The 70,960-nt window shown below is 39.8% G+C and overlaps 3 protein-coding genes and 1 long non-coding RNA gene across 13 annotated transcripts in view; 3 read left to right on the forward strand and 1 right to left on the reverse strand.

Moving 5' to 3' along the window:
• Positions 1 to 2,203, forward strand: part of LOC143040896 (uncharacterized) — an 8,231-nt gene extending 6,028 nt beyond the window's left edge. Inside the window, exon 3 of the mRNA XM_076212345.1 lies at positions 500 to 2,203. Coding sequence (XP_076068460.1) covers positions 500 to 648 — 149 coding nt within the window. The 3' untranslated portion in view covers positions 649 to 2,203. The remainder of the gene's footprint in view (positions 1 to 499) is intronic.
• Positions 2,204 to 9,659: 7,456 nt separating this feature from the next.
• LOC143040661 (leucine-rich repeat and WD repeat-containing protein 1-like) lies at positions 9,660 to 34,398 on the reverse strand. Of its 9 annotated transcripts, none has more exons than XM_076211894.1 (11): positions 34,066 to 34,191; positions 32,029 to 32,067; positions 27,810 to 27,932; positions 26,838 to 26,990; positions 25,506 to 25,648; positions 24,759 to 24,985; positions 23,071 to 23,287; positions 20,675 to 20,839; positions 17,725 to 17,822; positions 16,436 to 16,602; positions 9,660 to 10,660 (listed from the first exon to the last, which is right to left on the reverse strand). In XM_076211894.1, exons 3-11 carry the CDS (start codon positions 27,912 to 27,914, stop codon positions 10,460 to 10,462), a joined length of 1,476 nt encoding a protein of 491 aa, XP_076068009.1. In that variant the 5' UTR covers positions 27,915 to 27,932; positions 32,029 to 32,067; positions 34,066 to 34,191; the 3' UTR covers positions 9,660 to 10,459. The 9 variants fall into 9 exon arrangements, with proteins under 9 accessions (XP_076068009.1, XP_076068016.1, XP_076068007.1 ...); XM_076211901.1 differs by lacking the exon at positions 34,066 to 34,191 and adding an exon at positions 33,705 to 33,863; XM_076211892.1 differs by lacking the exons at positions 32,029 to 32,067; positions 34,066 to 34,191 and adding an exon at positions 34,341 to 34,398.
• Positions 34,399 to 40,886: 6,488 nt separating this feature from the next.
• Positions 40,887 to 59,045, forward strand: Srp54k (signal recognition particle 54k). 2 transcript variants are annotated; one of them, XM_076211902.1, is made up of 10 exons: positions 40,887 to 41,042; positions 43,225 to 43,504; positions 43,675 to 43,749; positions 45,632 to 45,937; positions 46,070 to 46,253; positions 51,160 to 51,257; positions 52,006 to 52,134; positions 54,683 to 54,791; positions 58,167 to 58,337; positions 58,720 to 59,045. In XM_076211902.1, the coding sequence occupies exons 2-10, from the start codon at positions 43,250 to 43,252 to the stop codon at positions 58,896 to 58,898; spliced, it is 1,506 nt and encodes a 501-aa protein (XP_076068017.1). In that variant the 5' UTR covers positions 40,887 to 41,042; positions 43,225 to 43,249; the 3' UTR covers positions 58,899 to 59,045. The 2 variants fall into 2 exon arrangements, with proteins under 2 accessions (XP_076068017.1, XP_076068018.1); XM_076211903.1 differs by having other exon boundaries at positions 40,899 to 41,002.
• Positions 59,046 to 68,487: 9,442 nt separating this feature from the next.
• Positions 68,488 to 70,960, forward strand: part of LOC143040897 (uncharacterized) — a 29,987-nt gene continuing 27,514 nt past the window's right edge. The window contains exon 1 of the long non-coding RNA XR_012967758.1: positions 68,488 to 68,608. This is a non-coding gene — a long non-coding RNA (uncharacterized LOC143040897). The remainder of the gene's footprint in view (positions 68,609 to 70,960) is intronic.

Here is a 70,960-nt window from a genome sequence, read left to right on the forward strand (position 1 = left end):
GTAGATACTACTGATCATTTCACAAAGCACTGTACCATCTCTTCCTCCCCTTGTTCTCACGTAGCTCACTCAGTGTGCTGCATTCTTTACCTATCAAACATTTACCACAACCCCTAACAAATGAGACCCAACCACGTCAGTTTACTTGCTATTGCCACACACACAAGTTATCAGGGATTTTGTTTCATTCATACTGCTCACCTATGGACAAGTGGCGGGGAAATAAGAAGGAACTTCTTTTATTGATCCCCAACTCTAAAGACTTGTCAGCCAGTACATTATGGTCTTAAAATATTGTCATGTCTATCGTAACGGTCCTTAAATGTGGCGATCGTCGGCGCGGTAACTACACTCTCAGGGAGTGCATTCCAGTTGTCAATAATCCTGACTGCAAACCAATTTCCTTTGAGCGTTATCCTCCAGTGGTCAGGTTAATACAATCATTTACTTGCTCATGCTCATCCCCACTAATGTGACATTCCTTTTCTATCCCTGACAGAACCCTGTTACGCCGCTGGAATCCCATCGTACAAAGATCAGACCACCAGGAATGCAACTACAATCAAACGAGGGTATCCATGGAAAGAAATGGAAGAAGAACCTCTTAAAGTCATTGAGAATATTTCACTTTGGATAACTATGTCTTGAAAAGTCTAAAAAATAATTTTGAACCTTGAAAATTGTCAAACCCTTCAGTACAATGGCATCTATTCAAATGTTGTTGTAGAAAGTGTTGTATGATTTTGTTTAGCTCTGGGTCAATGTCCAGTATAACTGAGGTCTCAATTTGATCAGGCAAATACATAGAAGGACAAAGAAATGGGTCCCACAAGCATACTCTTTTCCTGTGTATCACAAGCTCACAATTAGGCAATTTAATACTTATCCAGCCACACTAACCAGATCAGTCAGCTCTCCATAAATAAGGAAAAGGAAGAAAGATTGTTAAGTTGATCTAGATCTTAGGCCAGGTCCAGGTACCAAATAACGGTTCCTTGGGAATGAAAATTGAAATAGAAGTGAGAGGGTTGATAGGATTTGAAGATGAGCAGCAGGAAGATGAATCTCTTGTTGTTTATCTTTCAGAACCACCACAAGCAGGTACCCACCATTGGTCCCTCACTCATAGAAAAGACTTGTATTATTGTCTGAAAAAATGTGTTGGGTAGTATAAGATAGCATGTTTTGTGTCTTCCATGTGGTAGTTGTACGTAGGTCATTTGGCGGCTGTTATCATACCAATTCTCTGTTGGTTGTGTTTTCGTGCTAGATGGTGACCTGTGCATAAGTACAGTTAAGTACATAGCGTAATCTAGTCGTTGATGACTCTATGGTGTGCTCACTTGGTGGTGCTCCATGCGTTGATTGAGGGTTGACTGTGGTGGTGTTTCGTAGGATTAAATTTAAATTCAGTGTTATTCCACTGTTTATGTAGACAGTTTTTGAAGGAATTTAACGATACAGTTTCAGCAACCACCGAGGGGTGACTATTCCACATTAATAGCGTCCGGTAGTAGGAATTATTTAGCTGCACTCCATACACACCGTCAACGGGACGACGTTGGGACAGTTGCCTACTGTGCCGAAGACTGAGCTTGCCGAGGGGACTAAAGGATGTTGCAATGTTGTGTGCCTTGGAAGGGCTTTCTCTTCTGGATTTATGACTTGGGGTATTTCATTTAGCGACGAGTTTATTGATCACGTGAGAGGTATTTGTTTGTCAATTTGTATACATTCCACTATGTCTCAGTATGAAAATGTCGTGGGATGCAGGCGATGCTGTAGATGTGGTTTTCTTGTTGCATCCTGTGGGCTGAGATTGTGTGATGTGATATTACAGATATATTTGTATTTCATAAATAACTATTCACTAATGCTTCTATTCTCTAGGACAGCATTGGGTCTCTACTGAGAATCACTTTGGGCTCATGGAGTTGGATGTGAGATAGGTCAGCTAATAGGATGTGGGCACATATGGGAGCATGATGTTCATAAAGTGTGGGATGTCTCAAATTAAAGATTTAGCAATTAGAAAATATGTTTCAAGAATGGGGCCTATGACACCAACACCTACAAAAGACCATGGAAAAGAAATTCTGATACGTTGAATTCCAAGTTCCACATCTATTTTACCACCACAAGCAGGTACCCATGCGTGTTAATAAAGCATTTGTAAGAGGAACCACTGTCCGTCTAAGGTAAGAAGATAATTATAAGTCATAAGGTAATAGTGATGTTTGTGAACCGGTATCTATGAGGAATTCATAACTCTTGTAACCTATTGAGGTATATAACAAATGGCAGTCTGACGGTTGCAAGAGATACTTCTACAGACTGCCTATCAAGTTTCCCTACTCCCTAGACCTAGGAACTAGGGATGAGGGACGAGAATTGGGGCGTGAATCAGGCAAAATATTACAGCAAGTGGAGGAAAATATACACCAACGTTTACGTGACTTAGCTGTTCTCCCATAGTATAGGTGATATCTGCAGATTTGTTGCCGTTGACCATCATGAAACGGCCTTATACCTATGGGAATGTTTGTAGAGGTTGAGTTTCTATTGCTATTGTTAAACAACACTATCACTTGTTTGTTCTTCATAATTGACACATTAATACACTACGGTTGCTGGAACCGTAAACCAGTAATGTCTCGGCGACAAGGGTTAATTCGTCTAAGGTGCGCTCATATGTCACGAGGAGAAGTCTAATGTCATTTGGCACTGCCTTAAGTAACTTAAATTTGAGGAACTCGTTGTCCACGCCAAGGTGGTATCTTCCTTAGTTCCCCGAGGAACGTAGTAGGTTTCTCCTTCATTGTTGCGTGTTGATGTACGAGGGGATTGAACAACTCCTTTAGTGGAAGTAGAGTCCTCTATCACACACGGCCCACAGGTAAGGAAGGTCCCGTTCTCTTCCAATAGCCGGGACCCTTGTAGAGTTTGAGAGAGAGAGAGAGAGAGAAAAAAAAAAGTGGGGGGGGGGGAGACAGACGGACGTCGCAGATGTCATGGGAAACTACCGGGTAAGATCTTGGCAGATTTGATATCAACATTACACATTAATAAACACAATGATGTTACTGAATCAGAAGGGGCATTTAAAAGGAAAATGCTAACAATCCCCTAGGACTTCTGAATTAGGATACTACAGAACCAAAACAACTACAAGGTACTAGACGAAGTCAATCCGCTACTCCATTCCTACACCGCGACTGCTGGAACGGTTATTGCCAAGACTAAGCGGTCCTTTGCTGGAACTGCAGCTGCCACGACTATGTGGTCTCTTTACTGGAACTGCTTCTACCACGACTATACGGTCCTTTGCTGGAACTGCTCGACTGCTACACTCTTCATGAGGTTTGTCTAGGATAACCTTATTACTACACTTGCTCAACGGCTACTACCTCTATCGAACAACTACACCTGGAACTGAACAACAACTGGGGACGGCTGTAACTGGTACTACAAACTGGAGCGCAACTAGAACTAAACTTTTCTCAGTGTTTGGTATGCCTGCATCATTTCTCAGTCAAATATGCCATTTCCTATTTTTACCTGTGCGCATAGTAGCATGCAGATGCTCCGTATATGTACTCATATCTCATATCTACAACACAACTTTATGTATATATTCTACAGGTATGCCCTATGCCGTCAGATTAGATTTGGCAACCTTGTATGCCCGGCAGGCAAATCAAGCATACCCTATACCTAATACGTCAGTTATTTACGCGTACTTAGTGCTGCTGGACATAGAACGAATGTGAAATAATCCCTGCATCCGTAATTACCTAAATGCACTCCATTGAAACCACAACACTGCCTTAAATAATATTCTTATCCACTCTACCACATATCTGGTGACCGTCCGGAGTGACAAGTTTACGTGGATGAGTAACGAGTGATAAATTCAACAGAAGTGACCGTGCTTCGCAACTTCGCCTCTGGTGTCTTAAATACCACGTGTGCCGTACCTATTGGGTACCGTATCGACGGGTACAATACAAACGCTAACCCAATACAAATTACAAAACCAGATGCCTTTACAACCTCCACACTGTTGCCCCGGACCCTCCAGACGCAACCAACAGCCTGGCCTAAAACTATAATGTCCGAGAACGACGCCGTATCAACAGCACCTATTACGCATTCCCACTACACCTCCTTTGTCAACAGCAGTAGCAGGCTAGCAGCATCCTTTACCTCACACGCCTCGACCGTGACGTCATCGTTTCCAGTGGCGGCTGCGATAGCCATACGCCCCCCCCCACCCTTTTGACGAGACTTATCCAGTTCGGTGGTTCCTGCCACTAGTCCCAGTTTGTTCTGACTGACATCTCCACCACCAAATTCCATCACGCCGTAGCGAATTTACCTCCTCGGATGTGGAACCAGCTTCAGTGATGACGTCGTCTAATCTGCAGACTACGACAAATTGAAGCAGTTGACCATGCTATTAACAAAGTCCCGAGCGGAGCTGTTCGATGCCCGCGTGCATCAAAACTATATGTATGGAAAACCTACTACGTTCCTCAGGGAACTAGGGAAGATGACGACTTAGCTAGGAGTGGACAGAGACCTTAAGATCAAGTTTTTTTTTTAAACAGTGCCCAGTCACATTAGACATCTCGTGACATATGAGGACACCCTAGATGAGTTCCCGTGTCACCGAAACATCACTAACATACGGTTCCGACAGCCGCAGTGTTAATATGTCAGTGGCAGGGAAGAAACAAGTGTCTGGTAAGGAACAAACGAATGTCGAGTTCACCCACTAGTGATAGTGTTGTGTTTAAGTGGTCAACGGCAACAAATCTGCATATATCACCTCTACTATGGGAGAACAGCTAAGTCACGTAAACGTTAGTGTATACTTCCCTACACTTGCTGTAATATTTTGCCTGATTCACGCCCCAATTCTCGTCCCTCATCCCCAGTTCCTAGGTCTAGCCCGTCGGGAAACTTGATGGGCAGTCTGTAGAAGGATCTATTGCAACCATCGGACTGCCATTTATTGTATGCCTCAATAGGTTATAAGAGTTATGAATTCCTCATAGATACCGGTTCACAAATATCACTATTACCTTATGATTCTTAATTACCTTCTTGCCTTAGATCGACGGTGCCTCTTACAAATGGAACTCGGAATTCAACATATTAGACGTTCTCTTCCCTGGTCTTTTGTAGTTACTGATGTCATAGGTCCCATTCTCGGAACATATTTTCTAATGTTAAATCATTAGTTATATATTGTAACCGGTTACTAGTCGATCCATCCACCGGATACTATTCTCCTAACCTCTGATGTCATCATCTTTTCACATGTCTATCTTATCACGTGGTGCATAATGGGGAAATTGATTCAAGAGCTATTGCTCTTCTTTTAGAATTCCTTATACTTACTGCACCATTGCAATTGACAAGTACTCAATATCTGGAAGGAACAATAGATGCATGTGACGTCACGACCCCATGTAAACAATAACAAACCGGTAGTTGGCCGTGCCAACCGTGAACGTCCGAGGAATGCCATTTTGTGGGAATTTTCCACAAATTTGTGGAAGAAAGTTGCTCACATGGGATGTTTTGTGAGCAAATTATATGTTGCAATGAACTTATTTGTGTATATAATAATTCCTTCTTTTTGTGGGAAAAATGTGGAAATCCAGATTTCCTTGTGGGAATTTTGTGGAAAAAATCTCACTCATTTGTGGGAACTGGCATAGATCACAGTGGATGGTTAGAGGCGATATGGCCTGGATGCCCGCAGCCATAACATCGCATGTCGGCGCGTCTTCCTAAGTGCCAGCCGCGTCGTGCCGAGCAGTTGTGAGCATAATGATTCCGCCGATTACAGGCCCGACACAGAACATCAGTAGATGCTGGGATTGCCCGGTCTCGTTGCCGACAAGAGACTCAAGGTAAAACGAATACTACAAGGTACGTTAGCGGAGTGGTGAGGGAGAGCCAGAAAACCTCTCCACTGCGCAGGTAGATGATGACGTCAACGTAAATATCGAGACCAGGGTTCCGCGGGTCGAGAGCTGTCAGTCACTCACACACCAGTGTGTGGAGCGAAGCTCCATCTTCTGATTAAAGGGGTAGCTAAGGCAGAAAAATAACATATAAAAATGCCAACAGTTTGTATAGTGCAGAAGTGCAATGCCGTTAGACTGAAAGGTGATAAAAATATAAAAAAAAAAAAATTCACTACCCAAAGATAAAAAACTTGGAAAGTGGATTGAATTATGTGGCACACAATACTCGGTCATTTGGATATGTATACAGCCGTCATTTTGAAAGTAACTATTTATTAGCAACAATTCCTGAAATTTTCATTCAATTGCAAATAAACAGACTAAAGAATCCGGTTAAAACATAACTGAGCTTGGTGGAGGTAAAGGTCTACAATTAAAACCACGCTTGACATGTCATCCCATCTAATAACTCGTCCTAATGTGAAAGCATGGAAAACATTTTTATAACTTTTCTGGCGGTCATATCTCAAATACTGATAATTTGAGGATAAGAAAGTGATACTGAGTAATTTCAGTATTGTGAACATCATAGTGTAATTTTATAGTCTACCATACATACAGATGGTTTTCTTTAAAGTTTACATTTTCTTCTGTCACTCTCCCCCTCTGCATTTCCTATGACGTCACGGTGGAGGTGCGCGGAGGGGGGGGGGGTGCTCAACGGACCTTATAGTATTCGTTTTACCTTGAAGAAACTGACGCCGTCACCGCCGCGATGCTTTCTTCCGCCAGGACAGCTCGTACGCGGGCCACAGGTAGATTGAAGTCTGCGTCTTCAAGGCGCCATCCAGCTCTCGGGCCATGGCGAGCGGATTCGGGAAGGCCGGCTACAAAAAACACAAGTCAACATCTGCACCTTTTACCTTCTCCCTGCCTGACTCCCCTCCCCTTCCTCTTTTAACTTCCTTCCAAAACATTTTTTTTTTTAATTTATTCTTTTCAGAATTTTTGTCATACTCCTACTCCTTTATATACTCTCCATTTTTACTCCTCTATCTTATGTTTTACTTCTATTCTTTTTTATTTGTAACTTTCATATGTTTCCAGTCATTAACCAAAGTGCATAGGGACTGATTCAGAGATGAAAAAACAAAATCTTCAGTCTATCAGTGTTACAGATAAGGCTCTAGAGATGGCAGTTGGTGTTGGCTGGGTAGGTTCTGACACAGAACGAGGCTAGACTGTCCATATATAACATGGCAATCATTTTATTGGGAACATATTTGGCTTTATAGTCATTGACTATAGTAAAGAGACAAACCCAATCATCTTCCTATCACAGTGCAACTGGAAATAAACAAGTTTCCTCACTGTTATAAAGGTCTGAATATTGGCAGTCAGCCTCTTCCAAGAGCTCACAAAACTGTCTGGTTCAAACCCTTTGCCAAAATCTTATGTACCATTTTCACTACTAATGCTACCACTTTGAATTCATGGGTTAAAGACTGCGCACAAAGAGTCTCTTGATGAATGTTACAGTGAAATTATATCACTTCATGATCCAGCTTCTTTTAATAGAGAAACAAAGCCTTTATATTTTCCCCATTATGATTTCTCCCCATCTCCTTTTCTGCATGGGGGGACGGAGAGGGGGGGGTCGCCGAATTTATGAAGCGGTCTTGCTGTGGATGTGCTGTGTCTTGCGACACTGCTTCTGACCCAGGGCAGTGGACAGGATGCAGGGATGACCTGTCATCCAAGAGGTGCCAAGATAAGGAGGGTGGAGGGGAGTAGAATATATAAGAAATTGAATGGGTGGGAGGGGTTTCTATGCCTTTTTCTTTTTGGCTACCCCCCATGTAGGGGGAAAAAGCCTTTGGTATATGTATGTATTATGCTTGGTGCCCCATCAGTTGCAACAGAGATAATATGGTTGGTGTTTATTTCTTTTGCTTTGAGATATAGACAATACCTCCAGACATCTTCACCTCTAATTTAACCAGTGAGAGGTATCAAGTCAATGAACTTATATTGAGGACTCTCAGGAATTCAAACATCGACAAAGAAATGCAACCTCCACTATATAATTAATATCACAACTTGTCACAAGCAAGAGGAAGACTTGATGTCTTCTGTTTACTTATTGGTTATGTCTTTTTTCAAGTTTCATTATTCTGTCTCTCAGTCTTTGCAGACAATGGCATAATTGGTATTTTCTTCACTATTTCTCTCTTGTTCCTGAAGTCATCAAGATCTGTTCTGATGCTTTAATAAAACAATCCTTAATATATTCTTCTCTGTCCATCATTTCATGGCTTATCACAAAACTAGCAGCAGTTGCACTACTAGACAATTTCAACCACTTTGTAAATATGTAGCACACTCAGGGCAGTGGACAAGATGCAGGAATGACCCATCATCCAGGAGGTGCCCAGGGTGGAGGGGAGTGGAGTGAGATAAGGAATGGGTGGGAGTGGTTTTTATGCCTTTGTTTTTTGGCTACCTCCCTTATAAGGGGGAAAAAGTCTTGGTGTATGTATGTATGTAAATATGTTGTCTCAGTGTTCCATTATACTTCAGTTCCTGTACCACCTTTTTCTGGCATCTCCTGTAGGATATTTCTCGGCAAATGCTATCTATCTGTATACCAAGGGCTTTTCCCCCTTACCAGGGAGATAGACAAATCAAAATGTATATACCTATTCCCATCCACCACCCTTTCTTCCCTCTCATCTTAGCTCCTTATGGAACAAATGCATTATGCTTTTTCTGAAAATTATTTTCAAGATTGCACTTTTTATTATTGGACAGTACATCATTACAAATAAGACAGCTTGGAATTCCTCTGAAGTTCTGTATGAAAGCATACGAGTCTGACCAGTCACTTTTAAATTCTCTAATTTCACTCCTACTTTTCTATTTTTAGCAGCCACTGTTTTCTTCTTAATTTTCTGTCTTATATAATGCATGAATGAATGATGATTACACAGGTGTACATACTTTGAGCTGTTAGTAGTGACTGTCCTGACACTTTAGCAGTATTGGGGACTCTGGGAAACAAACAGGAACAGTGCGAGTCAAAACTCACCTAACCATTCTCTCTCCCTCCTTAACCTTTTCTCTGCAATATTTGGATTTCCTCATTTTCGTAAAATATATTTAATTTAGGCACACACACAAAAATGCACCTATCCAAATATTCAAGAACTTTTGTCCTTATTCACTGCCAGTAACTTGGGCATAAATCATTGCATACCTAGCAGTGTTATTATCTTGACTGAGGAAATGGATTCGCTTATTGCAGTTAAAGGAAAAAAAAATTCAACACCATGGACTAAAGTCGCTTGTTACAGTGAAGGACAATGTGGATTGTGTGACTTAATTCATTTGTTGCAACAATTTTAGTTCACTATGTTCAGATTAGGAAAGACATTTCTAATCATAATAATAATTGGTGGCAACAGATTTTTTCAAAGTTGAATGAATATATATATATATATATATAATATATATATAAAATTTTGCCCGGAATGTTTTACAAATTTACAGTATATGACATCTTTATTTTGATGGAATTAATTTTTCATAGCAAGCTTTTGGAGCCACACAAGTGGCCTCAAAGAGCCACAGGTCTAGACAAATAATTTCATTATCAATGATGGGTAATAAGACATCAAATTGTTATATAAAAATATTATTTGTCTTACATTTCACAACTTGTGCCTAGCTAAAGACTTTTACTGAATTTGTAAAAAAAACAAGAACTTGTAATGATACTAGCTGAATCAATGAAATATCAAGTTACCATAGTAACACTTTACACATATAATGTAACAAATAAATTTATATTAAAAAACCACTGTGGTCTAGCTTGAGCTGGTGAAGAAACAACACTGATTAACAGTGGACCAACATCAACCAGTAAGTGTAACAATTAAGTACACCTGATGTTCATAGTTTTGCTACCATGTTCTCCGTGGACGTGGAAATGAGGGTCATATTTTATAATTTTGTTCTGTCTCATGCCCAGCCTTCTCACTTTATGCAGCGACATTGTGGTTACCATCAATGCTGGTCATACTTAATATTCTCTATCACAGTGTAGCTCTTCTTTGCTAAATACAATATTTCAAAATTAATGTTGTTTTATCTTTCTCTGCACTGTATAAAATGCATGTTGAAGTTGTACATTGGTTCATCTGACAACAGAATAAGAAATACCAGGGTCTCGTAACACTTAAATCTAGAAGGATGCTGCCTGATAACATCCATGGTCAATTATATGACATTAGTCAGATGGGAAAGAGCTTAATGGAGACTGAAGTATCGAATTCACAGCTGTCTTATATCCTACCATTTGGCAAAATTCTAATAATAATAATGATAATAATAATAATAATAAAAAAAAATCTACTACTAATAATAGAAAAAATAATAATCATCGATCAAAATTAAGTAGATAAATTAATCTAACTAGTCTACTTTTCTTCTTGATCTTGAACTGAATCTTTACTCCTTTTATCAACTGCCTCATCTGGATGATCTTCACCACCTCTTCTCCATATACAAACCATATTATTGGAAGTGACGGCTACAATGGTCTTTCCTCCTCTAGACACAGTACAATTGTCTACAACTATATCGTAAGTGTCAAGTCTCAGCTTACGAGCCTTTTCAACCTGAAAACAGATAAGGTTGTTAACATAGGGCCACTGTATGCAGATTTCACCATAACAAGGGAGGTCAGTCACAACCACTCTCTTGACAGAGTTCTCTTTGCTCTGGCTACATGGGGATAGGAGGAGAGGTGAGGTGAGGAGGAGAACGGGGGTGGAAAGGGAGTTGGGAGATAGGGTTGATGAAAGAGTATTAGGATGGTTTGGACACATGGAAAGAATGAGTGAAGAAAGACTAGTAAAAGAGGTATGGAAGGCAGATGTGGAGGGAGTGAACATGAGGGGACGTCCTAGGATGAGGTGGATGGATGGGGTGAAGGGGGCTTTGTGGAAGAGGGGAATGTCTGTTGAGGAAGGACGGGAGAGGACAGAAGACAGGGGTGAATGGAGAATGGCTGTATATGGATGATGTTGTGATGCATGAGGTGGAATGGGCGGGGGGATGGGGGGTGAGGTAGTATGTGTGAGCAAAATTTGATGCAGCCCGAAGGGATTTCTCCCCGTCTTCTCCTTCTATGCAATGGGGGGACGGAGAGGAGGGGTCGCCGATTTAATGAAGCGGCCTTGCTGTGGATGTGCTGTGTCTTGTGACACTGCTTCTGACCCAGGGCAGTGGACAAGGTGCAGGGATGACCCATCATCCAGGAGGTGCTAAGATAAGAGGGAGGGTGGAGGGGTGTGGAGTGTATTCAGGGATGGAATGGGTGGGAATGGTTTTATGCCTTTTCCTTTTTGGCTACCTCCCTTGTAAGGGGGAAAAAGCCTTGGTATATGTATGTATGTATGTACATGGGAATAGGGAAATATACTCAATCTTGTATTACCATGACTGGATTTCCATCAAAGATATACTCAAAAATTGTTATAAGCCACAACTGAGCACAATTTAAGTGCATACAGTATCAGTTCTGAATACTACACATTCTGAGTTCATGCATAATTTGTATACAAATACAATGAGATTATATATATATATATATTATATATAATTATACATATATATATATATATATATATATATATACATATATATATATATATATATACACATATGTATGTTAGAATTATAAATGGAGAGAGTGAGTGGTCTGAGGTAAAGGTAGGACTTCGCCAGGGATGTGTGTTATGTTGCATTGGCGATGGGGTGGTGCGAGAGGTAAATGCCAGGGTAATGGGTCGGTGACTGACCCAGGGCAGTGGGAGAGATGCAGGAATGACCCATAATCCTGGAGGAGCCAAGATAAGATGGAGGGAAGGGGATGGATGGAAGCGGAGTATGTGGGGATGGAATGGGTGGGAGTGGTTTTTACGCCTTTGTTTTTTGGCTACCTTCCTTGTAAGGGGGAAGAAGCCTTTGGCATGGATATGTATGTATGTGTGTATTTACCTAGTTGTATTTTACGGGAAAGGGAGCTATGCTCGTGGGGTCCCGTCTTCATATCTCATTTTATCTAAACTATTTTTAAATTCATGTATTGTTTTTGCACACACCACTTTCTCATCTAACTTGTTCCAACTGTCTATTACTCTGTGAGGAAAGCTGTTCTTTTTCAAATCTCTTCTATAGCTGTCTTTTTTTATTTTCTTTCTGTGTCCTCTTGTATTTCTGTCATCCCATTTTATCAGATTCTCTCTATCAGTAATTTCTATGCCTTTCATGATTCTGTAAATAGCTATCAAATCTCCTCTCTCTCTTCTTTGCTCTAGTGTCTGTAGTTCAAGTTTTTCTAGTCTCTCTTCATATGATAGTTTTGAGAGTGTTGGTGCCAATTTTGTAATTGCTCTTTGTATTCTTTCAAGTTTTCTTATACATTTTTTTGTACTTGGTGACCATATCGTTGCTGCATATTCCAATCTTGGTCTTATCAGGGTGATTAGGATTTTCTTCACCATTTCTTCATCCAGGTATGTAAATGCAACTTTGATTGTTCTTATTAGATTATAAGTTTCTCCAAAAATCTTATTTATATGTTTCTCAGGTGACATATTATTCATAACAATGACTCCCAGGTCCTTCTCATTTTCTACTTTTTTTATTCCTTCTTCTCCCAATTTATATGCTCCTGTTATTCTGTTTTTGCTTTTTCCAAATTCCATTATACTACACTTTTTTGTATTGAACTCCATCTCCCACTTCCTACTCCATTCCCAGACTTTATTCAGATCACTCTGTAGTGATTCACAATCTTCTTCAGTTTTCACTCTTTTCAGTAGTTTTGCATCATCTGCAAAGAAGCTCATATAGCTTTCAATTCCTTCATCCATATCATTAATATATATAGCAAACATTATTGGGGCCAGAACTGTTCCCTGTGGAACACCGCTTATTACTTCATCCCATTTTGAGTGCTGGTTTCTTATCACTACTCTCATTTTTCTTTCTTGCAAAAAGTCTTCCATCCAATTTAGTAGTTTGTCCTGTATTCCTCCTTCAGTTTCTAATTTCTTAAGCAACTTCTTATGTGGTACTTTGTCAAAAGCTTTCTTTAGGTCTAAAAATGCACAGTCCGCCCATCCATCTCTTTCTTGTATTATATCTATTAGCCTTGAATAGAAACATATTAAATTGGTGATGCATGATCGTCCTTGTCTGAATCCAAATTGCCTTGGATTTAACACTTTGTTTTTTTCTAAATATTTTACCCATCTACTTTTGATAATTCTTTCACAAATTTTTGCTATTGTACTTGTTAGAGAGACTGGTCTATAGTTGGTAGGTTCTTCTTTATTTCCTCCTTTATATATAGGTACTATATTTGCTTTTTTCCAATCTTCTGGAACTTTTCCTTCTTTCAAGGAACTATTTAGTATGCTATGTATTTTGTCTGCCAGTTCATTCCTGCATTTCAGTATCCAGTTTGCTATTTCATCTGGTCCATGCGATTTTCTGACATCAAGATTACTCAAGTGTGTTAATATTTCATTCTTTGTTACTTCTATTTCTTCCATAGGGGGGACTTTCTCTTTCCATTCATTCTCTTCAGGTTGTATGTTCTCCCTTGTAAACACTGATTTAAAATGTTTGTTCATAATTTCTGCCATTTCCATTTCCTCAGTGTATTCAACTCCCTCTTGTCTTAATTTCTCCAAGTCTTGTTTGTTTTTCAGTTTATTGTTTACAAATCTGTAGAATAGTTTTGGTTGATCTTTACACTTTTCTATGATATCTTTTTCATATTTTCTCTTTTCCTCTCTGCACGTTTGTACATATTCATTTCTATAACTGGTATATATTTTCCATTTTTCAGGTCTGTCTTTTTTTCCATCTGGTCCAGGCTTTGGCCCGTTTGTCTTTGAACTCCCTACAACTTTTGTTGTACCAGCATTTTACATATTCTTTTTCTTGTTTTTGTCTTGGGACATACTTTTCCACTCCTTTTTTGTAAATTTTTGTCAAAATATTCCATTTCTCTTCTACTGTTGTTTCTTCTTTGTATATTTCTTCCCAGTTTTCCTTTTGAAAGAATTCTCTTATTTTATCAAAGTTTGTTTTTTCATACATCATTCTTCCTTTTCTATCTTGTTCATTTCTTTTCATATATTTTTCTTCATTAAGTTCCAGTTCAATCAATATGTGGTCACTTTTACTTATTGGTGTTTTATATTCAATTTTGTCCACTATTCTAGGTTCGGATGTAATTATTAGGTCTAGTCTCGATGGCTCTTCTTCATTTCTATACCTAGTGTTCTCCTGTATCCATTGTGTCATTGTATGGTCAGTAACCATCTCAAGTAGAGCGTTTCCCCATGAGCCGTCTCCACCCTTTACTGTCATTTCTTCCTAGCAGATTTCTTTGCAATTAAAGTCACCCATTATAACTATTTTTCCTCCCTCTTCCATTATCTTGTTTAATGTTATCTTTGTGTCCTCTAACATACTTTTATGTTCACTCTCTTCCCATGAGGCTGTTTTCGGGGGCACATAATTTATCACAAACTTTCTGCTCTTCTTATCTCTGTCTTCTACTTCCATCATTATCATCTCTACTGTATTCTTTCCATATGTGACACACTTCACGTTTATATCCTTCTTAGTCAGGAACATAACTCCACCCCCTTCCTTTTTCACTCTGTTTCTAATCCAATAATTATATGCATCATGTCCTATACTGTTGGGTGGTAGTGGACCTTTTAATTTTGTTTCTACAATTCCCATTATGTCTGGTTCTTTTTCTTTCAAATAATCATTCAGCTCATTCACTCCTGTTATTAATCCATCTATATTTGTGTAAGACACTCTTAGTTTTCTGCCACTTCCATTGTGTTCTCTGTTTCCCTTTTGTTTTTCTCTTGTATGTCGACTTTCTTTAGTTTCATATTCACTACTCTCCAATAGAATCTCTCTTTTTCTGACTCCGTTCTTATCTCGTTTTTTTTCCTTAGCTTCAAGTCTTTTCTGATTTTCTTCCTCTCTTTCCTCTTTATTCATTTCCCTTTTTATCCATACCTTTTTATATTGTTCACTTGTTGCTAGTTTCCCTGTTTTGGATAAGATATTCTCAGCCGTAGTTTGTGACCTGAATTTAATCTTAATTGTTCTGGTCTTGTCTGTACTATATTTCCCGAGCCTGAATTTCTCTTCGATTTGTTTCATTATTTCTGGTTCATCTTCCTGAACTAATTCTAGTAAATTTCTTACTTTTTCATTTTCCTCTTTGATTCTTGTGGTTCTATCTGGGTTATGTTTCTCTTCCATTCCTAACATAATTACACATTTCTTTATATCTGCTAAGTCACTATATTCTCCTTTTGTCTCATCACTTTAACCCCTTCCATACGGTGCCGCACACGTAGGCGTCATGAGGAGCAAGTGGATTCGCGACGCTGCCATATCGGCATCTTGATTATATTTATTGTAGTCGCCCCTGTGTTTTTACATTCTCCCAAATGCGCCCTGAATCCCATTCTCTGTGGTTTTCAAAATTCGCGGGTGAAAGAGAGAACGATCGATATAAGCGGCGACTATATTTTATGATGCGAATATTATTACGTGACGTCATACGGCTGGCATTGGCTGCTGCCCGCGAGATTTAAGTCCCGTACTGAAGTGGTTAATAACTGAGTCTTCAGTATGTTCTTTCAATTGCTGTTTGACTATGTCAGTGAATGCATCTTTGCTATTTTCTTGGATTTTTTTCCAACCCTCCTTGTTCTCCTTATTATTCTCCTTTAAGACTTTATTCTCTTCTTTTACTTCTTTTAACTGTTTTTTTAATTCTTCAATTTCCTTAGTTAAGTTTTTGTTCGCCTTCTCTAGTTCTTCCAATTTTTCAACCCTCCGTACAATGTTGTTAACATGACCGAACCTACGCTCCAAGTCCTCAATCATCTTATCGACCTTCTCTTCTAGTCTTGTCAGTCGGGGGGGGGTTTGTGTCCCCCCCACCCTCTTTAAATCCCTGGAAAATATTCTCATCACTTTCTACTGTATTGCTCTTATCTATACTTCTAATCTTTACATTTTTGTTAGACATTTCATCGTCGCTCAGCTGGTCGGGGGGCCGTTTGTTTACCTTTCGCCTGTCTGCCTGGGCCAAGTCCTCTCCTTCCTCATTTCCTTCCATTTCCCTCAGCAATCCCTCCCCTTCTCCTCTTTCCCTACTTTCCCACTACCCCACGAGCAATTTCCCCCCACCCTGTAAATACAATAGGCACTTCTCTTTGCGTTGGGATCCACGAAACTTCAATTTTCTTCAGAACGTCTTCTAAGCCGTCCGTTCGTTGAAGTGTGTGTGTGTGTGTGTGTATATAATATCAACAAACAATGAGAGCTCTTACCTCTGTATCTTCCACCTCAGGCCACTCCAAAATATCCTTTGGTTCAACAGGAAATGGTAACTGAGTTCCCCCAGTCAGAGGAGAGCTGATGTCACCATTCAAGTAGGAGAAAAGCTCATAGACCCATAGGGCCCCTTTGTCATCCCCACACACTAAGAGACCGGACTCTGGCCAAGGCATAAGAAAACAAATTGTAAAAATTTTCAAGTTGAAAACATGTAAATATTTACCCAACTTACCTAATTTTAGTATATAAGAGGAGGAGGAGGAGAAGAAGAAGGGTGAAAGAAAGAAAGAAAGAAAGAAAGAAAGAGAGAGAGAGAGAGAGAGAGAGAGAGAGAGAGAGAGAGAGAGAGAGAGAGAGAGAGAGAGAGAGAGAGAGAGAGAGAGAGAAACACTTTAGAGGTCCCATTTTTTCTTCATCTACCATACCTAGTTTTAAAACTGTTTATGGTTTCAGCTTGGGGCATAGCATCTAGGCTATTCCAAGAGTAGGAGCATTTGTGCAGAAAACAGTTTCTTGATATCCTTCAGACATGTGGTCTCTTTCTCTTCAATACAAGTCAAATATTCATGCGCACAATTACCCTCTCTATTCCTCTCCTAATCCTTTCAATTAACACTTTCTCATGCCTTTTCAACTATTATCAGACCTCACCCAACATGACCTCATCGTGCACAAAATTTATGTTTACACAAATGATGATATGGTTTAACGTCACAAACTTCCCCCCTGTCAGGAGGCTAGGACGGTGGCCCTCACAGAGGACTTTGTAGCATGGAATGTAATGAACCATGCCCTTGGTCCAACCTCGCCAGTGGCAGGGTTCAAGCCACCATCACCTCGACCTTCGCCACAAATAACGAAGCCTTAACCCCCTCAGCCAGCGAGCTTTACAAATAGGTAAAACATCCCAGCATTTGCCAAACTTGACCATGATTTGAATAGCTTGCAGGGTCATGTTGTACGATAGTGTCTGGAAAGGGTCTGGGAACCTATTTTTTCCCATAAGACCTGTTATTCGCCCAACACAAATTTCGTCCTGCATGACTGGCTCAGGAACCTTACACTCATGTTGAGCTAAGTCTGATTCCTTTAAAATTATTACATTTATATAAACATTCATACAAACCTGCAAAACTAAAATAGACATAAGTCCAACACCTAACCAGAGAGATCATTGGAAAGGTTGAGGACCCCAACTGACTACTGAGGAGCTGCAGGTTTCCAGTGAAGTGAGTCATGATAAAGATAATTATCATTACAACAATATCAACAAAATACCTACGTGCATCACAGCCCATGTTCATGTAGTAATTGTCTGTGTCACTCCAACGCAATCGGACAACTAACTCATCTGGGGGGTTAATACTGGACATACAAGGTCTGTAAAAGAATCACAAATACCATTAACCTCCTCATTGGAAGAAAGGAAAAAAAAAAAAAAAAAAAAAATCACCTTAAAGATTTTATATTGTCAAAAGTCATCAAGTCAATAATAAAGAAAGAAGAAAAAGAGGAAGGAGAGGGAGAGGAGGAGGGAGGGAGAGAGAAAGTGAGAGGGGGAAGACAAGTGGGATGAGAAGTGCTGGAGACAGATTATTGTTCAAGTAGAACATTGCTGGGATTGTTTTCAATTTGTGTTTAGAGACTGTGGATGTGCTGTGTCTTGCGACATTCCCTCTGACCTAGGGCAGTGGACAAGATGCAGGGATGACCCGTCATCCAGGAGGTGCCAAGATAAGAGGGAGGGTGGAGGGAGGAGGGGAGTGGAGTGTATTAGGGATGGAATGGGTGGGAATGGTTTTTATGCCTTTTTCTTTTTGGCTACCTCCCTTGGAAGGTGGGGAAAGCCTTTGGTATATGTATGTTTAGAGACTGTATTTGTGTGAGGGATGGGAGGATTCAAGGGCTCTTGCAAAGAATTGTATGTAATTCTCAAGTGGGCATGTGCCGCTCTATGAGAAAGATTTTAGTCAGAATGGTTCCAGCACTAAATTCAAACTTCCTCTTAGGGCCATGGTGAAAATTACTGTCCAAGTGTATACTGAGCACTCCACAATGTACCAAGTTGTATGTCTTCTGGAGATCAACAAACTGCAAGAAACTCCTGTTGAAATTCATGTCAGCATTCCACAAGAATATGAACATAAGAACATAAGAATGAAGGAGACTGCAAGAGACCATAAGGCCTACACTAGGCAGCTCCATATCCATCACCATCTGTCATCCCCATCCATAAAGTTGTCTAATCGTTTCTTAAAACAACTGATAGTTTCAGTTGTTTCATGAAGTGCTAGGATCTGATCAGTTGTTGACTTACCTGGTGTGAACCCAAGACTGTTCAGACCTCTGAAACTTTGGCAGATGTGAATGAGCCCATATCAGAATAGATGGGTAAACACCTTACCTGGCACACTGAGCAGTGTAATGCCAGAAGGTGTTGCCATCCTGCCGGTCCCCCTTCTCCTTCCAGATATGGATGACCACCTTTTTTCCATTCAGAGCAAATGGTACCAGATTGCCTGACAGCAGACAATAATAAAAGCAACCTGTGGATAATGGTCTCACCTCCAGCTTTTAGCAACTCCACACTGCTGTTGCAGATGCCAGCTACCTCTCCACCCTTCAACTAACTCGCAGCCTCTTTGACCTCTGTCGGGAAGGGTGGAGATTGATCTATTGGTGGATCAGCAACTGCCAGCTGAACATCATCAAAAGGAAGCTGTCTGTTTGGAGGGTCACCCATGAGTAATTGCTCGAAATATTCAGCAAAGGAGCTGCACCTCTCCACACCTGACACCAGTTCAACTTCAGCAACTCAGATTGTGAGCCTCTGGGTCACAGATCTGGAGTGGGTTTTTTTTATAGGGTTTGGTAAGCAGGCCTGAGGTCATTTTGCATTTAAATGACCTTCAACATCTTCAGCGATTCCCCTTATCCATTCTTATTAGAGCTCTAGACTACCATTTCTGAGTCCTGTATTTGTCTAGGTCCTTAGCTATTGTCAGCACAGCCTAACTTTAAACTTTCCAGTGTCTCCTGTGACACCACACTACTCCTTGACCTTGGGCACTCTCCAACGCATGTCTCAGTAGCATTCAGATTTTCATGTTAAAAAGTGTCCCACAGTTCTTCAGGGTTCTCAAGAAAGCCAAGTACTTCAAACCAATTAGAGACTGCTACTGCATACTCCTGGGAAGACACATCACCCTTGAGCTTCTCCACATGAAACCCAGGAGGGTTACACTCAAGATTCTCCTGGGTTGATATGCAGTCTAAGTCTTGCCACCAGAAATCTATGATCAGTCCCAAAGAATCCAGCACTTCAATAAACCCTGCAGTTCTGTAGGATCTTCCAACAAGTGCTAACAAGTACACGATCAATCTCCTTAGACACTCCTCTGCCATTACTATACCATGTCTATCAGTGTGGTTCTCATCTCTGGAGCCAGGAATCAGCAATCCTCAGCCTTCTGGACTTTGCAAGGTTCAGAAGGAGAGGACTGTTGATGTTCCTAGTTCCAGAACCATGGGGGCCAACAAACACTTCATAGCCAGCTCTGTCAATGCCACTACATTGATGTCACCCAAAACAAGTGTGTCTCATGAAGGGCATTGGTCAACTACAGATTCAAGTTTAGGATGGAAAATCTCATCTTCAATGTTATATACCTCAATGGGAGCATATACTGCAATAAGAGATGAAACCTAAGGTATGCTTCAGCCTCACCAGCATCATATGCTCATCAACCACAGTAGCCTTTACGATAGCATGCTGTAGTCAGTTAGATATACCTACAGCTACTTCCGTACAGTGAGTCCCATCAGTTTGGCCCAACTAGAGGTAGACGTAACTCTCACTACTGATCATGCCACTGCCTGGGTCTTCTCACCTCTAAGAGAACCACTACATCCACTCTAAGCTTCCTGAGCTCCACCAATATAAAGAGTAGTCAGTCGTCCTGGGAGAAGGAACATTCCAGGCGCCCACACGGAGAACCTGCCATAGGTTCACCCCAGGCCTGGCTCGATGTGTTTGTGCCTCATTTGCAACACCCCAGCACCCCACACAGTGGGTTTGGTGATTTGGCAAGGACAGATTGCAAGCCCATCCCCACCTTATGTGTTCAGTATGGCTGCCATGGACATATGTCTGTGAAAAAAGGATAAGATAGGAAGTGGAATAAGGAAGGTATGGAAAACAAAAGATACTGAATAAAGATAAATCCACATACCCTTGGGCCTCTTCATGTTTCAAAGCATCAGAGATCCTGAAGACATAGATTAATCCATGCAGGGGACACTTCACTGCTAAAATATCATCACGTACAAGAATTATGGAATCAACAACAGTCGTGGGTTGTGATGCTTTGGGTAACTGAAACTGCATGAAGTCCAATCTGAAATTAAATTGGCAATACAATAATCTTAAAAACAAGTCATCTATATATATATATATATAAAAAACACACACACACACACAAAGGGCTTCTTACCCCTTATAAGATAGGTAGCCAAATCAAGGCTCACCCACTCCCATCCACCACCTTCGTTTCCCTCTCATCATAGCTCCTTTTGGATGAAAGGTCATCCCTGTCCCCTGCCCACTCCCCAGGTCAGAAGCAATGCAGCAAGACACAGTACATCCACTGCAGGGCCCCTTCACTTACACGGCAACCCTCCCGCCTCATCCCCTTATGCAGAAAATAGAGGAGCAATGGGACTAGGTACCCTGCTCTTCATAAAATTACCCTATGAGAAGTCGAAACAAGTTGTAGATCAAAACAGTGTACTATTTTAATAATAATTAATTGCTTCAGGTTCCAGTGACTGGAAACCTACAGCCCTACAAAAGCTAGAAACAGTCCTTGGGCCCTCTAAATATCTCTCTAGGAAGAAACTTTGGATTTTAGTCTGTGGTATATTAGTGTGGATCTATTTCTATGTTGCCAGCTAAGAGAAATGAAGATGTGGACAGCAGTCACCTGCTGTCACCTCTCTCTCCTCAAGTGAAGAAGAAGAAGAAGATATGGATCAAAAGGTCTCCTGTCAGCATGCTCCGCCTTTGTAATCCTTTGAAGAAGAAGAAGAAGAAGAAGAACAGCAACAAGATCAACAACAACAACAACAAAAGTGGTCAGAGCCCTTGGATCCAATCACATTCCAATCATCACCACCACCAAAACATGATACACTCCAGTTGGCCACTGACATACATAAACTAATTACAAAAGAGCAAACTAGAAAGCTTTCACTGAAGATAGAACAACACTTTGAGACACAAAACAGTACATCAATCACAGACATACACACTCCTGTGCACAACTTCAACACAACCATACAAAATGCAGACAAAAAATACACCTCCTGAGGTAAAAGAAAATCATACAACCCAAATTACACCAACATTCAAGGCCTCATCAGACACTGCGACATCTCAAACACACCCTTACACCTATCCCTCTGTACATATACCTAGGCTTTTTCCCCCTTACAAGGGAGGTAGCCAAAAAGGAAAAGGCATAAAATCATTCCCACCCATTCCATCCCTGAATACACTCCACACCCCTCCAGCCTCTCTCTCATCTTAGCACCTCCCTCTGTACAAAAAAAAAGGACCAAACACAAGCACCTTACACGGAGATCAACAATAAATTACAAGAACAAAAAATATTAAATTGGCAAACATTTGTCAACACAATCCTGAAACAAACACAAAAAAATTGTACATGACAATCAATAACATTATACTTTCCAACAGTAACACATGCTCTCATACAGCAATCACCACAACAACAGGCACCCTACCCTCAAGCAAACAAGCAAACATTCTCATCAATCCCTTGGCACTGGCAAGCCATCTTATCCCTCATCCGGACAACCAACACATCATCAGACATAAGAAAGATTTCCCCACAGACCCTGACTTCACACCCTTCTTACATAGCCAGACAAAGCATAGAATCCATAACCTCAAGTACTCATCCACTTGTGGTTTGGACACCAAAAGTATCATCAACCTAAAGTGTCTTGGACCACAGGGCATACATGCACTCACCAACACTGCAAACTACAGCTATTCACATAACAATACCCAACATCTAGAAGCATGGGAAAATCACCACAACCCCCAAACCTAATAAAATCCCAACAGGTCCAGCATCACATTGCCCAATCACACTTCTTTGTACCCACTCTAAAGCCAGAGAATATCTTCTACTACAACTCATCACACCACATATCCCATTGCCATATCACAACATGGTTTTAGGCCACTACACTCCACACTCTTCTGATAGATATTACACAAAGAGTTTTTGACAGCATCAATTCAGATAGCCCCTCACACTGAACACTTCTCATAACACTAGACATTAAAGCTTTTGATGTCATCCCCTGATACAATCTCACAGACATGACAATAATACCAAAAGATGGCTAGCCAATTATATGGCCAATATGCCATATAATGGCCAATCATCACACTACCCCACTATAAGAGAATAATTTGACATTCATCACAATATGCATTCTTAATTATTCCGATTTACAACCAAGCTCACAATTATTTCTCAAATCCCTAATTTCCTAGTTTCCTGGTTGTTATTGAGCCTCAACAACTTTTTCTTACCTCTCATTATTTTGTATTTTCTCCATATCAAATCTCCAGGCAAAGAGTCCAGCATCACAACCAGCAATGAGTAGGTCATGGGTTTTGGAATACACCATGTTGTAGATGTCACTTGTGGGTTCTTCAATGGTCAGGAGATGGACTGGAGTAACTTCATAGTTAGGGAGACGGGGCACCCCAACATCCCATAGCTGAATGCGACCATCTTCATGACCACCTGGAAATCCAATTCATACATATGACAGTCCTGCTTGATGGACATCATGACATGTCCTAGCTCCTAGTTCTCTCTCTCTCTCTATCTCCTTCCTAAATGGGTGGGGGGTGAGGACTGGTTATGTGTGGATGATGTTTTACTGAGGACTGAAGAGATTTCTCCCCATCTGCTATTTTTCTGCATGAGGGGGAGGACGGGGGAGGGTCGCCAATTGGGTGGAGTAGCCTTGCTGTGGATGTGCTGTGTCTTGTTGCATTGCTTCTGACCCGAGGCAGTGATCAGGGTGCAAGGGTGAGGAGCTGGGATGGGAGGGAGGAAAAGGTGGTGGATGGGAGTGGAATGGGTGGGAGTGGGAATTTATACCTTTTGATGTTTGCTACCTCCCTGGTGAGGGGGGCTGGAGCTCTTGGTGTGTTTACCTAACTATATCTTAAAAAAAGGAGCAACGCTCTTTGGGTCCCCTATTCCTATTCTCTAATTATATAACATACCTAGACTCAAATTCATGTACGATTCCAACTTAATCTATATCTTTGATTTCCAATTATCATATTTAGATCTGAACTCATGTATTGCTTGAGTTTGGGCTATATCACCTTCTAAGCTATTCCACACATTTATACATTTATAAGGAAAACTGTATTTCTACACATCCTTTTGCCATGTGGTCTTTATTAATTTATTTCCATGACCTCTTAAAGCCCTCCCATCTTTAATCACGAAATCTCTTGTATCAATGCAATCTATCCTCTTTCGTGACCTGAACACTGTAATCATGTCACCTATTTCTTTTCGATCTTTCAAGTTGGTAGACCCACTACTTTTAGTCTTTCCTCATATGTCACTATGGTGGTTCAATATCTACAAGACTGGGGTGGAGCAAGGAGGTAAATATAAGGGTGGCAAAAGTTTGAGGCTGATGTGAGTGGAAGGGAATGGGAGATGAACCAGTTACTATCTGCAGATGATGATATGCCTGTACAGTCAAAGGAGGGACTGATACACAAATAGAAAAAGACTGTACAATGGGGTGATTGTGCCGACAATACTGTTTGGGGAGAGATTTGGAATTTAAAGTAGTCCAAATGTGCCTGAGATGAGGCACTTATGTAGTATGGAGGATAAAAGGACGGATAGTGAGAAATGAGGATGTGAAGCAGAGTGAGGGTATAAAGAGAGCTGGCAGATAAGGTTGATCAAAGAATACTTGGAAGATTTGGGCATACGGAAAGAACGAGTGAAGACTAGGAGGGGAAAAAAAAAAAAAAAGTTTTGGACTGGTATGGGACAGATAAAGAGTGAGTACATGTTTTTTGACTCAGCTATCCCCCTTATAAGGTGGAAAGGTCTTTCTGGTTAACATATGTTTATGTATGTATGTCTGTTCATATGTATCTATGTATGATGTAGATAATCCATTAAAATGAGCAACTGACTAGTTCATTTGAACCCAAATCCATTTCATACTTACAGAAAAGCCAAGTTGATTTCTTTGGATGAAAGAGTAGTGAGCAGACAGTTCCTGCCTTGTTCTGTGTTGTCCTGAAGATTGAATAACAGACACCCTGCTCTGGATGCATTAATTTGACATTTGATTTTACTCCACCAACTGCAACAATGTTGATCCGTGTCAACCCCATGTCATCCAATGCAACGGAGGACCAGGCTTGGGCATACAGGTTTTCAGGGCCCCCAGAGCTGCCAGTATATATTCATTTAGATATTGAAGGTAAAGGCATTATTAGCATGCATTTTGAAACACTGACATGAGAAGTGGTAGACAAATGAAGAGCTATTATAGTAGGGTGCCAAAAGGAACATTTACTAACAAAAAAAGAATAAGAAATAAATGAAAGATAGAGAGCTAAAAAATATAATGCAAACAAGGACCAGAATGTTGCTACTTTCCTGTATACAACTAGGTAAATGCAATTAGATATAATACAGCTTCATTGTGATATGTTGGAAAAAACTATGGACCCCATGTTCATAATTAGCAAATTCACTGTAATCCTCACATTAATGTATTACATACAAACCTTATTTCACCAGCATTAATATTATGAAAGGATCTAAACTATATTAAAGCTTACAATACTTTTTTGCACAGCTTCAGTGCTTACTATCCTGATTCTTGGATTTTAGTGTCAAGGTTTAAGTGTAACGTCAAAATCTACTGCAACAGGGTTTATTTTTCAAAACAATTCTCAACTCTTACCCTTTCCCTCCTTTGTTATACTTCAACACAACCTCTCCACTTAAACTGTCAATGAAACAAACAGAGGTTCCTCCACAGGTAGCAACAATGTTTGTGTACTGGCCTGCAACTTCAAGATCTGGTTCAAACTGACACTGCCAGAGCTGTTTAAGAAGAAAATATATATATTAAATTATCTATATCTTCTCCCTTTTAGGGAAGGTAGCCATAAATAAATATATAAATCCACAAATGACAATAACATTACCAACAGGACAACTATGGCACTATGAAAATACCCTGTCATTCCTGGTAATTTTCTTCTCAGGATGGATATCTTTCTAAAAGGATGACAAAAAATGTGACAAAAAATATGTGTCAATATCTAGGCTTTGTCTCCTACTAGACCAATGATGGGTATGCTATTATGAAAATGTCCTATCATTCCTGGTAATTTTCTTCTCAGGATGGATATCTTCCTAAAAGGATGAAAAAAAAAAATGTGACAAAAATGTGACAAAAAATACTCCTACTAGACCAACAATGGGTATGCTACCTACCAGTGGTGGTCCTGTGAGGTGGTGGACATCAGATATAACCTGCCCACCACCTACCTTTATAATCTAACACCCACATTTCTCTCTGAGGTGCAGCTCCAAGGGATGACCACTTAATCTCCAGACTGGCACTGAGCCCTCCATCAGTTTCATCTATTCCCGCCCCCTCCCCAAATTTTCAGTTAAGAACCACTGTATGATTATTGCTCACTGCTGCTACCTTCTCCTCCTCCTCCTCCTGCTAGCCATTGACACAGAAATAAATCTACAACAATTTAACATGAGACAAAAGCCCTAGTTTCCTTCAAGTGAGATCTGTGGGAGGGCAGAAGACTTGCTACTAGCTACTGTGGGGGTTGTGGCTTTCCAATCAATGAAACTCAAGGTATTGGATGGCTATGGCACTCCACTCTGCAATGTCATTAAGTGGTCCAAAAAGTAGCTTCAAAGAAAATTTAAATATGTAGCATCTAAACCATATCAATTAATGACTTAAAGATTGCTACACACATTCCTAATCCTTTTCCCAACTTGTACATTATTTCCCAGTGCAACTAGGCATGCAAATAGGCATGAGAATGAGAAACCTCACCCCCATTCACTTCCATTCAACATTTTCCTTCCATACTTTCCTCTTTAACTATGAGAGAATTCTAAATCCATATTCATTCAAAACAATAAATCAATCCTATGAAACATTCAAAATGTGTGTTCCTTTGTTTCTGTCAACATTACATTATGGAAAGTAATGTTTGGTTCTTAAACACGTATTGTATTTCATAACCAAAACCATTACCTGAGTTTGAACATCTGCTGGATCATTATTCTTAGAGTGAGTTCGCAAGAAATAGACTGGAATAAACTCCACAGGATTATCATTGTTGAGAAGTCCTGGTTCTCGGAATTTGTAATAATTGTCATATTTCCATTCAACTCCTGGCTTATCCACCTGCAGGAAATATGTTAAAACAAAACTATTATACTGTTCATTAGCAGAAAAAACTAAACTCTAGTTTGCACAAAGAACCCCTTCATCATTTTCAGGTCTCCAAATTTACCCACATATTCCTTTCACCCCTTTTAGGCTCCACAGCCTGTAGATAGACCTCCCTTTAACCCCTTTATCATTTTTGAGGTTCCCACATTTGCTCATTTTGTAATACCAGAAGCCAACTTTGTATCCTCCTTGATATCAACAAAATACAAAATGAAAGATTTCAAACAAATACTGTTAATCTGTTCAGTCAACTATGTATCCTCCTTGATATCAACAAAATACAAAATGAAAGATTTCAAACAAATACTGTTAATCTGTTCAGTCAACTTTGTATCCTCCTTGATATCAACAAAATACAAAATGAAAGATTTCAAACATATACTGTTAATCTGTTCAGTCAACTTTGTATCCTCCTTGATATCAACAAAATACAAAATGAAAGATTTAAAACAAATACTGTTAATCTGTTCAGTCAACATTGTATCCGCCTTGATATCAACAAAATACAAAATGAAAGATTTCAAACAAATACTGTTAATCTGTTCAGTCAACTTACATGATATCTCTTACCCATACAGGGTACTGGTTGCATGTTTTATGCAATCAATATTTTTGAGACTAGAGACATTCCTATAAAGTCACTCAGCAATTTTTTTTATAATTGGTGACTATTCTTTTCTAGAATGCCAGTTGGAAATTAATATGCTATGCTATGGGCTATTAAACTTACATTTGCAATCAATATGCTATGCTATGGGCTATAAAACTTACATTTGCACCACCTTTTCCTTTTAATTTTTTAGTTTTTGTCTCGGATGCATTTGTGACTGCTTCCCTCTTGGCCGAGATATTTTTTGTCCCCTTCTTGTCTTCCATAGCTATGTAGTTTACATTCTGTGAAAAAATAATATAAAATTTGCTGTTAAACAAAGTATAAAACTATCACTTAGAAAACAGTATTCCATACAAACACCACTATTTACTGGTAGATTCAATTAATGGCTCCACCATTCCACAAGTCCATCCAAAACACTCATACATGCAATCAGATCACAAAACAAACACTCCACATTCCACTGTCAACTAATGTACCTCACCTAGCTCTCCAAGAAATTAAGTGAATTGAAAACTGCCTCCCAAGACATGTAATAACTGCACTGTCATGCCTATGTTCAGGTCACCAGCATGCATTAAAACAATACTAACACAGAATCAGCACAGTTACAGAAATATTTGACTTACATGTAACTGACCCGACTGTATTTGGAGTAAGTTGGTGTAAATTCATGGCACAAGCTATCACATATGAAACAATCAGCAATCCTAGAAGTTAACAAGTAAAGTCAACTTAAAAAAAAAAAAAAAAAAAAAAAAAAAATATTTTGATCAAGAAAAACCCTAATGTGGATAAGTAAACAAAGACATGGGAGAGGACAGAACCAGAATGGAGAGTTTTTCTAACATTTTAAATCAGATCATGAGGAAATCAAAATAAAACTTATGCAGATAATTTATCATCAACATTGGAAATCAATTATGATTTGATGATAAATGAATCTTCTCTTTTGTGATTGATCAATCAATCATTGCCTCGAGTTTCACTAAACAGAAAACCCACAGCCCAACGGTAGCTGCCGACTGTCCACTAAACCTCCCACAGATCTTTCTGGGAAGAAATTTTAAACTTTGTCTGTGCTGTATCAGTAAAGGAACATTTTTCTTAATGGCTCAAAGTTGTAGCGAGAAAAGAGCAGTTGCCAGTTGTCAGCTCTCCATATGTGAAAAAGAGTAAGAAATATATCTAAATTTTATTTGACAAGATATTGGGCCTGGTCCAGAGTGCCAACCTCTCAGGGCTGCAACTTTTGATGGAGGTGAGGGGGTTGATGGGTTTTGAAGGATCACAACATGCAATAGGGTACCCATCATTGGCCCCTTTGTGATTAGTGGAGACCAAGCTTCCTAGAAATGTTAATCTCCAGCTAGAGGAAAGTAGATACACTACCGGGAGACAAATTGGGAGACAGGGGTGACAATTATGGTGAGAAATGACTATGGCAAAGGAAGCACATCTCAGTAATCTCGAGGCTGAAACAATACCTCTGAAAATTGGAACCACAAGGCCATATAGAAGAAACCTCATAGTAGTACATCCCTCACAGGAGAACTTGGAATGACAATCAGAAAATGTTGTCAAACATATCTTTCTTAGGTTGTTATGATCTGAGGTTTATCAGCACTTTTATCCTTATGGACAATCTCACATCACTGTCACTGTTTTCTGGAGGCATCATTTAAGTTTTGATGGCGCTGTACTCAAGAATCAACTGTTGGGCCTTACTTGCACCTGCTAACGAGCATTCCTGCTCATTCCTTTCCATTTTATCATTTATTTGCTGCTGTGTATTTCCATCATGGATTCAGAAAGAAAGAAAGAAAGAAGAAGAAGAAGAAGAAAAAAAAAAAAAAAAAAAAAAGAGGTGGCACAAGAAAATTCCGGTAACTTGGAAAAGAATTCATATAACCTCCATCTTAAAACCAAACAAACCACCAGAAAGTCTAGTATCCTATTGACCCATCCACCTCATCAAAACTGGTCAATATGCTGATTAGAGAAAAAAACAAACAAAAATTGCCCACCTCCCCTAACCAACATGGATTCCAGGAGGGCCACTCCAACAGCACAACTATCACATCACTCAATTTGTGGATTTAGATGGATTTAACATGAAAGCACCACTACAAAGAAGTCATGGTGTCAATAGATACAGGTAAGGTTATAAAAAAAAAAAATCATCATCTTATGGAGACTATTTCCCTCCAGGTTCTCTGGTAACCTTTACTGGAAAGTGGCCTGAGGAGAGATCATGAATGGTTTCCCATCTTGTTTGTGATCAGAGAGAGGTTGAGCACATTGTTATGCCTTAGGATATTGCTTGTTGGTTGTGTTGGGGTTATCAGGCGAGGTGTTGGTTGGAGTTTACCATATTAAAGATAGGACGCTGCTCAAGTAATTTACTTCTTTTTTGGTCTGCTGTTTGGATATGTAGCCATACTGAGTGCTGTGCATCCATGTCATCTACCAATCAACCATTTACCAGCCCATGGTCTAACAGTGCATGAAGAGATAACTGAGGAGTGTACTATAGGGGGCTAATGTGGAGGGTGGTTTGTCAATGTTTGTGATGATTTAAGTCTTCTTTGTGTATGGATTGATTATATGTGTTGTGTATCTGTTAATGGTTGGTCAGTTTTTGCTTTTTTTTTGTGATAGGAATATTGTTGTGTATTTGTGTTATTAATCCACCTTTGTATTGTCTTCCCTGATTGTAATGTATTCAGTGAATGTGGGTTGCATAGACTGTTAGTTTTCTGTATTACTATGTGTATATACTGGTTTCCCAGTTTAGCAGATAAAACACATGAAAAATTATTAAAAGCATTAGCCCTCCATCACTGAAAGAAGACATAACTTGATAGTAGTGTTCAAGTCACTAACAGGAATAGATCAATCAATCAGTACATTGCCCCTGGTCTCTCTAGCAGAAGACCCATGCCCTCCAAGAAACCTGCAACAGCCCTTGGGAGGGACCATATACAGAAGAGATATTGTGTTGTTGTCTGGGGATTGTTAGTGTGGGGCATTGTATTATGAGGTATTCAGTGTCTTCTGTGTGGTGCTTGTATCTGGGGCAGTTTGAATCTGTGTCCAGGTCTATTCTGTGTTGGTTACTGTTACAATGCTCCATGGTGTCCTGAGTATAGGCATGCTACTGTGGTTCTTGTCTAGTGTGCAAGGGTTCTCTCTGTGGGGCTTATATCTAGGATTGTTGTTTGAGTATTGAGTTTGATAGTCTTTCTTGAAGGGCTTCTTTAGTTACCTGGGTGTGAATGTGTTACTGTGTGGATGTTTCATCTGGTTTGAGTGGAAGGTTTTGGTAGATGATTAAGTAGTATGCTGCTGGTGTGGTTTTATTGTTGCATTCTGTTGATGGTGCTTGAGATGTAGTGAAGAGTGGGTGTTGTTTAGGGTTATGGTAAAGAATCAGGTTCCTGTCATTTTCATGTAATGTTCTATTGGGGGGCTTTGAGTTTCCATTTGTGTATCTCCTATATGGATGGTTTTGGTGCATCTATTGTTGTTGTTCCCTTAACTGTTTGGCCGAGCAGTCCTGTGGTGCATCTGTTATTACTCTAAGTGTTCCTTTCTATAGTGTTTATAAATTGTTTGTGTTCAATTTGCTGGTTGTTGGGAACCATGCTGTGGAGAAGTATTCTAGAGGGGTTCTTATGAACTGCTTATAGATAGTTATTAAAGCTTCTTTTTGTTGTCCAAAGTCAGTGCAAGTGACGGTTTTCATTGGGTTTGTTTTCTTGTTACTTTTCACTGTTAGGTCTTTGCCATTTGTCTGAGTACCATATGAGCATCAAATGTTAGACCTAGAATTTTCTAGTTTCTTTCTAATAGAAGGGTTTGACCATTTAATTTTATTATGGGGTGGATTCACTATGGGAATAGATAAAACTGACAGATCTCTTGGTCTGGAACAAGACTCACAAGGATAAAGGAGCAAATTAAAGAAGACTAAAGGATGTCAAGGTTTCCATACAGGTACATCAACTCCTGGAACAGATTAGATGAAATAGGAACCTAAGACCAAAAGCAAATTCAAAACTAAATATGGTATTTAGAGAGACAGAACCTGATGAATTTAGCCTCCTTCCTGTATATTACAATTATGGGAATATAGTTAACTATAACCTTTTTTGCATTCCCCAAAAACTATCTATTTCTCATAACACTTTCCATTCTATCCATACATTTACTTGCTTCCTTTCCTCTACGGCTGAGACAACATGTCTGCTTCCTGTAAGAAGTCATCTATGATGTTACTTAACCTTGAATTCAATGAATCAAAAAGCATACAAATATTAGATTAAATGGTCAACTTCACTCACTGGACAAAAAATTAAAAATACTGAGTCTCACTTGTGTTATAGTATCATCTTCAGTCCACACATAAAAGACCTGACAATTAAAGCAAATAAAAACTTTACATACTAATACATACAGTATTTATACATAAGTGCATACAGGATTTGGACAGCAGAAAATGTATCACTGTATCACTTAGCTATGATTCCATAGCAAGATATCCCCCTATAGAATATAAGCAATACAAAGCATCATGAATAATAATGGGCTTCATTAAATCAATATCTCAATTGAATAGGTGAATGTGTTTAGCATAGTAAGGTTAGGGGAGCAGTATCCAATCAGTCACAGTTCATTTTGTCACCCAGTCAGTCACCCCTTTATTTTGACCACCTCAATCATTAAGTAAACCAGTAATTAGCCATTCTGATCAGTTGGCCAACAAGAAAGTTACTGTTATTAGTAAGCTACATTTTCTTTATTCCAAATGTCATTCATAAACATATTCCAAGGGAATATGAAAATTAAAGATATTCCAATAGACCACCTAGATTTCTGTGATTTCACTCCAAAATACTAAAATCCCAAATTATGAATCATGGCTTTCAAATAAGCAATATGCTCATGAAGTTCACATGTGAGGGTTATCAAAGTAATCTCTACCATCAAATCAATCTATCAATTTAAAATTAAGTTGTCTTGTATTCATGAAAAATAATGTCTCACCAATTTCTGATAAATTATTCACAAATTCTTAACAATAAAAGTTAAATGTTTAGAAACCAACACTGTTGAAAGTTGTATTTTCATTTTTACTTGTAGAAACATCTAAACAAAATCTAAAACAAGCTTGCTTCATCTCTATAAGTTTAATGCTATTACTAAACAGCCAGGTGACTAAAAAAATTAATTAAATAGGTGACTAACTGATCAGATGGTTGAGTGAGAGTGAATTGTCCACCCAAATTCTGATTCACAACTGTCTTGGCTCACATGTTGGAAGAGAGCTGAGCTCATATATGACCAAAATATGGATGGTGCTGTGACCTTACACACAAACAACCAACTCCCTGCCTACAAAAGTTAGAATACCAGCTTGCAGCGCAGCAGTACTGAAATTATTTCAGCCCTGGGCATGATTCGAACTCAGACCACTGGAGTAGCGGTTGCAAACACTGCCATGTGCCATCAAGCTGGCATTCCAAACAAGACCACTGTATTCTAGGATTGCCAGACTTTCTAAACAAGATAATGTGAAAAGTATAGGAACATTAAATTTATTACAATTCAAAACCATATAAATATCTAAATCAGGAAACTGGTGTAGTAGGTTCCTCACATACTTAACTTCATTATTAGGAGAAACATGTACTAAGGGACTTGCATCTTCCCAAAATGCATTCATAGCTAAGATTATATTACCCACACCAATACCCACAGTATCTACCCAAGCTATATCACATGTCATGTGTGTGTGTATTACTAAAATTTGAGCTATTACATTTTCATGCTTGGGTGACACACACTATTTTTTTTATATCCTCAACTATCAGTTCTCAGCTAGCTAAAGGGGTCAGGACTCAGGAAAAGAAGTAAAGCCTAATTCACCCTAATTCAATACCTAACGCATTCAGTTACCTTTCTCTAACAAAACTACAGCCATTCATGAATTATAAGCATACTAACGCGACCTATGATAAACACATATAGTATTATTTACACTAACCTACTTCTGAAATTGGTACACGAAAACTTGCTCCACAAACAACTTGAAAACCAGCTCTACCCTGGCCTAGACAGGTCTGCCTATACCCTAAAGATTGATTTTCTGTGTTAAATTCGTCTCTAATTTCAAAGCATAAGAGAAAGATTGTTTTTAAAATCAAAATATATTAAATCAACACATATCAATGCCACCCCTTCATGCCAATCAATATTTTTTCCTTACTTATTAGCTATTCAGTCCCTAGAACATTTTGCATGTTACACAATACAACTACTACTCGTAACTCTGCTACTGCATACAACTTTTCTGAAATCATCACGGTTCTATTAATATTCATTGACAAAAAATATAAAATTCTGACGCACATATATTAGACAACATTCAAATTTGAATACGGTGGTGCTGAAGACAGACGAATTTCTAATCCACGTTTTATTGCAGTTTCCCGATCAGCTACCACCTTGTGTTAATACTCCCCGCTCCAGTCCTCCGATAGTATGAATTTTTATTGTTGACATTTCCCGCGTGTATTTGGCGGTAAATTTCAAATTATTCTAATGATTAATGGATAACAGTGTGTTTTACAAGACATTATGCAAGAAATAATGGTAATATGTAACAAACCACGTCCAATACATACTTCTGTTGCAAACATGATAGTCTTTTAACAACACAAATGGAAAGTTTGTGTATTTTGCTCACACGTCAAGATGAAAAGTTTAGAAGGGATAAATGATGGTTTAAATCATAGGCACACAAAGATATATATGCAATTAGAATTTGCCATTTATTAGTAGAATTCTATCCATGTAACAAATATACGCAAATGTGAGGCACCTAAAATGCAAGAGATGTGCCCTGAGGAAAAATTATAAGTAAAGCAACCAACAGAAAAAAAGAATATAAGCGTACTAGAAAAAAATACAAAAGAACCCAAAGAACAGTGGAAAGAAACTTTGAAAAGAGTATCATCCACAAATACTAAGGTAATTAAATTGTTCTCTAAAAGCATAGTGAACGGTGAAACGATGCATGAAAGTTTCTGATCTGTGCTCTTTTTCACATTAACAAAAAGTTCTGCAATACACGAATGTGTGCAGTTTCCATACCATGTGATTATCCCCCCTCGGCCATTTGCAACATTCCAATCCGCACCCTCACCCGCAAATAGTTTTCATTGTTGAATAGGTTTTGTAGTAACAAAAATGTAATGCTGTTAGAATATGTGTACATGGAAGTGAAGGATGAGCTTACTCCCAACCTTATGAAACATTTTTTTTTCTTTCTGTATGATTTACATGAGGACGCACGTGGTAAGTCGTAAAAGAACTATTAGACTGCAGCCATTAAAGGATCAAAGAAAAAAAAACATGATTGCTGTTAGGCAGTGTTCAGGTTACTAAAGGGAGGGGACAAATATAACAGAGGAAATCGATAGGGTATAAAAGAGCATCTTCACGGGGACAAGTTGAAAAAGAGCACATGACTGATGGATGAAAAGAAATATATATATATATATATATATATATATATATATATATATATATATATATATATATATTTATATATATATATATATATATATATATATATACATGCTGAGACACTGTGACAAGTTGATGAAGATGGAAAAAGAAAACACGGGTCTAGTTCCGATTTTATTCCTTACCGGTTTCGTTCTATGATTCTTCAGAGGAAGAAACTTGGGGCGAAACCGGTCTGGAATAAACTCAAGAATTCGGAACTAGACCCGTGAGTTCTTTTTCCACCTGCATATATATATATATATATATATATATATATATATATATATATATATAAATATATATAAATATATATATATATATATATATATCATCCACATTCTCCACTCCCATTCACCCCCTCCCTCCCTCTTACTTTGGTTCATAGAACGGGAGCATATGAGAGGTACCGAGAAAAGAGAATAGAAGTAAAGCATAAGATAGAGGAGCAAAGAGGTTAGCAGATGTGAAATGGGGTAAGAGTATGACAAAATATTGAAAGTAATAAAAAGATATTTTGGAAAGAAATCAAGAGAGGAAGAGGAGGCGAATCAAGTAGAGAAGAAAAGGTAAAAGGTGTAGATGGAGAGATGATAATGGAAGAGACGGCGGTAAGAGGAAGATGGGCAGATCATTTTAGGGAGTTGCTGAATGTGAAGGAGGATAGGGAGGGAAAGGTAGTTGCAGTGGGAGGCGCTAAGAGAACGATATTGATGAATGAGGAAAATGGAGAAGTAATAAGAAAAGATGAAGTGAAAGCAATTGTTAAAATGATGAGAGCAGGTAAGGCACCTGGGTTGGACGGGTGTCTAAAAAGGGAGGCACAGTGATGGTTGACTGGCTGATGAGGTTATTTAATGTTTGTATAAAAGAGAGTAGAGTGCTGGAGGACTGGAGGAGTGCCTGTATAGTTCCATTTTACGAGGGAAAAGGAGACAAGTGTGAGTGTAGTAGTTTCAGAGGAATCAGTTTATTGAGTGTAGTTTGGAAGGAGTATAGGAGGGTTTTGATTGAGAGTATTAGGAGAGAAACAGAGGAAGTAATTGGTGAGGAAGAGTGTGGGTTTAGGACGGGTAGGGGTTGTGTAGATCAGATTTTTGTGGTAAGGCAAATATGTGAGAAAGCTTTAGGATTTTTTTTTTTTTTCTTAGCGAAGTGTCCGGCCACGCAGGAGGTCAACACGATCCTTTCAGTGTTCCCAAGCGGCCTATACTTAAATCCATGTTGTCTGTACAAAATTGTCAATAGTGTATTATGTAGCTGTGTAAGACTGTGACATAATTCTTGTATAATATTCTGAAGATTATTCCCTGAAGTCGAAACGTCAATTAAATATGGAAGGCTTGTTTTTGCCCACCCCCCTGAAATGAGATATGTGAGAAAAATAGAAAATTTCAGGAAGAAAATGAATCAGTGTCAAAATACTGTCGTGTTTAAAACAAGGTGTATGTATATATATATATATATATATATATATATATATATATATATATATATATATATATATATATATATATCATACAATTTCCATAACCGTCGCGCAGAGGATTCGAACCACTGCCAGTAGATCCAGAGAGTCCACAGCAGATAGATTACGAGTTCGTACACTTTTAGATCGTCTGTGGTTGAGTGGTCAAAGGCGGGTGTTGTGGACTCTCTTGGGTCTACTGGCAGTGGTTCGAATCCTCTGCGCGACGGTCATGGAGATTGTATGATTGATGTCGCTGTCCACTAGCGAATTATTCATATATATATATATATCTATATATATATATATATATATATATATATATATATATATATATATATATATATGTGTGTGTGTGTGTGTGTGTGTGTGTGTGTGTGTCTTTGTATGTGTGTGTGTGTCTTTGTGTGTGTGTATTCCCTATTGTCAATAATTTATCCATGCATAAATACTTAGTGCCCATACTCAATTCATGTATTGTACATTGTAGCAATAAGAGTAAGATGTAGATAGTAGAGAATAAATTGTATATAGCTAACTGTTATGGCAACATCCACCATGTGCATCTAAATATAACCATTGGCAGCTGCCAGAGTCTTCCTCGGGATTGTTCTGAGAATGTAACGCAGTCTAGACAAGGAAAGTAAAGACCAGCAAGCACAACTTCGTTTGTCTCAACGCCTCCAAACTCAATACAGATCACAACAACAAACTTACATCAAGCAAAACCCTGGTTCGATTCCCTAGGCGACTGTCAAAAATTATTTGTATCTTATACGCTGTTACTAGCAATTCACTTCAGGTGTTAACAACGACGAAAATCCATAGAAGTTTCGCACCAACCTTACTGATGGTCCTAGAGTTGAACTTGGGGACTCTGTGAAACTTAGGTAAGGATGGTAGTTAGCAGTTTAACTAGAATCTTCGGGAGTTACTTCAACTCCAAGTTAGAGGTCTTTTGAAGCTCCGATGGCTCAGTCGGTACGCCGTTGGTTTAGCATCTAGCGAAACCATGGTTCGATTCACGGGGCGACTGTCGGAAATTATATATATATATATATTATATATATATATTTTGGTGGCCCACCAGTGAGGAGTGTATTTTTGAACACCCAGATGGAGGAAAAAGAAAAACATGAAGAAGGCGGATGAACTCTTGAATCAATGACCATCCAACCTCGTTATAGGTCACTAACCAACGTGTTTGGTTTGGGTGTTTCCTAAGAAGATGCCCGTACCTGTGCGGTCATCTTTAAGTACATAATTATCTATGTAGACTAGGATGTCTCCCTTAAATCTGTTCGCAATAAACTCTCGGATATGTGCAGAGAGAAAATGCAGGGTGTCTGTCATCCTAATCTGGAGATTTCTGACACAATTATCGGTGATTTGAGTGTTCAGTGGGGAAAGGAATTCACCTGACACAGGGCAACAAGTCGGCGAGCATCAGAATGAAACCCTGCTTTGAGGCAGAGATCCTTGACGGAGCTTGGCAAACCTTGGATGAGGGTCGTGGCCGAGGCCATTATCATCGTCCGTGGAATTTGAAACGCTAGCGGAGTTAAGGAGGCAATTGCAGGCATCTAATTTCAGACGATGCCGGAAAGAAAGAACACCTGCTTCATTGTACATCTATTCATGTGGAACCGATGTTGGCAGGCCGAGGCCGGGACGGAGCGCTTGACACTCCACACGGGCTAGCTTGTACACTGTCTCCGGGGGGAGATCATGAAGGGCAGTGGCACCGAGGAGGAGCCGGGAGCGTACTAATCTCTTGGCGATGGGGATCAGCGTTTCCTTCTGTTAACCCCAGGTCTTGCTATGGGTGGCCAGGACGAGGTTGAGGGCCCGTCTAGCATTAATGGTGACCTGATTTATGTGACTGGACCACCTTCCGTCTCTCTGGGAGATGACCCCCAGATAGCGAACAGACTTTGCAGGGTTTTCGGGAGTACCACCGAATGTGATGTGTTTCCAGTCCGGACAGGCTGTATTATATCCTATCCCGTGAACTGGCATATGCACACTTTTTTTTTCTTTCTGTAGAGAGCGTGAAACCGAGGTTTTTATGGTGGGAAACAACCAGATCGACCTACTTATGGAAGAGAGGGAGTTCTGCCTTGTGTTCTTCGGGCGTTGATGCCTGGACTATCTCCACAAGGCTGTGTCATCAGCACAGGCCGTGACGACCGTATCCTTACAGCTTTCCCGACATCTGAAAGTAGCAACGTGAAGAGGAAGGGGGCTATGGCGGAACCTTAGGGGACATGCATGTCAACGGGCGCCGATGGGGTGAGGGTTCCTTTCCAACGCACCATCATGGAGCGACCAGGGAGGAATGACTGAACAGATTTGTACAGTTCCGGGTAAACCCCAAGAGCTTTCAGTTTTGAGGGGAGTTTGTCATGCCAGACAGCGTCGAAAGTTTTAGCAATATCCACAAAATGTTTGTAGAATCCTTCCCCCTCCTTTTTTTTTTTTTTTTTTTTTTTTTTTTTTTGAGGGGGAGGGGATGCAGATGAGCTTGGATATGAGTACAATTATTTTTTAATAGGGTCCCAACTGTGTTATAAGATTTAAGGACTGGTGTATATTTTCTGGATAGATGTGGGTATGGTGATTGGTCTGTAAGGCCATTGGGCCAGATGTGGTCAATTATGGTTCTCCATAACCAGGAACTGGATTAAAGTCATGGGTGAGCCTCTGTGTCAGCTAGGAAAACGACTGGTTGAAAAGTGGCCAAGAGAATCTACAAAACAGAAGGAAGGAGCTATGGTAACTTATATTTTTTTCCAATTAACAAATGTAGCTTTAACATCTTGCGAGTCAAATTCTCGCGTTCAGCATCGGATGCCTAATGTACGATGCATCACACCATCTACGTTATAGAATATAAAGTTACTACTATATTACTCGTTCTCTTCCGCTCGGAGTAACAATTAACACAGAAAACGTAATCAAACCAGTTCACAGAATTTGGGGGTGACTTAGATATAACTACAAAACACATATATAATCAAGACGCCGACGCCATAATCCTCGTATAGCCAATCGCGCCTCATAACGCCTACGTAGGCGACATCGTAATGTAGAGGTTAATTTTTTTTCTGGTTGCCCAGTGGATTATTGGAATGTGTCGACATTTGTATAATTATGGTGATGAACATATTTTGGTCTCTCTTTGCATTTATATGTTGGGTGAGATAGTCGCAATATATTTATAATATATCATTGAGCAATTGTGAGTAATAATAAACAAAATTAATGTTGAGAATTAACAATGGCGTTGGCAGTAAGAAGTAATTATAATGTTTATTGCATAGGGGAGGTCCTTCAGAAGAATAAGCAACTAGAAAAGTTGACCCAAGACAATGACAACGAAACTGTGTTGTGGAGAAACCATTTAACAGTGGAGGCTAGTCTGAAGACGAAAATAAATCAGAAGTCAAGAAAGTGAATGAAATGATAACTATTAAACGATAAATAACATCCGAAATGGAAGAATGAACAGATTTAACGAGAATAGGTGATTATGAGGATTTTGCTAAGTAAGCTGCAGTGTGCAGTGGTTTCTGTGATAAACGGTAGCACACAAGAATGTGTACAAATACAAATTAACTCAAAGTAATACTAAGCATAAATGTTAACAATGTGCCATTAGTGGGAAAATAAATATGGTAATAGATTATGACAAGAGATTGCGTCACACTGAAAAACCTTTATCAAGAGATAAATGAACTAATCAGTTAGACTGCTAGATTGACCTCGTGGCTTACTTCTGATATATATATATACATATATGCTTATTTTGTGGGCAATATTGTAAAATATTCTGTATAAAACCTTGAAATGAAATCCGATGTAATGCATTGCCGTATTACAAATATGTTGGAAAACTGCACTTAAGACTACTTCTCAGAAACTAGAATATGTTAGTTTACTATTGATATGAAATTATATGTAAATTATATTAAAATTATCTTTCGATATAAGGATATTATTAGAAATAAGTTGTAGATAAATTTTGCGTTGGAAAGACGTAAGTCACAGGCTTAAACGAAATAAAAATTATATACTTATAGAGGCAAACAAGGAAATATTTACAGACAGTATTTAAAATAAAAATATTAAAATATACACAATTTTTGTAGTCATGTACATAAACATTTACATAAACTAGGAAAAAAAAATCATAAGTTGCATTGACATGTAAGAGGAAAGTATGCCCGTTTGTCACGTAAATAAACGAGTGTTGTGAGTCGTAGATATCTTGAAAATCTTGTAAGATTTCTCAAGGCAACCATTTTTTCCGTACGTAAACTACGAGAAACAGTGATTATCAGCTATACTGGTAAACCATATAGAATACGTCATACTTTGTTTTAAACTTATGAATAGGAATGTGGTGCTAGGGAAAACTGAAACATATGGTCAGGTGCACATTGTTTTATTAAATTATTAGTTTTGTTCTTATGTTACTCGTCAGAAAATAAACGTAGGAAGAACTATGTACATATCCCAAGATAAGAATGAAACTGCATAAACATATTGAAAAGTTTATAGTAGCTCCTTAAGGCCACCATTGGGGACTTGTGTTCAAACTGTATACTTCCCATATTTATATTAATATTTGTCATATTCTAATGCTTATCCAACTCTGTTGTTCTATCTTTATTATTTGGAAACCTATGCCAAGTGTCTTTAAATATTCCCAAACCCGTTTTGTCAATTTCTTTCCAAATACAAAATTTTGGTAAATCTTTAGAAGTGCACACCTATGTGGTACAGCAATAAAAAATTAATGATTAATTTTGTAAACTATAATACATCAACATAATATGCTATTTTCTTGGCAGAAATCAGTAACAAAAAAGTTGCTAAAACTGATTTACTAATGAACAAAATCACAGCAGCTGAATAATACACCATTTTTATTTTGATAGATGCCAAGGCTGAAGAAATGAAAGAATCATAGATTTCTCCATTCTTACCTAATCTAACTTAACCCACCTAACCTAACTAACCTCCATAACCTAACCTATATTTAATAATTCAGTACCTGAAATTCTAAAGATCATCAGGGTCGTCATTGTCACGGATACTGATGGCCTGGTTATTTTTGTACCTTGGGAAATTAACAGAAAATGGCAGAACCCTGTGTTCAGTCATAAAGTCCAAGGAAGCCCTATTGTCTTTGTAACAGCGGTTATTAACCTCACCTGGAGTTGGAGACCACTCAGTCCACAATGTGAAAGCCATCATCTAACTGACAGTGACTGGACTGGACAGATGACAACATGGTGTTTGGACCATATCCTAGTGGCTTTGTTCGTTAGTAGATTTGCTTGTAGCAAGGTTTTTTGTTATTTATTTCTTCCAAGAAAATCATAATATTTTCATGTATTATAACTTACAAAATTAATATTTAATTTTCTAGTGCTATAATGTAGGTGTGTACAGCTACAATAATACCAAAATTGATCCAACTTTAATGATTTTTCTAATATTATTGTTGACATTATATACACCATTAATTTCACCCATATTGATATTGGTAAATATTATGTGATATAGCATTAGAAAATTAGATATTAATTTTGTAAATTATAATACATCAATCTATGTTTTTCTTGTGAGAAATCAACAACAGAAAAAATTGAAAAGAGTACAGTTTGAAAAGACATGATGAAATAAACCATAGATCCTATGGCAAATATGAAGGCTTAATGCAAGTTTCAAAACTCAAGGAATTGAAGGCCAATTTGACAGCAACAGTCCTTTTCTTTTGTAAAATTCAGAAAGAGAATATTGCTTCTGTTATTGCAAGCTGTGAACTCAGCTGAATGGTTTCTGAGTAGGGAATTTCATAAAGCAATGCCTTGTAAAAACACCTGAAATGGTATTTCCAAAGAAAGCTTACTTTTTCAAAGATATTTCATTAACCAGGAATACTGTTGCTGAACAGGTTGATGAAATGGCAGTTGATTTGAAACAACAGTTGAACGGTTTAAACATTTTTCTATTGCTACTGATGAGACTGTTGACATCACTGGAATAGTACAGCTTACAGTCTTCATCAGGGCTTACATGAGAACATAAGAATGAAGGAGACTTCAAGAGACCCTGTTGTTCCCTATCTGTATATCAACATTCTTTTGGGAGTTTATTTACAGACAGATACACAGGCAAAAATGCCTAAATTGAATTTCATGTGCATTGAAATACTGGAAAATCAGTACTTGGTGCTAACAATCATGGCGTCATCCAGTGTTTGATTTTAGCTCATGCAGCTTGGTTTCTCATAGAATTTTGTTAATTTACATCTGTGCATACACTGCTTTAAACATTTTTGTGCTACTAGATAATTTTTGGTTAAATATTTTGTAGTTGGGCCCCGCAGGCAGCAAGCCCTACACTTATTAATCTCAAATCACATTACCGGTACTCAGTCTTGTATAACTTCGGGCTTCATTCTTTCATAAATACAATAGACCTATGTTACATTGTCTTATTTTACATTGTTTTCTTTACAGGTGAGGTGTAGAGGGAACCGCCAATATGGTTTTGGCAGAGTTAGGCAGAAAAATTACTGATGCATTAAAATCATTGAATAATGCAACCATTATCAATGAAGATGTACTCAACAACCTCCTCAAAGAAATCTGTTCAGCCCTCATCCAGTCAGATGTTAACATCCGTTTGGTGAAGCAGCTCCGTGAAAATGTCCTAGCCACCATTGACTTTGATGAGATGGCGGGAGGCTTGAACAAGCGCCGAATGATTCAGAGCACTGTCTTCAGAGAACTTGTGAAAGTGAGTGTAATTTTGAAATATTACGGGTGTACTCGTAGTTACATTGGGATGGATGAGTGTGAAGATGATGCTCCAGGTCATCAGCTATTACAGGATAATAGTGCTCTAAACTATTTTAATGGCTGTAGATTTTATTTGTTAATCAAAAATACATTTTATTTTCTTTCCAGCTTGTGGATCCAGGTGTCAACCCATTTGTACCTGTTAAAGGTCGCCCCAATGTTATCATGTTTGTGGGCCTTCAGGTGGGTGAATGTCAACTCAAAGTTTATTTCTGTTACAACTTTAGTTCCATAACATGTACTTTATATACTCATATAAAAGCAAAACTTTTAGGTTATCTTCAGGTTGAAATTAGGGAGTAGACTATCACACTAATACACTGTGAAAAAGAGTGAAAAACAAGGAGGACGGTAGACTATTGCAAAAAGAGAGAGGGGGTGGGTATACCTGGATCTAGAGAACCCATTTGATAAAGTACCTCACACTCGAAGTATATGGAAATTGGAGCATGTTGGAGGACTGAGAGGCAAATTATTAGAATAGATTAAAGATTTTGAAGGAAAGATGCATGAAGACAGTAGTAAAGAACAATATGTCAAGCTAAATAGCAGTAAAGAGCAGAGTTCCACAAGGTTCAATGTTTTTGCCAATAATTTCTTGTCTATGTTAATGGCATGATGGAAGGAACAACAAGTTATGCCAGTATGTTTGCACATGATGCAATAATCATGAGAAGAGTTAGAAATGAGGAGAGTGGTAGAATATTGCAAAAAGATCCAGAGACTATTTTTGCATAGAACCAAGAATATGAAATGAAGTTCAATACAAACAAATTAAAGTACTGGAAGCAAACACATTACAAAAGCAAAAGAGGAGAAAGACTTGAGTGTTGTTGTTGTTGTCGTTCCCTAGACTGTCTGTCCGAGCAGTCCCGTCTCCCCAAGGAATGCCATAGCCGAAACTGGGTTTTCCCACAAATCCTTTATAGAGCGTATGTTGTGTTGTTTGCGTGCATGATTGTGTATAATGCAGTCTTCCATTATGTGTTGTATGGTATGGGGTGAAGTGTTACATCCTGGGCAGCTGTTCACAACGCAGTCATCCAGCCTCTTCTGGTAGCTTGAGTGTTGATAAAAGAACTGTCACCAGTGAGACATATCAGCAGGATTGTGGGAGAGACATACAGACTGCTGCAGAAGATAAGAGTGGTTTTCCACAATATGGATGAAGAGATGATGAAAAAGCTCATCAAAACCCTGATTCATTCAAGACTGGTCCCCATGGAGTGAAGGATATAAGCAAGATCAAGAGAATATAAAAGGCAGCAAGCAAACTACCCCCCCCCCCCAGCCTGGCAGATAAACCATATCAGGAGACACTAAAAGTACTGGGTCTACCAACTTTGAAAGATGAAGAGAAAGAGGTGATATAATTACAGTGTTCAGGTCAATAAAAGAGTTAAATTGCATTGACAAAAGAGATCTCTTGATTAAAGATGGGAGGGCTCTAAAGGAGCAAATAAAGAAAGACCTTATGTCTAACAGATATGAAGAAACACAGTTTTCCATATAGATGCATGAGAACAAATTAAGGAAAACATCATGTCTAGAGGATATGAAAAAAATACAAGTTACCATACAGAGAAATTGATACCTGGAATAGCTAAGAGGGTGATGTAGCCCAAGCTGAAACCATATATGAATTCAAATCTAAACTTTAATAATTGGGAAAGGATATAGACCAAATTGGAAACATATACAGTATAAACTTGAAGCTAGGTGTGATGAATTGAATAGCAGGAAATGGGATCCCACAAGCTTTGCTACTTTCCTTTATGCTACAATTAATTAAATAGAATTTTATAAATACGTACATGTGCAGGGAGACAATGTCATTTGTAAATAACATTTTATTCACTTAGTATATATTTTAATTTTTGCTTACAGATTCCAATACATGAATCTGATTATATTGGATTGTGCATGAATATGAATAACTTGTTCAGTCATTCTTAGGTCAGCTTTTGTTTGAATTATCCACATTGATGGAAAACAAATATTGTCTTGTTGACTTGAAAACTGGCATATACTCTGATGTTGTAATCTAATTATTATTGTTTTTTAGGGTTCGGGTAAAACAACTACATGTACAAAGCTGGCCTACTACTACATGAGAAAAGGATGGAAGACGTGCTTGGTTTGTGCTGACACCTTCCGAGCTGGTGCTTTTGACCAGGTGCGACAGAACTGCACAAAAGCTCGTATTCCCTTCTACGGGAGCTACACAGAAGTTGACCCTGTTGTCATTGCTTTAGATGGTGTTGAGAAGTTTAAGAAAGAAAATTTTGAAATTATTATTATTGATACATCAGGCAGACACAAGCAAGAAGACTCACTGTTTGAGGAAATGTTGCAAATCTCAAATGTTTGTGTAAGTATTATCAGGTAAAAACAAAAAAGGCCATTTTTTAATGAAAGGTGAGGCTGACAGGATGCACTGTAAATATACTTTTTTTCAGAGTATTATTCAAATCATATAATTACCTTTTTATATTTTGAACAGAAACCAGATAACATTATTTTTGTCATGGACGCGAGTATTGGTCAAGCATGTGAAAGCCAAGCCAGAGCCTTTAAGGACAAGGTTGATGTAGGTTCAGTTATTGTGACCAAGTTGGATGGTCATGCCAAAGGTGGTGGAGCACTGTCTGCGGTGGCAGCTACAAAATCTCCAATCATATTTATAGGTATGTATGTAAATGTTGTATTTCCCTTTAGGTTCACTCCTTTGATATATAATGTGACGCCAGTGCTGGGCGGATTTTACAAGGGGGCACCACCAGAGGGAGTGGTCGCGGTAGTGATAGACATGGGCAGAACGTAAAGAGTTCCTGGACATTGCTATTGTACCAAAGGCTTTTTTCCCCCTTACAGGGAGGGTAGCCAAAAAAGAAAAAGGCATAGAAATCACTCCCACCCATTTTATTTCCCATATATTCCACTCCCACCCTCCTCCCTCCCTCCTATTAGAAGGGATTATGGAAATCAATATGCACAGCAGTAGCAGGGGTGGCTAGCAAGTATCTTAGCTGACAGTGTAGAAAATTCCAGAGTAGCCACATTTCCTGGATTGAAAAACTGTACAATTAAGTCCCCCAAGGAGCAGTACTTTCACCTGCTTCATAAACCTCTGTAAGTGATCTTCCATCAAAAGGTCCAAAACATAAAACCAAACCACTCACATGTATGGATGACATGACAATAATAACCCAGCATAGCAGCCATAAAATAACTCATAAGAACATCCAAGCATACTCAGACAGGCTAAAATAATGACATAGAAATGATAGGATAGAGTTAGTCCATCTGAAATAATCACTTCATCAAACTACTCAGATATGTACAACATCCTCCTACAAATACTCCAAAACATATCCATACAAAAACATGTATACACCCAGATCACAAAGTAAACACTCAAACAGACTCCCAAAACTCAGTCCTACACCATATATTAGTAAGTCTGCAGACAACTCTAAAATAGGATGCCTTATTAGGTCAGAAAAAGATGCCGAGATTCTGCAGGAGGGTCTTAACAAATTGTTCACATGGTTGGTTAAATGGTAAATAGACTAAAAGTGCAGTGTTAAATATCGGTGTACACTACTCAGAAAGCAGATATACTTTAGCTGATTCCTTTTTAGAGAAAACTGAGTGCAAAAGAGACTTGTGAGTTCAAGTGAGTCCTGACCTTAAATCCAGGAAACAGTGAATTAGCACCAGGAATAGAGCTAATAGAGCATTAGGTTTGAATGCTAGGGTGGTTATGAATAAAAGTGCAGAGGTAATCATCAAACTATTTGGTGTTCTGGTGTTAGATCCATCCTTGACTGTGCTGTACAGTTTTGGTCTCCATCCTATTTAATGGATATCACTTCACTAGAAGAAAAGGTAAAAGGTGCAGATGGAGAGATGATAATGGAAGAGAAGGCAGTAAGGGGAAGATGGGCAGAATATTTTAGGGAGTTGCTAAATGGGAAGGAGGATAGGAAGGGAAAGATAGCTGCAGTGGGAAATGCTAAGAAAATGACCATGATGAGTGAGGAAAATGGAGGAGAAATAAGGAAGGATGAAGTGAAGGCAGTTGCTAAGATGATTAAAGCAGGTAAGGCACCTGGTCTGGATGGATACCATGCAGAATGTCTAAAAAAAGGAGGTACAGTGATGGTGGACTGGTTGGTGAGGTTATTTAATGTACCAATGTCCTACCACTTCAGTACAACTCAAATTCTTGTGTGCAGCATCAGGTGTCATATGTGATTTGCATCACACTACTCACATTATAAGATATAAAGTCGCTAGATTACTTGTTCTCTTTTACTCTGAGTAATAATAGACACACAAAACATGATCAAACCAGTTCACAGAATCCAGGGGTGACTCATGTACAACTACAAAAAAATACAGTAAACCCTCGATATAACAGACGATATGGAGACGGGTCTGTCTTTATGTCCAAAGATCCTTTATAACCGAGGATCTTTTATATATGATGGAAATACCAGACAGATACATAATATCCCGAGATTTGTCTAGTATTAGAAATTAAAGTAAACCCTTGATATAGTGGATGATGGAGACAAGGGTCTGTTGTTATATCCAAAGACCCGTTATAACCGAGGGTCCCTTGCTATGACATGAAAATCCGTTATAGCGAGGATTTGTCTGGTCAGTTATTTTATCTGTTATATCCAATATCAGGTATATTGAGATCCGTCATATCGAGGATTTACTGTAATCAAGACGTTGACGCAAGCATCCTCATGTACCCACTCACACCTCATGACACCTATGTAGGCATCATTGTACCGAAGTGGTTAATGTGCATACAAATGGTGTGAATGTAATGAAGAGATATAAAGAAAGTACCACGACTGCATTAGTCAAAATTAATTACCATGGATATGATTTTTCATTCACTGTATTCATCAGAAAAATGTGATGATTCACCATAGCACTTGGTAATATATATGGTAAGACAGCTTATAAAGAAGTAAAGGTAAATGTTAGATATAGGGGCATGGCCTTATGTATTTATTTTATTTTGTTTTATTTATTTATTTTTTGGGAGTTGCTAAATGTGAAGGAGGATAGGGAGGGAAAGATAGCTGCAGCGGGAAATGCTAAGAAAATGACCGTGATGAGTGAGGAAAATGGAGGAGAAATAAGGAAGGATGAAGTGAAGGCAGTTGTTAAGATGATGAAAGCAGGTGAGGCACCTAGTCTGGATGGATGCCATGCAGAATGTCTAAAAAAAGGAGGTACAGTGATGGTGGACTGGCTGGTGAGGTTATTTAATGTTTGCTGGAGAGAGGGTAGAGTGCCGGAGGACTGGAGGAGTGCCTGTATAGTTCCTCTTTACAAGGGAAAAGGGGACAAGTGTGAATGTAGTAGTTTCAGAGGGATTAACTTGTTAAGTGTAGTTGGGAAGGCTTATGGGAGGATCTTGATTGAGAGGATTAGGAGAGGAACAGAGGGAGTAATTGGTGAGGAACAGTGTGGATTTAGGAAGGGTAGAGGTTGTGTAGATCAAATCTTTGTGGTAAGACAGATATGTGAGAAAGCTATAGGAAAGGGGAAGGATGTTTTTTGGGCTTTTATGGATCTGGAAAAGGCTTACGATAGGGTAGACAGAAAGGCATTGTGGGAGGTTATGCAGATATATGGGATAGGAGGAAAGCATCTAGGAGCTGTGAAGAGTTTTTATGAGAGTAGTAGAGCTTGTGTCAGGATTAGAAATGGAGAGAGTGAGTGGTTCGAGGTAAAGGTGGGACTTCATCAAGGATGTGTTATGTGGCCCTGGCTGTTCAACTTATACATGGATGGGGTGGTGCGAGAGGTAAATGCAAGGGTAGTGGGTCAGGGATTGGAGATGGTTAAAGAAAATGGAGAAAAGTGGGAGGTGAGCCAGCTGTTGTTTGCGGATGACACTGCGCTTGTGGCAGGATCGGAGGAGGGATTGAGGAAGCTGGTGGCAGAGTTTGGGAGAGTATGTGATAGAAGAAAGCTAAAGATAAATGTGGGTAAAAGTAAGGTGATAAGATGTACAAGGGGTGAAAGTGGCAGTAGACTGGAAGTGAGCATTAAGGGAGAGCGACTGGAGGAAGTGGATAGTTTTAGATACTTGGGTGCAAATGTGGCAGGAAAAGGTGGAGGTAGAATGTAGATTGAGAGAAGCGAGTAAATGCCTTGGTGGATTAAAGAGTGTAATGAGGAATAGACATTTGGGAATGGATGCTAAGAGGAGACTGTATGAAGGGTTGATTGTGCCAACAGCACTGTATGGGGCAGAAACATGGAACATAAGAGAGGAAGAGAGAAGGAGTTTGAATGTGTTTGAGATGAGGTGTCTTAGAAGTATGATGGGGGTTACTAGGCTAGATAGAGTGAGAAATGAGGAGGTGAGGAGGAGAACGGGGGTGGAAAGGGAGTTGGGAGATAGGGTTGATGAAAGAGTATTAGGATGGTTTGGACACATGGAAAGAATGAGTGAAGAAAGACTTGTAAAAGAGGTATGGAAGGCAGATGTGGAGGGAGTGAACATGAGGGGACGTCCTAGGATGAGGTGGATGGATGGGGTGAAGGGGGCTTTGGGGAAGAGGGGAATGTCTGTTAAGGAAGGATGGGAGAGGACAGAAGACAGGGGTGAATGGAGAAAGGTTGTATATAGATGATGTTGTGATGCATGAGGTGGAATGGGCGTGGGGATGGGGGATGAGGTAGTATGTGTGAGCAAAATTTGATGCAGCCCGAAGGGATTTCTCCCCGTCTTCTCCTTTTATGCAATGGGGGGACAGAGAGAGGGGGTCGCCGATTTACTGAAGCGGCCTTGCTGTGGATATGCTGTGTCTTGCGACACTGCTTCTGACCCAGGGCAGTGGACAAGGTGCAGGGATGACCCGTCATCCAGGAGATGCTAAGATAAGAGGGAAGAGGGAGGGTGAAGGGGTGTGGAGTGTATTCAGGGATGGAATGGGTGGTAATGATTTTATGCCTTTTCCTTTTTGGCTACCTCCCTTGTAAGGGGGAAAAAGCCTTGGTATATGTATGTATGTATGTGTGTAGGACATGTAGATTACACTAACAGTGGAAGAACTAAGGTTAACTTTAGCATGAGGTATATATGAAATTCAGCTCATAAAAAGTAAATGTGAATGTTTATTCTTGAGACATAATCTTATTTGCTGATATGATTTTTCCAGTGGTCTTTTGGTATGTTTCAATGTGTAGAATCCTCTAGTAGTAAATATTGTCATTTTAATTTTCTTTCCACAAATGGGAGGGGGTGTCAATTTTTCCACAAGGTCAACTATGATATGGGTATGTATATGTTATAAAAAATATTTTTACTCAGGTAAGCCTGCTACACTGACCCAGGGCAGTGGACAAAGATGCAGGGATGACCCGTCATCCAGGAGGTGCCAAGATAGGAGAGAGGGTGGAGGGGAGTGGAGTGTATTGGGGATGGAATGGGTGGAATGGTTTTTATGCTTTTTTTTTTTTTTTTTTTTTTTCTACCTCCCTTGTAAGGGGGAAAAAGCCTTGGTATATGTATATGTATGTAAGCCTACTACAACTTCTTTGCTTCTCCAGGTACGGGTGAACACATTGACAATTTTGAAGAATTTAAAACTAAACCTTTCATCTCCAAGTTGCTTGGTATGGGTGACATTGAAGGCCTCATAGAAAAGGTAAGAGTAAAAAAAAAAAAAAAAAAAAATGCTTATAAATTGTATTATCTAAATTTAAGAAAACTTATGACAAATATGTACCATAGAAAGGTCTGCTTTGATTACCATTTATTCTGGTATATAAAACTATACTTGAAGCATGCTAGAAACACCACAAAAAGGAGGTAATTCCATAGACAATGTGAAAAAACAAAACAAGATCCTAAACATTTTACTTATTATATGAAAACAGCCCATATGGTATGTAAACAAATCATATATGTGAGGGGAGAATGGTTGTGATTGGACAATAAATTGATACAACTCAAAAGAATTTCTCCACCTCTTCTCTATGCATTCATAAGAAGACAAAGAGGAAGGTCACTATATAAAGGAAGTAGTAGGAGCAAACCAGCATAGGCTGTCGAGCCCAGCTGTGGATGTGCTGTGTTGTGCTACGTCACCTCTGACCCAGGCAGTGGGTGGGTAGAGCAGGGAGTGACCTCTCATCCACAAGGATGAAAAGGTGGAGGAAATGCAGTCCAGAAACAGTGTCAACCACTTGGGATTGCATCTTCACACGGAGTCTATGTTATCGACAGGAGAATATAGGTGGCAGGGAGATGGTTCTCTCTGATGTCAGCCTCATAGCACCACCAAGTACAGTTACCTATCATTGAATCCTTGATAAGATTAATAGGGGTCACTTACAGATTAATGCTTTATTTGTGCAACAGGATTAAGATTTTTTTTTTTTTTTTTTTTTCAGGTAAATGACCTTAACATGAAAGATAATGAAGCACTTATTGAGAAACTCAAGCATGGACACTTCACTTTGAGAGACATGTATGAACAGTTCCAAAATGTGCGCAAGATGGGCCCAATGTCTCAAATTATGGTAAGATTATATTTCATGCTTGTTCTGAACTCCTTTTATGAACTTTCTTTGATTTAATTTGGATATTTTTATTTGTTTTATTTCCTATTTGTAGAGAACTTTGTAAGTAGGAAATAAATGAAACCTTTCTAGCCTTCCAATAGAGGGGAGTTTGCAATACTAAACTGAATCATCATCATTTTATATTTGATGTAATCATTGCTGAATTAGAATACAGCAGATCTCTTGTTTTAAAATATTACCATCACAATAGGACCAGTCCAGTATGGCAGCAAAGTATTGTCTAGTGATGCTCTGATTCCTGCCAAATGGGTGATGATGTAATCATTAAATCCTAAACTGTTTACTAGATATAGGTTAAGTTTGTATCTTTTTGTAGATGTTCTGAATCTAGTTACCTTTGGTGCATTGCATGGAAAGTATTCCCGTGTCTGTAACCCTGCAAAGGTTTGAGCTGATAACCCTAATCAGGTGCTTGTAGTATTTAGGTTATGTATGCAAACAACAAGCTAGATTTATAGATGGCATTGACATCCCCCTAAATATGCCAATGCATGCTGGATTTAGGTCTCCTTATCAAGTTGATCATTGTTTAGTGTGCATGATCACCTCTGGACAGTTTGTAAATTGTTCATTGTTGTATCCTCTGAAGTTAGTTCACATGCTATTAGGTATCAAGTCAAGCCCCCCCCACCCATGTTCTCTAACAGAAATGGAAGGGACAGTAAAAAAAAAAATAAATAAATAGATAAAGAACTCGGACACAGAAGACCCAGATATCATCTCAAACATCCATCTAAAATATCTGGGCCCAAATGAATTACAGGTCTTGACTGATACATTCAAACACTCATGGTTGTACAACAAAATTCTAAGAATCTGGAAAAGGAGCCCATATTATATCCTTATTGAAACCAAACAACATATACATACATATACCAAGGGATTTTCCCCATTACAAGGGAGGTAGCCAAAAAGGAAAAGGCATAAAATCATTCCCACCCATTCCATCCCTGAATACACTCCACACCCCTCCACCCTCCCTCTCATCTTAGCACCTCCCGGATGATGGGTCATCCCTGCACCTTGTCCACCAAAAAACCCCACATCCTGCAGACCTATCCAATTGCTATCCATTATATCTGAGTTAATGGAAAGACTAATAGCGAAAAGAAACCTAATTAATTTCTCCACCGGTAATCAATAAATTGACACAGCCCGAAGAGATTTCTCCCTGTCTTCTCCATCTCTGAATGAGGGGACAGAGAGGGGGACACCAATTTAATGAAATGGCCTTACTGTGTCTTGCTACACTGCTTCTGACCCAGGGCAGTGGGCGAGATGCAGGGATGACCTGTCATCCATGAGGAGCCAAGATAAGAAGGAGGGAGGGGTGGAGGGGAGTAGAGTATGTGGGGATGGAATGAGTGGGAGTGGATTTTAGGCCATTGTTTTTTGGCTACCTCCCTTGTATGTATGTAATCAAGCCTATTCCTTTTCTACCCCCGCATTGTATGGTATAGGTAGTATAAATCAAGGTGGTGAGGAGCATCCACATGGAGGGCATAGCTGTGGCAAAAGCCATCATCTCCTCACTATGCACTTGGACTGTTGGGGAAAGTAACAGACGCTCCAACTACAAAGATGCAAAATCAAGCATACTTCTGATTTCACCACCAGCTCACTTGTATACATTAAGTTGCAGCTGATATTCCTGTATTTGGGATTTTCTAGGGAGAAGACAGAAGATAGGGGTGAGTGGAGAATGGTTGTGTATGGATGATGCTGTGATGCAAGGAAGGAAGTGGGTGGGGGATGGGGGAATTAGGAAGTGGTTTGATGCAGCATGAAGGGATTTCTCCACATCTCATTTTTTGTCTGAGGGGACAGAGGGGGGTCACCGATTAAACAACGTGACCTTGCTGTGGTGCATTTGTTGATGACGCAGGGCAATGGGCGAGATGCAGGGGATGACCCATCATCCAGGAAGAGCCAAGAAATGAGGGAGGGAGGCTGGGGGTTGAATAGGAGTGTAGTGGGTGGGAATGAAATGGCTGGGAGTGGATTTATGCCTTTTGACTTTGTCTACCTCCCTTGAAAAGGGGAAAAAAAGCCTTTGGTATATGTATGTATGTACAAGTACATATAGGTCAAAGACATACATACATATATCAAGGCTTTTTCCCCCTTACAAGGGAGGTAACCAAAAAGGAAAAGGCATAAAATCATTCCCACCCATTCCATCCCTGAATACACTCCACACATACACACCCTCCCTCTTCCCTCTTATCTTAGCACCTCCTGGATGACGGGTCATCCCTGCACCTTGTCCACTGCCTTGGGTCAGAAGCAGTGTCGCAAGACACAGCACATCCACAGCAAGGCCGCTTAATTAAATCGGCGACCCCCGCCTCTCCGTCCCCCCATGCATAAAAAGGTCAAAGATACACAAGAAAAAAAGGTCAAAGATACACAAGAAAAAATATTTTAGTACTTATTTCATCCAGCAAAGGTTAATTAATGATCATTCTTTTCTTTCATTTGACAGAGTATGTTGCCAGGTTTTAACTCAGATATCCTAACCAAAGGAGGTGAACAGGAAAGTATGGCAAGGCTCAAACGCTTGATGACCATCATGGATAGTATGACAGACAGAGGTAAATAAGGCTGAGATTCTGATTATATTATTTTTTAGTGGTATGAGTTCTTTTGTCAGCATTTTAAAGTAACTCTATCATGCAACTGGATTATGGTATAGGCAATAATCATTTTAGTACAACTCCTAATGATGTTTTGATGCATTGCTTCTGACCCAGGGCAGTGGGTGAGATACAGGGATGCCCCATTATTCATGAGGAGCTAAGATGATAGGGAAGAAAGGGTGGTGGACTTGGCTACCTCCCTTGTGAGGGGGAAAAAGCCCTTGGTATATAGATAGGTAGATCCTAATGATACACTGAGTCATGAGTAATAGTAATAATACACTATAAACTGAATTACACATAAGAAATGGACCATTTCGTTACAAAATGAAACACAAACACAATAGCCTCAGACCACACCCACTATACTGCAAAAAGAATACATACATACATATACCAAGGCTTTTTCCCCCTTACAAGGGAGGTAGCCAAAAAGGAAAAGGCATAAAATCATTCTCACCCATCCCATCCCTAAATACACTCCACACCCCCTCCACCCTCCCTCTTATCTTAGCACCTCCTGGATGACGGGTCATCCCTGCACCTTGTCCACTGCCCTGGGTCAGAAGCAGTGTCGCAAGACACAGCACATCCACAGCAAGGCCGCTTCATTAAATCGGCGACCCCCCTCTCCGTCTCCCCATGCATAAAAGGAGAAGACGGGGAGAAATCCCTTTGGGCTGCGTCAAATTTTGCTCACACATACTACCTCATCCCCCATTCCACCTCATGCATCACAACATCATCCATATACAACCATTCTCCATTCACCCCTATCTTCTGTCCTCTCCTGTCCTTCCTCAACAGACATTCCCCTCCTCCCCAAAGCCCCCTTCACCCCATCCATCCACCTCATCCTAGGACGTCCCCTCATGTTCACTCCCTCCACATCTGCCTTCCATACCTCTTTCACTAGTCTTTCTTCACTCATTCTTTCCATGTGTCCAAACCATCCTAATACTCTTTCATCAACCCTATCTCCCAACTCCCTTTCCACCCCTGTTCTCCTCCTCACCTCCTCATTTCTCACTCTATCTAGCCTAGTAACCCCCATCATACTTCTCAGACACCTCATCTCAAACACATTCAAAACAGAATACAACTCAGTGATAACAGTAATTCTTACCTTGAGTTTCACTGACTGGAAACCTACAGTTCCAAAGTAGCTGGCAATGGATTTCAGAGTCTCCCATAGATCCCCCTGGGAAGAACCTGAGCTGATGTCTGCATTGTATTGGTGTGAGACTGTTTTGTTATCTCTAATTTGCATTAGTAGGAGGGGAACAGTCACCAGTTGTCTTCTGTCTTTGTGGGAAAAGGTGGAGGAAATGTAGTTGAATTTGATGGAGATCTTTTTCCTAAGACCAAGTCCCTTTGTAGTTTTTCATTTTGTTGGTAATATTTGGATGGGGTGAAAGGGGCTTTACAAAAGAGAGGAATGTCTGAAGGGGAAGGACAGGAGAGGACAGAAGATAGGGGTTAATGGAGAAGGGTTGTGTATAGATGAGGCTGTGATGCATGAGGGGGAGTGGGTGGGGGACGGGGGGTGAAGAAGTATGTATGAGAAAAAAATTGACGCAGCCCGAAGGTATTTCTCCCTGTCTTCTCCTTTCCTGCATGAGGGGATGGAGAGGGGAGGTCGCCGAATTTATGAAGCGGCCTTGCTGTGGATGTGCTGTGGCTTGCGACACTGCTTCTGTCCCAGGCCAGTGGACAGGATGCAGGGATGACCTGTCATCCAGGAGGTGCCAAGATAGGAGGGAGGGTGGAGGGGAGTGGAATATATGGGAAATGAAATGGGTGAGAGTAATTTCTATGCCTTTTTCTTTTTGGCTACCCCCCTGTGTAAGGGGGAGAAAGCCTTTGGTATATGTATGTATGGTAATGTTTGTGAAATGTAGTGTAAAGGGATTGTGGTGTTTAGGATTCTGGCACAGAATTGTGTTCCTGTCATTACATGTGGTGTTCTATTAATTATTATGGACAAATATTTTAGAGCTTTTGAATGTAATAGGGGAGAAAGAATACTGCCACCAAGTGTTCCCACTTGAGTCATAAAACATAACAAAAATGGGACAGGGATAGAACTAGGCATTGTGCTCTCTAGGTCTCTATAGCTCCAAAGACCCTAAAAAAAACAAAAGCATCAGAGGGTGTGGGAGTAGTTTTCCAACCAGAACCCTAAGGTTTGGATCTTTTAATGTGCATGGATGTGGCACAGATGAGAGTAATAGGGAAGAGATAGGCAGTATGTGAAAAAAAAGATGGATGTTTTTATACATTTTTAAATTATTTTCCAGTTTTCTGGTGTAGTGGGCTTAAAGCTAGTTTTGGAGAAATGTTTGTTGATGTCACATTGTTGTTTTGATTATGGCATTTTGTCCTTCATGGGTGGTTGGCAATGGGGTAATTTCGAGTTTTTTTTTTTTTTTTTATGGTATTTTACCACTCTCCATATGTTGCCATGATCAGTATTTCATCTATTTTATTGATTAGTTTTACCATGATTTTTTCTGTTTATTGTTAATTTGAAAATAAACTGAACAAGCAGAAACAACTTAAACAATTAAAGCAAAACAACACTAATAGAATTAACATCTATGTATATGCCAAGGACTTTTTCCCCATATAAGGGAGGTAGCCAGTTAGGCTCACACCCACTCCCACCTATTGGACATGGAAAGAATGAGTGAAGAAAGACTAGTAAAAGAGGTATGGAAAGTAGATGTGGAGGGAGTAAACATGAGGGGACGTCCTAGGATGAGATGGATGGATGGGGTGAAGGGGGCTTTGTGGAAGAGGGGAATGTCTGTTGAGGAAGGACAGGAGAGGACAGAAGACAGGGGTGAATGGAGAATGGTTGTATATGGATGATGTTGTGATGCATGAGCTGGAATGGGTGGGGGGATGGGGGATAAGGTAGTATGTGTGAGCAAAATTTGACACAGCCCGAAGGGATTTCTCCCCGTCTTCTCCTTTTATGGATGGGGGGACGGAGAGGGGGGTTCGCCGATTTAATGAAGTGGCCTTGCTGTGGATGTGCTGTGTCTTGCAACACTGCCTCTGACCCCGGGCAGTGGACAAGGTGCAGGGATGACCCGTCATCCAGGAGGTGCTAAGATAATAGGGAGGGTGGAGGGGAGGGGAGTGTATTTAGGGATGGAGTGTGTGGGAATGAATGATTTTATGCCTTTTTCTTTTTGGCTACCTCCCTTGAAAGGGGGAAAAAGCCTTGGTATATGTATGTACTTTTTTCTAGTTTATATATTTACTTATGTATTTTTATTTATCTATTTAATTCAATATTATTTTCTTTGTACTTTAATACAGAGCTAGACAGTCTGGATGGCAACAAGTTGTTCACCAAAGAGCCTGGACGGATGATTCGAGTGGCTCGGGGAGCTGGTGTTATGGAGGTCGAGGTCAAGGAGTTGCTCAATCAATATGCAAAGTTCTCACAGATGGTCAAGAAGATGGGTGGAATGAAAGGACTTTTCAAGGGTAAGAAAACCTTTGTAGCTAGTTACTCTGCACTGTTATCACTGTGTCTCGCTGCATTGCTTCTGACCTGAGCAGTCGGTAAGAGATGAGGTTGATCCTTCATGAGGAGCTAAGAGGGAAACTGGGTGATGGATGGAAGTGGAATGGGCATGAGTGGATGTGTGCCTTGACTGGTTACCTCCCATATAAGGGGGAACAGGTCCTTGGTATGTAGATAGATTAGTAGGTATGCATTCATGTAACAGTATTATTAAGTGTGCACACATTTAACAGTACTAATGGGTTTACCTACATGTAATAGTAGTGCTGGATGTACACTTGTTTTATGAAAATTTGTCTACATAACTTTGCATCCTTCTAGAAATGATTGAATTTCTTGCAGGTGGAGACATGAGCAAGAATGTGAACCAGATGCAGATGACACAGTTGAACCAGCATATGGCCAAGATGATGGATCCACGTGTGTTGCAGCACATGGGTGGCTTGAAGGGCCTAGAGTCCATGATGAAACAACTTCAGCAGGGAGGTGGGGGTCCCCTTGGCAAAGGACTCTTTAATTAAGATTAAGGACTCATAGTGCCTGACAATAAAATAGCAGTGATACTTTTATTTGTAAAATGTTATTTCTTATTTGGTTATTACTACATTAAGATGTCAAGAGAAATTATATATAGAGTATTATTCCTTAATTAAAGACAGTCTTTTCTTTATTGTTTTTTAATACCCTTAAAAGAAGTTTGTACCCCATACCAGGGGTTATATGTAGTCATTACTCTATGGGTGGGGGATGGGGAGTGAGGTAGTATGTGTGAGCAAAATTTGACACAGCGTGAAGGGATTTCTCCCTGTCTTCTCCTTTTATGCATGGGGATACGGAGAGGGGGGATCACCAATTTAATGAAGTGGCCTTGCTGTGGATGTGCTGTGCCTTGCGACACTGCCTCTGACCAGGGCAGTGGACAAGGTGCAGGGATGACCCGTCATCCAGGAGGTGCTAAGATGGGTGGAGGGGAGTGGAGTGTGTTTGGGGATGGAATGGGTGGGAATGATTTTATGCCTTTTTCTTTTTGGCTACCTCCCTTGTAAGGGGGAAAAAGCCTTGGTATATGTATATATGTATTACTCTATGGACTTTAAAGGCACCCCTACAAACAATAGCCATATATAATTTGTGTCAAAGACCTTCACAAATTATCTGCCTACACCAAATCCAGAATATAGCATTAAAATGTTCAATAATACAGATGACTTAATGATAATAACCCAGAACAGCAACCACAAAACAGCTGATAAGATCACCCAAACTTATTTAGGTAAACTCAGCAGCTAAAATAAAATAAAGATGAAACCTCCCCTCAGAAATCAAATAAACATCCAATGACAAAATGAAATGGCCAACTTTCATTGGACAACAGCCAAAAAATCCCTGAAGCTTTCATTTGATACTTGCGTGGTCTTCAGCCACATACGGAGAGTAGAAATCAATTGGGGTCTGTGTGACAATTGACACTTCAAATTTTATCTCTCTTAAAAGCATTTAATGCAGTACTTCTCAATGTGGGGCATATGTCCCACTGGTGGGCAATTTGTTTTTTCAGGTCAGCAATATGTTTTTAAGGGAGGCAATTGAGGGCAACTGAGGAAGTCTGGGTATAAAAATTTTGTTTTTATTTTCAATTGTTTTTTTTTTGTTTTGTTTTTTTCATTGGTGACTTGTTCTTTTGAAGGGTTTTTTAAACCAAGGTTTTATGCTTTTTCAGCTGAAGGGTATTTTATTTTTCAAATGATAAGAATTGTATACCACCACATGGGGGGGGGAGGACATCAGGATTTTAAGGTGATTAGGCGGGGCATGGCCAAAAAAAAGATTGAGAACCAGTTCTTATGGAAAAAAAATTACAAATTGAGCACATTGGGGTTGGGGGAGGCAATGCTATTCAGGGTCATTGTTGAAACATAAAACTGGTAAATCCAACTTGGGAAGAATCTGGGAGGGAAATGATGAGTTTTTCATGTCTGACATTGCTCAGATTAGGAAACAAAAGATCAAAGTTCATTTTAGTTTGTTCACAAAGTGTTCATTTTTTAAACTATATACCAAGGTTTTTGGAATGGTTGTATATGGATGTGATGCATGAGGTGGAGTGGGTGGGGGATGGTGGGTGAGGTAGTATGTGTAAGAAAAATTTGACGCAGCCCAAAGGGATTTCTCCCTGTCTTCTTTTCTGCATGAGGGGACGGAGAGGGGGGTCGCCAATTTAATGAAGTGGCCTTGCTGTGGATGTGCTGTGTCCTGTGACACTGCTTCTGACCCAGGGCAGTGGACAAGATGCAGGGATGACCCGTCATCCAGGAGGTGCCAAGATAAGAGGGAGGGGAGTGGAGTGTATTAGGGATGGAATGGTTTTTATGCCTTTGTTTTTTGGGTACCTCCCTTGAAAGGGGGAAAAAGCCTTTGGTATATGTATGTACCAAGGTTTTTTTATAACCTTATATATTTTCTGTCTATGAGACAAAGTTTCATGACCTAGAGCAAAAACTTAAGAAAAAGCCACAAGCCTGGCACAGAAAGCAGAAAATTATCAACCTAAAAGAAAATGAGACTGAAGATAAATGAGAGACTTGACCTCGCTCTCATAAAATCAAGCAGGGCCAGGAAAAATTCAAATGAGTATAAGAGTGAACTAAGATGGGAGGGAGGGTAGAGGTGTGTGGAGTGTTTTCGGGGATGAAATGGGTGGGAATGTTTTTGTGCCTTGTCCTTTTTGGCTACCCCCCTGGTAAGGGGGAAAAAAGCCTTGGTATATGTATGTATGTATGTATAAGAGTGAACTGCTGAGGGTACAAAAAAGCTGGTTATCTGACCAACAAATAGATAAAGTAAACCTTAAAAGATATCATGGAACAAGTAATAGTGAAGATTATTAAAATCTTGAGGATGATGAAACTGGGATTGGAGATTTGAGTCTGTAAGTGCATATGAGCCTGGTAGTGAGAAGAGTGTAGAGGGAAGGCTTTTTTATAGATTTAAAAGAGTGCTTAGAGAGTTGTAGAGGGATTGTCAAAGTAGCAGTGTTGGGTGATTTCAATGTTAGAGTAGGGGATGAACCAACAGATGGAGTTGTTGGAAAATTTGGAGTTTCAGGTAAAAATCATGTAAAGAGTTGATGGAGATGTGTTTAGAAAGAGAGTTAATGATAGCTACTGCAATGACATCTCACTCCACCCCTCCATTAAGTCATGAGGACATATTCGTATGTATGAACCGATTAGGAAGCTAAAATTCTGGTGAGGGAGAAAAGTTCCCAGTAGAGGAGCATTTCTAAAATTTTGAGACACATGGCGAGGTAGCGAAACATTAACTTAAAATACGAAGTGGTAGGCGGGACCTTCGTCAAGGGATGCAAACACAATCATGGGTGCCAGGTAGGTATAACGCAAGGGGTAGTCATTCAAAGGCTGATCCCATTGGCAGGTATGTGCAAGTGTCTTAATGGTGAAAAAGTGTAAATTATGGAGATATTGCATATAATAGTTAACCAATTTACGTTACAAAAGATTCAAAGGCAGGTTCCATAGGCAGGGACAAAAATGGAATAGGGAATTTCTAACATGCAATTACACTAGATCAGAAGGAACATAGTGATCACAAGATTAATATGTATTTCGGTAGTAGAAGCCAATAAAAATTGTTTAAAAAAGGGGATTGTGGCCGAGAGTTGCCTTCGCCCAACGATAAAATTGGTGGACATTAGGTTAGATTATTATGTGTAGGATGATACTTAAAATGTGGCCGTAAGGTTAGGTGACGCAAACCTCAAATGTTTCAATCGCGCCGTCGAAAGCGTTAAATCATTATCCCCCACCCACACGCTACCTCTTCATTTCCTGGATTACTCAGGTCAGATAATCCAAGTTAAAGATTTTTACTACCTTTGAGCAAGGTAAATCATTATGCAATTGGATTAAAGAGCCGAGGAAAAAGGGTAAGCGTCACATACCTACCCCCACGCCAATGTTTTCCATGGGTGTAAGCTATGCATTACTTGTGCCATGCTTATGTTGCTTTGAGTATAGATTAAAGAGGAATTATATGGTATAAGTGTTGATAAGAATCAAAATAACATCACCTCATAGATTAGTAAAATAAACTTGATGCAGACTTGATTTTTTTTATTTCTCTTTGCTCTCGATCCCGCAAATGTAACGTGACACTTAAGCGGCCTAAAAAGGTGGAACGGTATACCAAGATCTAAGGAATAACAGGTCTAACCACTTCCGACCGAATTTCGAGGGAGTTGGCGCAGCGGGCCCGTGAACGTCACCTGGCTGTTCAAAGTGGGGTTCGCGGGTCCTATAGCTGTCAGTTGAAGCTGGTGCGTCGTTCGGGTATGTTGTTGCCTTCGCTCGCACCGCTCCACGCAATTAGTTATATTCTGACAAATATATATATAAATATATATAAAATATTATAGTTCCTGTCTATATATATAATATATGATATATAATATATATATAATATATAAAATATTATAGTTCCTGTCTTCCTTGGCGTTTCACAGTTTTCTTCAGTGTTTCACAAAGAGAAAACGGACCCAGCCTAATGACGTCAGAAGCTGCGCACAATAATTCAAACGGTCTGACCTGTTTATTTAGACCTTGCGGTATACTACAGTGTGATGGCGAACTCCTTCGTACTCTAATATATTTAACCTTGTGGTTGGGATGGTGGCAGCAAAACACGACGGATATCTTGTGAATATTATTCAAAATAATTCTAATTAATGTAGAATTCCCCAACTAGCATTGTATAGTCATCTCTGGATAACTGCCATCTTATCCGTGGTATTCGGGACCGGACACAGTTTTATTCCTATGAAGGCGAATTCCACTTCTCGCCCATCCATTCATAGAATGAATGCGTGGTCGCCATACCATCACGGGCACTACATATTATAGCAATAGTGGGTTTAAACCCCACTCGTTAATAATCTATCGTATTTGGCAAATGTGGCACTACATTAAGGAATCACAATATAAACGAAGACAGTAAGATATTGTAATGGAGTCCAATCGTATTGCATTCGTATCTATTCTTGTATATAAATGATGATCGGCGTTGAGAACAAAACGGTTCACATCAAGATCTAAGGAATAACAGGTCTAACCACTTCCGACCGAATTTCGAGGGAGTTGGCGCAGCGGGCCCGTGAACGTCACCTGGCTGTTCAAAGTGGGGTTCGCGGGTCCTATAGCTGTCAGTTGAAGCTGGTGCGTCATTCGGGTATGTTGTTGCCTTCGCTCGCACCGCTCCACGCAATTAGTTATATTCTGACAAATATTATATAAAATATATATATATAAATATATATAAAATATTATAGTTCCTGTCTATATATATGAATATATAATATATATGATATAATATATATATATATATATATATAATATAAAATATTATAGTTCCTGTCTTCCTTGGCGTTTCACAGTTTTCTTCAGTGTTTCACAAAGAGAAAACGGACCCAGCCTAATGACGTCAGAAGCTGCGCACAATAATTCAAACGGTCTGACCTGTTTATTTAGACCTTGGTTCACATACGGGAAGTCGAAATGTCTCCGCATTACTTTTAACATAATATGTAATATCACAGTACCATGGAGGAAGAGGGGGTGGGGAGAGGAAGGATTGAAGGGAAAACACCGAAAGAAGGAAAAAATGCAAAGATCACCGGGATTCCGACGCACGGTGGTTGATCATTTGCGTTAACTCGAGCGTTTCGCCGTCTAGATGAGCGGAAAGAATGAGGGTGATGATAGTGTGCGTTTGATTGTTAGAATAATTGATGCTATTACTAACGTAAGTGTTTACATCCGCACGCACAAATACTCATCCAAACAAACACACATGTACCTCTGACTCTCAAAAAATAAAAAACTCACACACTTTTTTCTTTGTGCGCTTATATACATACGCATACATGGACATGTGCACATTTTTCTCTGTATTCTTCACACACACACACAAAGATAACTACAGAAGAGACCTGAAAAAGAACAGCTTCCCACATAGAGGGATAGATGTATGGATCAAATTGGATGAAGAAATAGTGTGTGCAAACACAATACAACAATTTAAGAACAAACTTGATCTTGCGAGATACAAAAACGGGTCACCTCGAGCATAGCTCCCCTTCCCGTATAATACAACTAGGTAAATACAATTAGGTAAACACACACACACACACACACACACACGCACACACACAAGACCATAGTGAATTACACGCACATACATACACTTACGTAAATCTGTATAGATAGGAATAGTGTGCCCTTGGGAAGAATCATGAAGGTGGTGGTGGTATAGTGACGTCGAGGATCCCATGGTTATGATTTCCAGTCCCGTAAAATGTATATTGTGGTGGGGTGGATCACCGCTTCGCATTATTTCGAAGCTTATCGGTAATCTGGCGTGTTCAACGCGTCGTCTGTTAGAGAGCGTGTTGTCTCGTTCGCCTGTAGAAGCCTGCCCCCAGACGCGGGTGGCTTTCTCGTGTAGATCAGTGTTAATCGTGGGGATGCCAACCTCCTCGTGTAATTCACATACATTTTTCATGTTGGGGTAATGCGTGTTTGTAATGAATTTGAGTGCTTTGTTCTGTACTGCTTGCGATGTCTGCATAATTGTCTTCGATAGTGTGTGGAAGGATGTTACAAAGTACGCCAGTATACTCCGTATGAGTACGAGATACAGGATGATGTTGCCAAGACAGCGACGGGGTTCAGCACAATCACACTGCTCCTGGCACCCACGATCACATGGTTCAAAGGCATTACCATCAAGAAGGTCAGATTAATGACCAGGGCCAACCACACCAGCAAATTTCATACTTCGAAATCAGTGTTGTGGTATTACCTCGTCACTGACGAGGCAGTCTGCGTCCCTCCGTGTTGAAGGGCGGAATCTACCGCCCACAGGATCCGCCTAGGATATCGCTGTGTGTGGCAAGTGCTACGATCGGGAAGAGACAATCACGAACGTTGCAAACTCTATGGGGTAGAGGTACAACAGCTCCTTCACTATTACCCGTTAGAGTGTAGATCCACAGCCGTCCTTCGCCTAGGTCTCGTCCCACCACTCACAGCGGCAAGTGTGGCGCGGCACCTCACCGTCTCCCTTTACGAGGCAACCCCCAGCTTCTTGTGGGCACACCTGTAGCAAGGTAACGCCTTCAGAAAATAATTTTCTGTACATTACGCACACCATAAGTAAATTTCTGGATTAATAATTGTCACCCCGCTGGAACCTGTATTATGGAAATATAACATTGCTAAACTTTTACGTGCCAAATATCTATGTGTAAATATCTATAAATGTTAGTAGTAGTATTCTGTAACGTCAGAATTGTAATTCGTAAACAAACTTATTTGCGGTGCTCCTAAATATGTATAATGCCCTTCTTGCATAAAGAATTATGTTCCACAGCCGGGTCATCGGCTGAAATCGCCTATACCACGCATTTAAAATATTGTAAAAGATTCCCAAGAAAATTTGAGTTTTCTAAAACTTAACCTTTCTCTCACTGACGAGTACCTCCATAAACTGTAGTAACATACTACAACACACCCTCCTCCTGACACCGCCTGCGGTTAAGGGGTCCCCCTCCCCTAAGATTAGGGTACCGCCGCCAATAAAAGTGGCATCGCGTGGAATACAAACCGCGCATATGACCTGTTCCGGACCACCTGGAAAGTTGGGGTCCGAGCGGGTTCTAGCCCCACAAAACAAGAAAAAAGAAAGAGAAAATATATCCTCGTGTCGTTGTACTCTACTCAGCGGCCAACGTCCACCCTATGAGACCGAACACTTTATAGGAGTTTTAAAATTTTAGTTCCCTAGCTTACCCCAGAGGATTATATTCAGCTTTGGGAGACCACTGGGATTCATTGGGTTATATCGATATCTTGATCAAACTATACTGAGGCCAAACAATAGAACATTGGCTAATGCCAGGCGATTTTATTTATTCCTGGGTTACAAAACATTATAGTAAACAAGCCTTAACTCTACTGCAACCAAAAAGGTATACAAATAAAAATGCCGGTAGTAAATTACTATTATAATATATGCGTTCCAGAGTCCGTTCAGGGTCATACGTCGTGTAGTGGTCGGGTGTAATGTATTTGTTACACTATGTAAATATGTACAAGTATGTGTCTCTGTATAGAACCATCTAGCGGGTTCCTGCTAATGGATTTGTATTCCCGCCCATGAATGTGTATTCACGCGGATGAGCGTGCCGACGCCGTGTGACATCAGTATTGTACCAGCCAAGGTCTAAATATAGAGGTCAGACCGTTTACATTCTTCTGCGCAGCTTCTGACGTCATTTGGCTGAGTCCATTTTCTCTTTGTGATACACTGAAGAAAACTGTGAAACGCCAAGGAAGACAGGAACTATAATATTTTATATATTATATATATATATTATATATTCATATATATAGACAGGAACTATAATATCTTATATATATTTATATATATATTTTATATAATATTTGTCAGAATATAACTGATTGCGTGGAGCAGTGCGAGCGAAGGCGACGTCATTTTCGAACGACGGACCAGCTACAACTGACAGCTATAGGACCCGCTAACCCCACTTTGAACAGCCAGGTGACGTTTACGGGCCCGCTGCGCCAACTCCCTCGAAATTCGGTCGGAAGTGGTTAGACCTTATATTCTTAGATCTTGGTACCAGCCGTGGTCAAGAGTACACGTGCGCTCTATATCGTGACATATTTTTTATAGAAATAATACTTTTGCAGTATTAAATCTTTCATTACCCACCATTATAGTCGTGTCAAATCAACCATAGTTTGTCTTTCTTATTCCCCATCTATGAGCTATTTATTAATTTATTTATTTACTTATCTATTCTTATTCACCCCATCCCACCCGTCTTATCTGTGACGTAGCAACATCGGGAAAAAAACGCTGACACGTGTCATGGAATTTAATGAGATCGTTGTTATAATCCCCAAAAAATCATATTCATTGTACTATACAGATTCTTTGACAATATACAGAATATACAAAAATCAAATAGTACATAAGAAAGAGAGGGGTATGTGCTATTGTTGATTTGGCAGGATGGCTGGTAGTAAATCACGACGTATGTCACACCTTGATCGCACATTCCTTTGGAATGCATGGACAATCACGCAAGAATATAGCGGAAAATGGCGTCATTCGAAACGCACTGATAGAAAATCTGAAGTGTCTGAAGTCGGGGGAAGGGACCACTGGGGGGAAATTTTCCATTTCTTCGGGAGTGGAAAGTCTTCTGGATCCGGCTTCGGCAGCGCAGGTTGAGCAGCTTTGGCCTTCACGCACGACTGGGGTGATGTTGCAACGAGATCAAGAGTGTTACTGCCGCGCGCCGTCCCGCTCGCTTTTCTGTTGAGCCTAATTGTTGAAAGTTTTTACTTCTTTTGCAATGCCCGCTTTCTCGCGACCATCTTGTTTATGGTGAGCACGTCCAGTCTCTCTTTCATTTTTGTTTTCTCTTCCTTTTACTTGGTCACCCCTACGCTCCCTCCCGTTCTATATCTATATTTTCTTCGTTTTATATTATGTATGTATGTGTGTGTATATATATATATATATATATATATATATATATATATATGTGTGTGTGTGTGTGTGTGTGTGTGTGTATACACACACACACACACACACACAAGGGTGGTGTCTGGCTGTCTCGAAAAGAGGCTGCAGCAGATCCGAGGTGAATACACACACACACACACACACACACACACACACACACATATATATATATATATATATATATATATATATATGTGTATATGTGTGTGTGTGTGTGTGTGTGTGTGTGTGTGTGTGTATACATATTTTCTCTTTCTCAATATCATACCAAAGATACAGCCGCTAGTCCAATAACTAAATATGCCGGAGATTGGTGGTGACTGTACAATGGGGAATTTACAGAAGGGGTTGGGGTTGGGGGTGGAGGTAGAGAGAATGTTTCCTCCCGACTTCCTCCGCCCCCACCCCATCTGGACGCCCCACCCACCACCAGCAGCAACTCCTCCCCCTTACGTTTGCTGCATGTCTGCCATGAGCGTAGAAATCTTAGTAAGAAGTGATACGGGTGTGTGTGCGCGCTTGAAGGCGGAACTTGTGAGTGGTGGAAATTGCATTGTACAAGAAGGTCTTGTGACTCGGCCTCCTTTCACTCCTTATGGTAGGTGATTCCATCACACTTTCCCCTATAATTGGATCGATGGGTGATGAGTGTCTTTCAGTTGCTGCACAACAGAGAGGTTTTGGAAACTTGGTAGAGGATGGTTGCATAGGTATACTTTAGGAAAATCGGAGAAGATTAGCTCGTGGTTGTGTGTCATCTTTGTGCGTACTCTAAGTTTATGTTGTTCTCCATTTTGCCCTTTTGTACTTCTATGCATTTTAAAGAAAAGGATTTTCGTCTCAACTCAATTCAGCTCAGTTTTATTACTATCTTGAAAGTATGTCTGAGCGCAAATCACTTTGCTGATTTTTTCCTCATTTTGGAACCCATTTTCTTAAAGGATTGCATTAGTACACTTTGATCTACATTATATGTAGGCCTACAGTTAATGTCAAGCTTTGATCTGCATTCTATGTAAATGTCAAGCTTTGATCTGCATTCTATGTAGATGTCAAGCTTTGATCTGCATTCTATGTAAATGTCAAGCTTTGATCTGCATTCTTTGTAAATGTCAAGCTTTGATCTGCATTCTATGTAAATGTCAAGCTTTGATCTGCATTCTGTGTAAATGTCAAGCTTTGATCTGCATTCTTTGTAAATGTCAAGCTTTGATCTGCATTCTATGTAAATGTCAAGCTTTTCATTCATATAGTGTGGGACTAATGATGGTCACCCAGACAGTCTTTGCGGGACGTACAGACACAGTAATCTTCCCGGTACCCGTCAAGCACAACTCACCTCTCTCTGGACGATCTCGGATGAGCCTGCACTTGATCTCCTGACCACGCCCAAATGATCTTGATCAACTTTCACTCCTGTCCCACCACTTTTTTTTTTTTTTAAAGAGAGAAGATAACTAACAACTGCTTGTTTCTCAATACTGCCAGCTGGTGACTTGAAACCGCCCCACCCACGCACGCCGGTAAACGAAGGCATCAGTCCAACGTTTCTTCCTGATTAAATCCATGGGACACATCGAAGACTTTGGTAGCTGTCGAGGAGCACTAGGTTGTCTGTCAATTAAATTCGAAGCAACAACTACATTATTTAACACACACACACACACACACACACACACACACACACACACACACACACACACACACACACACACACACCCACTCACTCACTCACTCACTCACACTCACTCACTCACTCACTCACTCACTCACTCACTCACTCACACTCACTCACTCACTCACTCACTCACACACACACACACACACACACACACACACACACACACACACACACACACACACACACACACACACACACACACACACACACACACACACACACACACACACACACACACACACACACACACACATATATATATATATATATATATATATATATATATATATACTGTGTATATATATATATATACTGTGTATATATATATATATATACATATATATACATATATACATATATACACATACGTACATAAATACATATGTCTATTTTTCCCCCTTATAAGGGAGGTAGTCAAGTCAAACGGCACGCACCCACTCTCATCCATTTCACTCCCACCAATCCACTCCCATCCACCACCTTTTCCTGCTTCTTCTTTTAGCTCGTCGTAGATGAAGGGTCATCCCCGCATCCCGCCCACTACCTTGGGTTAGAAGCACTGTAGCAAGACACAGCATATCCACAGCAGGGCCACTCCATTTCGTCGGCGACCCCCCTCTCCGTCTCTTCATGAGGAAAATAGAAAAGGCGGGGAAATCCCTTCGAGCTGCGTCTAAAAATAATTTACACATAATCACTTCCTCTTCCTCCATCCCCTGCCCTCTCCCATCATCTCATCGCAGTATTATCTATACACAGCCATTCTCCACTCACCTCTATCTCCTGCCTCCTCCATACCTTGCTCAACAGACATTCCCCTCTTGCTCAAAGCCCCTTCCACCCCATCCATACATCTCATCCTCGGTCGTCCCTTCATGTTCACTCCATCTACCTCTGCTTTTCTCTTTTACTAATCTTTCTTCACTCATTCTTTCCATGTGTTCAAATAATCCCAATACTCTTTCATCAGCCCTATCTGCCATGTCCTTTTCCATCCCCTCTCTCCTCCCTACCTCCTCGTAGCTCATTCTATCCAACCTTGTAATCTCTACTATACTTTTCAGACATTTAATCTCAAACACATTTAAACGTCTCTCTGCCTTTTTTAAATTCCAAGTCTCCACCCCATACAGTCGTTGGCACAGTCACCCCTTCCTATAATCTCTTTGCAACCATTCCCAGATGTCTATTTCTCATGACGTTTCTTAATCACCAAAAGCATTTACTTGCTTCTCTCAATCTACTATTTACCTCCACCTCCATTCCTCC

The sequence above is a fragment of the Oratosquilla oratoria genome, chromosome 29 (assembly GCF_046742065.1).
Source record: "Oratosquilla oratoria isolate Oo_2021 chromosome 29, ASM4674206v1, whole genome shotgun sequence".
In the NCBI taxonomy this organism is placed as follows: Eukaryota; Metazoa; Arthropoda; class Malacostraca; order Stomatopoda; family Squillidae; genus Oratosquilla; species Oratosquilla oratoria.

Coding starts and splice junctions, on each gene's coding strand:
- LOC143040661 (XM_076211892.1), bottom strand. Junction 24,986..25,505: donor TATAACAAAGGAGGGAAAGG/GTAAGAGTTGAG, acceptor ATATACTGGCAG/CTCTGGGGGCCCTGAAAACC. Junction 10,661..16,435: donor CTGAGGTGGAAGATACAGAG/GTAAGAGCTCTC, acceptor ATCTGTTTTCAG/GTTGAAAAGGCTCGTAAGCT.
- Srp54k (XM_076211902.1), top strand. CDS start 43,250: ATGGTTTTGGCAGAGTTAGGCAGAAAAATTACTGATGCATTAAAATCA. Junction 46,254..51,159: donor ATCTCCAATCATATTTATAG/GTATGTATGTAA, acceptor TTGCTTCTCCAG/GTACGGGTGAACACATTGAC. Junction 51,258..52,005: donor TTGAAGGCCTCATAGAAAAG/GTAAGAGTAAAA, acceptor TTTTTTTTTCAG/GTAAATGACCTTAACATGAA.